The 72,089-nt window shown below is 36.3% G+C and overlaps 2 protein-coding genes across 2 annotated transcripts; one reads left to right on the plus strand and one right to left on the minus strand.

The window, feature by feature from the left end:
* Positions 1-1,046: 1,046 nt before the first annotated feature.
* LOC308617805 (keratin-associated protein 6-1-like) lies at positions 1,047-1,250 on the minus strand (the record flags this gene model as incomplete). Its single annotated transcript, XM_081235190.1, is given in 2 exon segments — positions 1,047-1,160; positions 1,164-1,250. Coding segments are annotated over 2 exon segments (201 nt in total).
* Positions 1,251-32,348: 31,098 nt separating this feature from the next.
* Positions 32,349-50,071, plus strand: LOC308617889 (uncharacterized protein; the record flags this gene model as incomplete). The annotated part of the gene is made up of 3 exons (XM_081235320.1): positions 32,349-32,450; positions 38,290-38,420; positions 49,825-50,071. The coding sequence occupies 3 exons, from the start codon at positions 32,349-32,351 to the stop codon at positions 50,069-50,071; spliced, it is 480 nt and encodes a 159-aa protein (XP_081091446.1).
* Positions 50,072-72,089: the final 22,018 nt, after the last annotated feature.

Here is a 72,089-nt window from a genome sequence, read left to right on the forward strand (position 1 = left end):
GAAACCAGAGAAAATGAATTCAATGAAATTATGGCTGAAAAATAAACATGAAGAAACAGATATCCAGGTACAGGTAGCACAGAGTCCCAAACAAAATAAACCCAAAGAGACCCAGATGAAGACATATCATAATTAAATGGCAAGACCCAGATGAAGACATATCATAATTAAAAGGCAAAAGTTAAAGAGAGAATTCTAAAGATGACAAGATGAAAACAAAGAGTTCCATACAAGGGAGCGCTGAATGGCTGTCAGTTGTCAGTTTCTGATCTTTCTGCAGAAACTTTGCAGACCAGAACTGAGTGTTATGATATATTTAAAGTGCTGAAAGGGAAAAAATTACAACCTAGGATACTCTACCCAGAAAGATTATTATTAAGAATTGAAAGAGAGATAAATAACTTCTCAGAGAAGCAAAATCTAAAGGAGTTCATCAGTACTACACCAACCCTAAAACAGATGATAAAAATATATTTCATGCAAATGGAAACAAAAGAAGGCTGGAGTAGAAATACTCATATCAGACAAAACAGACTAAAACAAAGTCTGTAACACCAGACAAAAAGCGGCCATTATTTAATGATAAAATAATCAATACGAGAAGTGGCTATACCATTGGTTAACATATATGCACCTAATATAGGAGCAACTAAATATATAAAGCAAATATTTAAAGAGATAAAGGGAAAAATTGACAAAAATACAGTAAAAGTATGGGACTATAAGACTTCACTTACATCAATGGATAGATCAGCCAGACAAAAAGTCAATAAGGAAAAATTGTCTTAAATGACACATTAGACCAGTTGGATTAATAGATATCAACAGGACAGAACTCTGAGGTCACAGGTGAATTACACTTTATCTAAGTTAATGAGATAAATTCAGGGAATGTATAGGTTAGATGGTAGGTCAACAACAGACCACACTAAACTTCCTTGATATAGGGCAATCTTAGTCCAAGGGAAAGGTACAGAACATATGGGGTTCAGAAGTGGTGAATCCTGACATCCTGGTATAGTGGATGAGTGTCTTCTATGGCATCCTCAATAATAGTATCCAAAGTAAGAGCCATAGCAAGAGCTGCATCCATAGCCATAATCACAGAGAGTGTGGAAGCCATATCCATAGCCACAGTTCAGTCTGTGGAAGCCACAGCCCTAGCAGGAGCCATAGCCACAGCCCAGGCCTCCATAGCCACAGCATCCATAGCTGTGGCCCCCATAGTAGTTTCTGTAGTAGCTACACATGGTATTGGTTGTTCCACTTTGGGTAGGAAGTGATGTAGATTACTTCAGTCTGGACATTTCTCCTTGCAGAGAGCCTTTTATATTCCGTAGGTGTGGGTTGGCTAATTTTATAACTAATGTAATTAGTGTGTTGTTTCAAGACTGGAGCATAATTCCTTAAGGCATTAAGGAGATTTGCTTTAACCAACTGAGGCCTTTTAATAAGATGGTACAGTCTCACTTACAAAACTATCTTACGTAACAAACCTTCACTTTAACATTCTCTAACCAGATATCACATAAGCAAGGAGCATTTTCAATTGTTTCATTTGACTTGCAGTTGATCACAAATAATTCTTTTTTGTTCTTGACCTCCCCAAACTGTAAACCCCTCCATAAGATAGTTTCAACTCTTATTCCAGCCCAGTCAAAAAGTGGTGTCTTCCTTATGTAATGGTGATGAGATTAAAGAACAGAATTAAGTGAAGATTTAAGTATAGCATAAAGGTAATTTAGGAGATCCTCTGTATTTTAATAAGCTCACCCCTAATTATCAGTGGTGTGAGGACACAAAATATTTATTTTTCTGATTTCATCTGCCTTGATAAGAAATTTAAAAAAGGGAACAGGATCTTAATATAATCAAACTGATAAATGAAACAATGTTTTATTCATTCAAAATGTTTTACTTTCTATGTATGTGTCATGTAGGTATATTTTTATTAGCAAAATATTTAAACACATTATTATGGCAAAATGTTATTCAGTATCCTTCTTGAAAGAGGCAAGACATTTATTATTTATCATTAGTAAATAGATTTTGATGACATCAATGTAAATTTTTCCATAAAGGAAATAGAATTTTCACTCTCAAAATATTATACAAATATTATTATTTTCTGTCCAAACTTGACCAAATCTAATCTTTGACTACTATGAGTCATAACTGCATTGATTGCTGGGATTTCCCAACAATTAGGAGGAAAAAATCTTTGATACTTTGTTACTCTCATATGTTTGTTTACATCTGATATTAACAATTTGCATGTGGGAAAATTTCTAATTTTGCTTTCCAATAAAGCTAATAACTTTCACAATATGCAGTGTGTATCATATATATACATTTCTTTCCATGATTTTCATTTTCTTTAGTGTGTGTCTGTAGGTGTGAGAAAGAGAGAGAGAGGAGAGAGGGAGAGAGAGAGAGAGACAGAGACAGAGACAGAAAGAGAGAGAGATAGAGAGAAACTAGACTTTGTGGCTATTTTAGTTACTGATGTAGCAAAACAGATAAGGCATAGCTAATGTTTTTTTCCAATAAGCATCTGTGTAAAACTATTTTCATGTGCAGCACCAAGAGTTACCATGATCTACGTTGATCTAACATAAGTCTCATTTTAGAAAAATTCAATGTTTGACTCAGGTCACTGGCAAAATCAGTAGCACTACTGCTATCAAATATTCTATTTTCTACTGCAATTTTCTCTTTTCTGATAGTATATATTGAAACACGTGCCTCTAGACAGATATAATTCCACCCCTACAGCAGGTATTCAGACTTATCCTTTTCACTCACAGATAAAAATCTCTATATGCAACTCGTTGATACACCTGACTGTCCTATATTCCCAGAGTAAAGATCTCCTCATTTTGAGGTTTGACTCAGTGAGTCTTTAGGTTGTGTCTAACTCTGGTTTTCTCCTGGCAGAATCCCTGTCACCAGAAGATAGTGACTAGGATGGACTAACATCATGTAAAACACGTCTGGCCCACGTGAATGAAGACTAATATGGTCTCAATCTTGGTATTTTAGGAGACTCTCAATGAAGTTCCTGGTGATGATTTGTCATCTTTATTCTGATCATTTACTAATATTCTTAATTAAATATTATTTATTAATAATATTTTAAAAATCCAATAAAACATAAAGAAACAATAGCTATTATTCTTTTATACCCACAGCCATAACCAGAGCCATATCCACAGTCCTCATAGGAGTTCCTATAATAGTTGCAACACATGTAGCAGAAGGTGAAGTTTAATTGAGATACAGAAGGACGCTTCTGAAATTTTAATGTCACCCACTACCCTGGAAACCTTATATACTGATGGAAAGGGCCAGAGTACAGCATCAATTTTGTCATTTATGCAATAAATATTTATTTAATACCTAATACGTGCCTATCACTCCTGTCAGTTGACAATGATAGGACTTTGTCTTTCATAGCTATAGCATCAACTTCATATCAAACCATGTTTGCTTGTTGTCAACCAGGCACTGTTTTAAGCCAATTATAAGTTGATAAGGAAAGTTTCTTCAATTATCTAATCATCTGAACACATGATTCCAAAAAATATATTTTATGTAACAAGGCTCTGGGAAGGGCAGGGAAGTTTATGTTTTGAATGCAGCTATTAAAATGAGTTTGACTAATTACTTTTAGTAGTTTACTTAAGAACACAATGCTGCTCTATAGAGAAACTGCTCAACATTGTAGTTACAGAGTGCCTATGAATTCGAATACCCATGAATATAATATTCTGATAATATATTACCCTAGAACCGTTCCTCAATAAATTTTTATCAACTCTATGTTGTCATTTAGTTCAAACCAGAAGAACAACAAAAATATAATATCTTTTACAGCAGTGGTCCCCAATCTTTTTGGCACCAGGGACCAGGCTTGTGGAAGACAATTTTTCCATGGACCGGGGTCGGGGGTGGATAATACTTTTGGGATGATTCAAGCACATTACATTTATCGTGCACTTTACTTCTATTATTATTACATTGTAATATGTAATGAAATAATTATACAACTCACCATAATGCTGACAGGAGGCAGAGCTCAGGTGGTAATGCGAGCGATGGGAAAAAGCTGTAAATACAGATGAAGTTTCACTCGTTTGCCAGCACTCACCTCCTGCTCTGTGGTCCGGTTCCAAACAGGCCGCTGGCTGGGGACGCCTGCTTTACAATAACTGTTGTATATTTTGTCAGTCACAAATTTCCTTCAGACATTTTAATCTATTTGATCCCAATGAATGTGAATATAATATGGAAATTGAGATACAAAGTGGTTAGGAAACTTACTAAAAGTCCACATCTACTACATTACAAAGATCAAGCATTTGTTCTTCTTTGTTATGCTACATAAAGTGTTCCTTTCCAATCATTGAAGGCATGAACACTTGGTGTAATAAGGAGCTTATCATTTATTATGATGACCCATTTCATTGTGAAATTACTCTGTTACAAAATTCGCACGTGTCAGAGTCTCTCACTATTTCAATATCACTTAGGGTCCTAAATTAGTTTTATTTCAATATTTTGTTCATAAGACATTTCCATCAAGTATGGCTGATAGCACCTCTCACCCTCTCACTTTTACTCCAAAGTGATCTATCCTTGATATCTCCTAGTCTCTACTGATATGCAGATATGACATCCAGGTCATCAAGTCAACTATACCTCTTACCAGATACATTAGAGAACAGCAGGGGAAACCTCATAAATTACCACAAAAATAGCAGCTCAGGACAACACTCATTTATGCCTGCAGGGTCTTAGTGGATTAGGAATATAAGCACAGCCTAACTGGGATCTCTTCTCAAGGTCTTACAATATTGCAATCAAGGTATCAGCCAGGACACCTGCAAAGTATCTTTTCTGTATAAATTAACTGAGTTTCCAGATTTGTAAGTATGACCCAGATTTTGCATGAAACATACTAAAAATTTGTTTTTTTAAATCTGAAATTCAAATTTATCCATCTCGAGTTTTTTTGCCAACTCCAAATATAATTATAATCACAGGCATGACATCCCATCACCTTTGCCAAGGTTAGAGGCAAGTTACAGGTCCTTCTCACACTGAAGGGAAGGGGATCAGGCAATGGTGTATGTCATTGGGGTCATCTTAGAATTCTACTTACTCACATTTGTGAATTTATTCCTTAAGCCCAACTAGTGGTTATATTTCATTCAGGATGGATGATAGCTATTGCAATAAGATTCCAGCATATGGATATTTTCTGAAATGTATTTCCTCCTTCTCCCCTGCCCCCAAAGCTATTTCTGTCCTTTGTATGATTGACCAACTCTTATTCATCCTCCCTATTTCAGCTACAAGTTAGTCTCTTTTCAGAAAGATTCCTGGCCCTTCTCTCTACTTCTTCCTAGTCCTGTTCTCTCTTCTGATTCCTTTCTCTGTACTTCCCAAATAACTTTATGTATAATTATATTATAGTAATATTTTGATCTTTGTAGCTTGTGGTTTTTTTTTTGTCTTTCCCACACTTTTAGAAAGCAGGGATGAATGCTTTCGTTCTCATTCTGAGTATATAATGAAATGTCCTCTATTAAGAGGTAAGTGTTTGACGAATGAGATTACTAGTTATCTAATTCATAAGAAATGATTCTATTCCTTCAAGAGTAACAATCAGTCTATCCATCCAACCTCTTTTGCCCTTCTTCTTCTCAAGACTGATATTTCTTTCAAGTTTCAAGGGATTCTAGGAACAATCAATTTATTTAACCACAGGTGGTTGAATGTTGGCTTCAGTTCTTGTAGTCTTTTATAGCCCACATGAAGACGGGATTTCTAAAGCCAAAACCTATTGTAACTGGCCTCTCCTCCCAGATATAGAAACATAAATGTTTTCAGTTCTATATTTTCCTGGTATCAGCATCATCATCTTTACTCAGGCTTCAAAACTCAAATTCATTTCTAACTTGTAGTATCCTAGAACAGGGTGGGACAGGATTGGATATGTAAGATGAGTTAATTTCACCCTTCTCCCTGAGTTGGTAAATTTCCCCCAAAATAATTCTAGTAGTGGGTGATCTTGCCTGGATTTAGATACACCCAGCGATAAAGCACTGAATAAGGGAGTCATGCTTATTTCAGATGGTGTCACATATTTGAAAGAGCTCTTGTGTTCAGAATTTTTTGTGTCATTATCACACTTTCACCCAACTTATTTAGTGTCTCTAGAAAGACACAGAACACATCTGCAATCCTAGTCTTACTAATTTTGCAATACCAGGCTTTCAGATATATAATTGTGTATACCACTCTGAATACCCCAAAATTCTATGTGCCAAGAAGAAATACTTTTTTAGAAATTATCTTCTCTATATTTTCCCCCTTCTCCTTCACTACTGATGTCTAAGATCTTATAGGTTTGACCTTCACAAAGTTCCTCCTGCTCATCTACTCTTTTTAATTATCTATGCCACCACCTATATCCAGGACCATTTAGCCAGTCTCCAGGTTATTTATACACCTAAATATTGAGCCTTCTGTTCCTCCTCTTCCAACTTACTTTTTTCATCATTAACATTTTTCCAATAATTTTTTTCTGAGGCAATTGTCTGTGTGTGTTTGTATGTGTGTGCATGTGTTGATGAGTACATGAGTGCTGATTAATATTAAAAGAAAGAAATGGATAGACCCAGGATCATGACACACAAATGCTTCCAAACAGACCCTTAAGTAAAATGAATTAAGACCACCAGTCTCAGCTAATAAAGAGCCATTATTCTGGGGGTGAAATTCAAGATATGTAACTTTCAATATGTCATGGGTACTGACAAGTCAGAGTGGAAGCCAGACATACACAATTATAATGAACAGCTGAGCATTTGTCCTGCCAGCCTCTGAAGAAGACACAGAAATAGGAGACAAAAATATAAATCAGTAGCATGTCTGACATAAAAGATACACAAACTTGCTAAGACCAATAAAATATATTTATTTGGAAATAATCACAATATAGAAACATAGACTAAGAGAGCAGTGAGTTTACACTTGGAATATGACCCAAATGAGATCTTCAAACTTCCAAGAACATTATGGAGTAACTCAGGCCCCCTCAATTACAAATAGAACTTTCAAGAAGACAATCAGTTTCCAAAAGCCTCTTACTCTTCTCAATTCAGTGGGATCTGGTGTGATTATGAGACATTGAGACAGAAATGATCTTGGAATGATGATTTTAGAAGAAAAGGTGCATTAGAATTATATTCTAGCTGCAAGAAGAATGACATCCATATAAAATGACAATTATCCACAGTAGGCAGAGCCATAACCAGATCTCTATCCACAGACAATGAGACAGCCACATCCAGAACAGTAGCCACAGCCATAGCTACAGCTACCACATGAATTTCTGTAGTAGTTGCAACACATGGTGTCTAGAGGTGGGGATTCAGTAGTTCAGTAGAGAAGCAAGAGGAGGTTTCTGAAGTCTGAATGTTATCTGCTGCTCTGAACATTTATATACTAACAAAAATGGGTGAAGCACACAACCCAGACTCTGTGGCTTCATTGCCACACCAATTCTCATTTTTATATAGCTCATGATTCTCAAAGCCAACAAATTTTTCAGTAGTTCTGTCCAGGGTTTGGTCTTAGCTAATCAAGAGAATTGTAAAAAACAGATGCAACCCACAAATTGAACAAGTCTGTCTTATGGAGTGTGATCAAATCTAATTTAGATTTTCACTCCAGAGGGAGGTATTAACTCTTCTGTTCTTTCAGATACACATACATACGTATTGGGAGATGCTCCAACATCTCATATCTCAATATTGACAGGAAAGCATCTGGGCTGGAGGCGAGAGGCACAATTGCAGAGGCGTAAGGTGAGGCATTCTCAAATTATATGTGCAAGAAAGTGGGTGGAGCCCACTCTTTGTCTGACTTACTTCAATTAGTATGTTAATCTCCAGGTTCAGTGAAGTCTCTTCAGGCTGACTGGTATAACTCATGTATCTCCCAGCCTTGTGTGATTTCTGGGGATTACTTAGTTACAGGTGTACAGTTGTTCTTGGTCCCTCCTCATGGAATTTCACTATACACTTGAGTGTCTTAGGGTTCCATAAAGCAGAGACAAGAGTACACCTGTGTAAATATCTAGAGTTCTTTCCCTGCATAACTCACCGTTCTTTTCTACTCTGACTCAAAAATTACAAACACTCTTTGAAATCTGATCTTTTTTTTTTGCTCAAACACTATTAAACTCATGCTCTCCTGGAGTTCTCTTCCCTGAACTGTCGGCCTGAGAGAATTATAGGCAGAAAGCTAAAGTGATAGTAGGGCTTAAATAGTTTGTTTCCTTCTAGTATAAGGTACGGTCCTGAACTACCTATTGTACAATGAACGATTTCTGAAAACAGTTTTTTCAGATATTTTGTCCAGTTTAATATAATAGGAAGGCAAAACCAATACTAGTTACTCTGATGTAGATGGAAGATAAAGTTTCTCTTCTATGCACATTTTAAAATAAAAAGATAGATTTCTATTTTTTAAAATCACATTACATTTTAAGTGAAAAAGCAAGTTGAATAACAATGTAGATTTTTTTTTCTTTTGCCCAGACCTGAACCGAGATAGCAGAGTAGAAGGACGTGCTCTCAATCTCTCTTGTGAGACACCAGAATAACAACTAGCAATCAATGGCAGAAAGACACTGGAACCCACGAAAACAGATACCCCACATCCAAGGACAAAGGAGAAGCCACAATGAGATGGTAGGAGGGGCACAATCACAGTAAAATCAAATCCCATAACTGCTGGGTGGGTGACTCACAGACTGGAGAACACTTATACCACAGTAGTCCAACCACCGGGGTGAAGATTCTGAGCTCCACATCAGGCTTCCCAACCTGGGGGTCCAGCAACGGGAGGAGGAATTCCTAGAGAATCAGACTTTGAAGGCTAGTGGGGTTTGATTGCAGTACTTTGACAAGACTGGGGGAAACAGAGACTCCACTCTTGCAGGTCACACACAAAGTAGTGTGCACTTCAGGATCCAGGGGAAGGAGCAGTGGCCCCAGGGGAGACTGAACCAGAGCTACCTGCTGGTGTTGGAGGGTCTCCTGCAGAGGAGAGGAAGGGCTGTGGCTCACCATTGGGATAAGGACATTGGCAGCAGAAGTTCTGGGAAATACACCTTGGCGTGAGCCCTCCCAGAGTCTGCCATTTTCACAACCAAACAGCCCAGGTAAGCTCCAGTGTTGGGTTGTCTCAGGCCAAACAACCAAAAGGGGAGGTGAAACCCAGCCCCACCCATCAGCAGTCAAGTGGATTAAAGTTTTACTGAGCTCTGCCCAACAGAGCAACAGTCAGCTCTACCCACCACCAGCCCCTCCCATCAGGAAACTTGCACAAGCCTCTTAGATAGCCTCATCCACCAGAGGGCAGACAGCAGAAGCAAGAAGAACTACAATCCTGCAGCCAGTGGAACAAAAACCATATTCACAGAGAGATAGACAAGATGAAAAGGCAGAGGGCTATGTACCAGATGAAGGAACAAGATAAAAGCCCAGAAAAACAACTAAATGAAGAGGAGATAGGTAACCTTCCAGAAAAAAAATTCAGAATAATGATAGTGAAGATGACCCAGGACCTTGGAAAGAGAATGGAGGCAAATATCGAGAAGATGTAAGAAATGTTTAACAAAGACCTAGAAGAATTAAAGAACAAACAAACAGAGATGAACAATACAATAAATGAAATGAAAACTACACTAGAAGGAATCAATAGCAGAGTAACTGAGGCAGAAGAACAGATAAGTGACCTGGAAGACAGAATGGTGGAATTCACTGCTGCAAAACAGAATAAAGAAAAAAGAATGAGGAGAAATGAAGACAGCCTAGAGACTTCTGGGACAACATTAAGTGCAAAAACATTTGCATTATAGTGGTCCCAGAAGGAGAAGAGAGAGAGAAACGACCAGAGAAAATATTTGAAGAGATTATAGCCAAAAATTTCCCTCACATGGGAAAGGAAAGAGCCACCCAAGTCCAGGAAGTGCAGCAAGTCCCATACAGGATAAACACAAGGAGAAACATGCCAAGACACATAGCAATCAAATTGGCAAAAATTAAAGACAAAGAAAAATTATTGAAAGCAGCAAGGGAAAAATGACAATTAATATACAAGGGAACTCTCATAAGGTTAACAGTTGATTTCTCAGCAGAAACTCTACAAGCCAGAAGGGAGTGGCATGATATACTTAAAGTGATGAAAGGGAAGAAACTATAAGCAAGATTACTCGACCTGGCAAGGATCACATTCAGATTCGATGGAGAAAAAAAAAAGATTTAAGAAAAGCAAAAGACAAGCTAAGAGAATTCAACACCACCAAACCAGCTCTACAACAAATGGTAAAGGACCTTCTCTAAGTGGGAAACACAAGAGAAGAAAATGACCTACAAAAACAAACCCAAAACAATTAAGAAAATGGTCATAGGAACATACATATCGATAATTACTTTAAACATGAATTGATTAAGTGCTCCAACCAAAAGACACAGGCTTGCTGAGTGGATACAAAACAAGACCCATATATATACTGTAAACAAGAGAAGCACTTCAGACCTAGGGTTGCTTAGAGACTGAAAGTGAGGGGATGGAAAAAGATATTCCATGCAAATGGAAATCAAAGGAAAGCTGAAGTAGCAATACTCATATCAGATAAAATAGACTTTAAAATAAAGAATGTTACAAGAGAAAAGAAAGGACACTACATAATGATCAAGGGATCAATCCAAGAAGAAGATATAACAATTATAAATATATATGCACCCAACATAGGAACACCTCAATACATAAGGCAACTGCTAACAGCTACAAAAGAGGAAATTGACAGTAACACAGTAATAGTGGGGAACTTTAACACCTCACTTACACCAATGGACAGATCATCCAAAATGAAAATAAGTAAGGAAACAGAAGCTTTAAATGACACAATAGACCAGATAGGTTTAATTGCTATTTATAGGACATTCCATCCAAAAACAGCAGATTACACTCTCTTCTCAAGTACGCACAGAACATTCTCCAGGATAGATCATATCTTGGGTCACAAATCAAACCTCAGTAAATTTAAGAAAATTGAAATCATATCAAGCGTCTTTTCTGACCACAATGCTATGAGATTAGAAATGAATTACAGGGGAAAATCTGTAAGAAATACAAACTCATGGAGGCTAAACAACACACTACTTAATAACCAAGAGGTCACTGAACGAATCAAAGAGGAAATCAAAAAATACCTAGACACAAATGACAAAGCAAACATGATGATCCAAAACCTATGGGACACAGCAAAAGCAGTTCTAAGAGGGACATTTATAGCTATACAAGCCTACCTCAAGAAACAAGAAAAATCTCAAATAAAGAATCTAACCTTACACCTAAAAGAACTAGAGAAAGAAGAACAAACAAAACCCAAAGTTAGCAGAAGGAAAGAAATCATAAAGATCAGAGCAAAAATAAATGAAATAGAAACAAAGAAAACAATAGCAAGCATCAATAAAATGAAAAGCTGGTTCTTGGAGAAGATAAACAAAATTGATAGCCAGACTCATCAAGAAAAAGAGGGAGAGGTCTCAAATCAATATAATTAGAAATGAAAAAGGAGAAGTTACAACAGACACGGCAGAAATACACAGCATCCTAAGAGACTACTACAAGCAACTCTATGCCAATAAGATGGACAACCTGGAAGAAATGGGCAAATTCTTAGAAAGGTATAACCTTCCAAGACTGAACCAGAAAGAAATAGAAAATATGAACAGACCAATCACAAGTAATGAAATTGAAACTGTGATTAAACATCTTCCAACAAACCAAAGTCCAGGACCAGATGGCTTCACAGGCGAATTTTATCAAACATTTAGAGAAGAGTTAACACCCATTCTTCTCAAATTCTTCCAAAAAATTGCAGAGGAAGGAACACTCCCAAACTCATTCTATGAGGCTACCATAACGCTGATACCCAAACCAGACAAAGATACTATAAAAAAAGAAAATTACAGACCAATACCACTCATGAATATAGACGCAAATATCCTCAACAAAATACTAGCAAACAGAATCCAACAACACATTAAAAGGATCATACATGATGATCATGTGGGATTTATCCCAGGGATGCAAGGATTCTTCAATATACACAAATCAGTCAATGTGATACACCATATTAACAAATTGAAAAATAAAAACCATATGATCATCTCAATAGATGCAGAAAATGCTTTTGACAAAATTCAGCACCCATTTATGATAAAAACTCTCCAGAAAGTGGACATAGAGGGAACCTACCTCAACATAATAAAGGCCATATATGACAAACCCACAGCAAACATCATTCTCAATGGTGAAAAACTGAAACCATTTCCACTAAGATCAGTAACAAGACGAGGATGTCCACTCTCAGCACTGTTATTCAACGTAGTTTTGGAAGTCCTAGCCATGGTAATCAGAGAAGTAAAAGAAATAAAAGAAATCCAAATTGGAAAAGAAGAAGTAAAACTGTCACTGTTTGCAGATGACATGATACTATACATAGCGGCTCTTAAAGATGCCACCAGAAAACTACTAGAGCTAATCAATGAATCTGGTAAATTTGCAGGACACAAAATTAATGCACAGAAATCTCTTACATTCCTATACACTAATGATGAAAAATCTGAAAGACAAATTAAGGAAACACTCCCATTTACCATTTCAAAAAAAATAATAAAATACTTAGGAATAAACCTACCTAAGGAGACGAAAGACCTGTATGCAGAAAACTATGACACTAATGAAAGAAATTAAAGATGATACCAACGGATGGAGAGATATACCATGTCCTTGGATTGGACGAATCAATACTGTGAAAATGGCCATACTACCCAAAGCAATCTACAGATTCAATGAAATCCCTATCAAATTACCAATGGCATTTTTTACAGAACTAGAACAAATAATCTTAAAATTTGTATGGAGACACAAAAGACCCTGAATAGCCAAAGCAGTCTTGAGGGAAAAAAACGGAGCTGGAGGAATCAGACTCCTTGACTTCAGACTATACTACAAAGCTACAGTAATCAAGACAATATATTACTGGCACAAAAACAGAAACAGAGATCAATGGAACAAGATAGAAAGTCCAGAGATAAACCCACGCACCTATGATCAACTTATCTATGACAAAGGAGGCAAGGATATACAATGGAGAAACACAGTCTCTTCAATAAGTGGTGCTGGGAAAACCAGACAGCTCCATGTAAAAGAATGAAATTAGAACACTCCCTAACACCATACACAAAAATAAACTCAAAATGGATTTGAGACCTAAATGTAAGGTGGGACACTATAAAATTCTTAGAGGAAAATATAGGAAGAACACTCTTTGACATAAATCACAGCAAGATCTATTTTGATCCACCTCCTAGAGTAATGGAAATAAAAACAAAAATAAACAAATGGGACCCAATGAAACTTCAAAGCTTTTGCAAAGCAAAGGAAACCATAAACAAGATGAAAAGACAACCCTCAGAATGGGAGAAAATATTTGCAAATGAATCAACGGACAAAGGATTAATCTTCAAAATATATTAACGGCTCATGCAGCTCAATAATAAAAAAACAAACAACCCAATCAAAAATGGGCAGAAGACCTAAATACACATTTCTCCAAAGAAGACATACAGATGGCCAAGTAGCACATGAAAAACTTCTCAACATCACTTATTATTAGAGAAATGCAAATCAAAACTACAGTGAGGTATCACCTCATACAAATTAGAATGTGCATCATCAGAAAATCTGCAAACAACAAATGCTGGAGAGGGTGTGGAGAAAAAGGAAACCTCTTGCACTGTTGGTAGGAATGTAAATTGATACAGCCACTCTGGAGAAGAGTAAGGGGGTTCCTTAAAAAACCAAAAAAAAAAAAAATAGAATTACCATATGATCCAGCAATCCCACTACTGGTCATATACCCAGAGAAACCCATAATTCAAAAAGACACATGCCCCACAATTTTCACTGCAGCACTCTTTACAATAGCCAGCTCATGGAAGCAACCTAAATGCCCATCGACAGATGAATGGATAAAGAAGATGTGGTACATGTATACAATAGAATATTACTCAGCCCTAAAAAAATGAAATTGGGTCATTTGTTGAGACGTGGATGGATCTAGAGACTGTCATGCAGAGTGAAGTAAGTCAGAAAAAGGAAAACAATATCGTGTATTAACACATATATGTGGAACCTAGAAAAGTGGTACAGATGAACTGGTTTGCAGGACAGAAATTGAGGCACAGATGTAGAGAACAAACGTGTGGACACCAAGCGGGGGAAGCCGTGTTGGGGTGGTGGTGGTGATGTGATGAATCGGGCAATTGGGATTGCCATGTATACACTGATGTGTATAAAACTGATAACTAATAAGAACCTGCTGTTTAAAAAATAAATAAAATTAAAACGTTAAAAAAAAGTTTCTAAGAGTTTTCTGAACCATACTATCAAAACTAAAGGACTTAAGGGGAAAATGTGCCCATCTTGTTAATGCTGCTTAATAAAATATTTACTACTCTCCCAAAAAATATATATTAATGTATACAGTGATCTCATTTTTATAAAGAAAAATTAGGTAATATTTGGTACTTATTGAGATGTTAATATGATATGATTGCTTTCTTCAATGGTAATGAGACATGATTCCTAGAATAAGAGGGGTAGTCAAAAAAGCTTTTATTTTTTTCTTTAATACATGATTTCTCATCAATATTCAGCCTGTTTGGTCTTTACCCGCAGAGCTATGCATGAAGATTGGTTTTTCCAAATGTGTCTAGAGCAGTAGCAGGATGTATCATCCACTAGTTAAGGTAGTCATCAGAAAGAATTTCCCGCTGTGCAGCTGAGTCTCTGCAAGTTCAGTGAGTGAATATCCTAAAAAACGGGCATTCACATTCGTCAGACCCTCCTCATTACCTTCTCTTAGAACAGATGCTGTGCACCCTTGCTAACATCCAATTTCAACACTCTTGCTTCATTTGGTATTCTAAGAGGCATTTTAAAAATTCCCTAATAGAAAAAAAAAAAGTTAGTTTGCAGGTGTTACATTTCCTCCTCTCCCGAAGTCTTCTATCTCCTGGGAGAAGGACTTACACATCTTGGAGCAGCATGCTAATCAACAACAGAAAATTGACACAGATGTTCATGTGTTTAAACGAAGCAGAAAAACATAGCTCAATATGATGACAGTAGGTCTTTATTCCCAGAGGGATATTCCTTATGGCCTGAGATATAATGATGTTTTTAAATTGATTTAAAAATTATGAATTAGTTTGGAAACTCTATACAGTCATTAAAATAATCTAGAAAAGATTGAATGATAAATAAATATAAATATAAATAAATAAATATTGATAAAAACTGTGTAATAATTTTCAAAGATGTTAAATAATTTCAAATATGTAAAAATTAAAAAAAATAAGTATAGCAAGGATATACATCATACTACCAACATTGAATATTGTAAGGTGATGTCAATGTCTAAAGCTTTTAATTCTTTTTTATTTTCCATTTTTGTAAAATAAATCTCTAGTATTTTACCAATTTTAAATTATATCATTTAAGTCAAAGTACTTGTAAATCAGTCTTAAATGTTTATTTGAATTAAAATTAAAACACATACCACCAGGAAGAAGAACTATGGTCTCATTCACCTCAATGAGGTCCTTCCTACTAATACCATACCAGTTTCTCAGTCTATATAATCTGAGTTCAGCAAGATGGATGTCAGCTTTTACTCATTTATTTATTTTTCTTATAATTATGTTCCTTGGGAGTTTTAAGTTCAGAAGTATTTAGATACTAAAATGTATATGTTCCATATATTCTCTTTCCCTCCCTTATTTCATAAGAAATAATAGGTGAGAAAATAAAGAATTTTATTTGATGACATAAAAATAAAGTTAATTATATATATTTTTCTAATTTAATTCTTAATTCATGACATTTCTAGAAAGTCAGTTATAGCCTTTTTACCTTGTATTTCTGAAACATTGCAAAGAAGTTGATTAATATGAAAAAAAAGACACAGTAATGATTTCTGCTCCATAGCCTCTTCATCTGAAGCCACAAGTTTATCTTCTGTTTTCAAAATGATTGCAAACAATAAATTTACCCAATATTTTACACTATGTAGCACAGGTCTCCATATTTCCATCCTCCACTGACAGCTTTCCCTTTTGTCCATCTCTCTCACCTTACAGGTTTGGGTTAGCTGCTCTGGGTCAACCCAATAAAAGGGTATATATATACAAAACTACATGGTGCTTCAAGAAATATATATTGTGATTATGAATTATTTAAGTGTCTTGCCTTGTCTTGTTTATTTCTATGTTGTCAGCACTTAGCAGAGTTTCTATAACAGAGATCTGGCTGCGAAATAAATGAGTTAACAAAACAAGAAAAAGTTATATATGTATTATGTTTATGTGGATATGATGATGATGATGATGATGCAGAGATACCAATGCATGGACAAAAGTTGTTTTCCACAGATCATGCATTGTTAAGAACTGTGTTCCTCATTGTACTGCAGTAATTGACATTAATTATCCCTAATCATGACAAACTTTAAATCTCACTTAGTCTTAGCAAAACCAATGCAGCTGTCCAAAATAATAGCTCCATTTTCCCTCACACACTGACTCTTGGCCTTTGAATCTTTTTCTGTCAGCCTATGGTTCTGCTACATAATTTAATATTGAGCTTCTCCATAGCCATAATTTATATTTGTTACTTCATATTCTTTTGGCTATTGTTCTTCACCTCATAAGAGGATTTAAAAAAATGCGATGTGTCTCATGGTTTTATACCTGGTCAGCTTGCTTGTCTTCTCACACCTAGAGTGGTACTCCCTTACATAAAGGTGATTTTTAGTGTACCCTTACATGATGACTTCGGAAAAATATCTGGCAGTTGCTCCAATTTCCATCTTCATAAGTGGTTAGTAGAGTAAACTTCCAGACATGTTACAATCATGTCTGGTCCAAAGAAGTGTGTTGGGGGAAAAACCTAAGTATTTCAATTCTTAATTTCTTCAGAGAGGAGGAAGTGATATCATCTGTAATAAAAATACAAAGCAAAATAAACAAAAGAAAGCGAAGTCGGAATCATACACCTGGGCAGATGTGAAGTTGAACCATCACTCTTCTATTTACTGCTTATGTGATTTCTGACCAATTAATCAATATTTTCTGCCTCAGTTATTTGATATACTACATTAGGATATGTCTGTCTCTTTGGATTTTGTGACATTTTAATGAGATAAGGTACAAATTAGTGCCCCAAAATGTTAGTTTCCCAATAATTCTGCACATCAATAAAGGTTGTTAATAAGTTCAAAGCCAGTGGAATAGTGAGATTCATTGTACCTGATGTGTCAGCTCTACCAGCATCACTTCTGTGCCAATTGATAGATCAGTTTGGATTTGATACATCACCAGTGGGAGAATACCATAGAGCTACAGTTTTGTGGGATGTACAAAAAGCTATGCTACAGATTCTATATTTGTAAACAACATAGTGCACATATATGTCTGCTGTCTCACATGTCCTATTTCTTAAATCAAAAGATTGTTTTCATGTTTTTGACAGAATTAGCTGCCTTGTCATTGAGGTTGCTGAAGACGATGACAGGCTGAAAGTGCTCAATGATAAATTCCAGCAAAGCATTATAGCGTGGATGCCTCTGGAGGGAAAGTTGTTTTCAGGACAGAACTATACTTAGTAAAATTTGATGATGTAAATATAGTAACTAGGTTGAAAATAAATCTGTGCTCTGACCAGAATATTAGAATCAGAAGAAATATTTCTTTAAGAAGTTAACAGAAAATGACTAGAGTATAATGACTGAACAAATATGTGATGCTAATTATATTTATCTTGATCCTGGACATTTTTTTGGTCAATTATTAGTCACTTTCAAATACTAAAAATGATTTTTATTTTTAAAGAAAATTGTCTTATTTTTATAAATACCATAAAACAATATTTCTCTGGTTATTTTTATTTAAATATACTTAAAGCTTACTGAAGTATCTAAGCTGTTCAAACACTGCTACCCAAATACCTGCTTCTTGTTTTCCTCCTGGTAGTAAGATCTAGCAGCAAGAGGTAATACTTTTATCTAAACGTGTTATTATCCAGATGAAAAATTACCATAACACACTCACATCAATAACAATGATGCCTCTGACTGACATGGTCTTTGTCAGCATTACTGGATTCCTAAATATAAATTATGTGTATATCACTACTACATAAAAGATATTGGCCATTTTGGTCTTCAATCAATTCTTAAATGTCTGGAAAGATTAGCTCACATGGGTAGAATTCATGCCAACTAATCAATACTTGTTAAAATGTATAAGAGGGGAGATTAATCTATTTATTGTGCAACAATTTTTGTCCTGAGAGAACAAAACTGTTTGTCAGATTATCCTTTGAATGTCTCCCCTTATACCTGCAGCAAAACTTGTACTCTAAGCTGTAAACTGATTCTTATATATTATTAACAAAGTGCTCAGAATGGGGTTAGTAGTTTACATGTAATGCTATGAAAATTGGTGATGGATTAAAATTTGGAATCTAAGTGACTATGACCTTTAACTGGAAATAAAGGAAAATAATCTCATTGTAGGCATGTTATTGGACTGGCAGAACTTTACCATAGAAATTAGTTAATATGAGTTATCAAGTATAAATTCTCTTTGCCTAAAAACATTCTGAGAAATTAATAAATTTTATGAAAGTTTACTCATTCATACATCCATCAATTCATTCATTCATTCATCAAATATTTAAGCTACATGAAAAAATGAAATTAGAACACCACCTAACACCATATACAAAAATAAACTCCAAATGGATTAAAGACCTAAATATAAGACCAGACAAAATAAAACTCCTAGAGGAAAACATAGGAAAAACACTCTTTAACATAAACCACAGCAAGATCTTTTTTGACCCACCTCCGAGAGTAATGGAAATAAAAACAAAAATAAACAAATGGCACCTAATTAAACTTCAAAGCCTTTGCCCAGCAAAGGAAACCATAAACAAGACGAAAAGAAAACCCTCAGAATGGGAAAAAAATATTTGCAAATGAAACAACAGACAAAGGATTAATCTCCAAAATATACAAACAGCTCATGGAGCTCAATATCAGAAAAACAAGCAATTCAATTAAAAAATAGACATTTTACCAAAGAAGATATATAGATGACCAACATGAAAAGATGCTCAACATCACAAATTATTAGAGAAATGCAAATCAAAACTACAATGAGGTATCACTTCACATCAGTCAGAATGGCCATCATCAAAAAACCTAGAAACAATAAATGCTGAAAAGGGTGTGGTGAAAAGGGAACCCTCTTGCACTGTTGGTGGGAATGAAAATTGATACAACCAATATGGAGAACAGTATAGAGGTTCCTTAAAAAACTAAAAATGGAACTACCATATGACCCAGCAATCCCACTAATGGGCATATACCATGAGAAAACCATAATTCAAAAAGAGTCATGTACCACAATGTTCATTGCACCTCTATTTACAATAGCCAGGACATGGAACCAACCTAATTGTCTGCTAACAGATGAATGGATAAAGAAGACATGGCACATATATACAATGGAATATTAGCCATAAAAAGAAATGAAATTGAGTTTTTGTAGTGAGGTGGATGGATCTAGAGTAGGTCATACAGAGTGAAGTAAGTCAGAAAGAGAAAAACAAATACCGTATGCTAGCACATATATCTGGAATCTTAAAAAACAATATGGTACTGATGAACCTAATGGTGGGGCAAGAATAAAGACGCAGACATAGAGAATGGACTTAAGGACATGGGGTGGGGAGAGGGAAGCTAGGGCGAAGTGAAAGTAGTATCAACATATATACATTATCGAATGTAAAATAGATAGCTAGTGGGAAGCAGCAGCATAGCACAGGGAGATTGCTTTATGATGGCATAGAGAGGTGGGGTAGGGAGGGTGGGAGGGAGGCTCAAGAGGGAGGGGGTATGGGGATATATGTATACATATGGCTGATTCACTTTGTTGTACAACAGAAACTAACACAGTATTATGAAGCAATTATACTCCAATAAAGATCTATTAAAAAAGAATCTATTCATTCATCCATCCATTCATCCATTAATTCATTCAACAAATATTTAAGTATCTACTATGTGTCAGACAACCTGTGAGACAATGGGGTAGAGGGATGGGTAGTACAGGGCCTGTGCCCTGAAGTAGCTCATAGTTTCTCATGTGAGACAAGAAACTAAGTAAATAGTCATAATAGGGTATTGTCATCTTAGGATGTCAGGATGATACAATGTGGACATGCTGAACTCCTTAAAGGAAGGAAATCTAAAAAATGAGGGGATATATGTATATGTATAACTGATTCACTTTGTTGTACAGCAGAAACTAACACAGCATTGTAAAGCAACTATATGCCTATAAAAATCAATAAGAAAAGAAAGATGTCTTCATATAAACTGTGGTGGAAAGTAAGCAAAAGCTTTGTAAGCAACATAAACATTTTCCAGTAAAGGTACATAATATAAGAGCAAAGTAATCTTAATTTTAATGAGCATGCAGACCTCATCTTGCCTAAAGAAATATATTAATGATATTTTTCCCATTCATTGTCTGTAGAATATAAAAGTGTTCTTGCTTTATATCCCCTTTATGAATGGATATAACAGGTCTTGTGTAGGTAGTTCTTAGAGGAACCTTATACTCTTGAAACCATGAGCTACTATAGCAACTACCATGGTGCCCTGAGCTGTGGCTATGTATGTGGATGTGACTATGGCTACAGTGGGTATAGATACAGCTGCTCTGGGTCATGCAACTTTGGAACATATTTGTCCTATGAATTCTACTTAACGTCTTATAGTGTAGCTTATACCTTTGGACTCATCACTGAACCTATGATTTTACTTTTAAGTTATTTTATACCTTCTGATTTATGTTCAGTGTAAACAATGGCAAATTTATTCTCATCTACAACAAGCAAAACTCCAGAATGTCAACTCCATCCACTAGATTGGACAAACTCAATGGATAACTTCCATTATATTTAGAATTTAGCATTTTACTCTTATGTAACCTTCATATATTGAAGTAATTTTATATTAATAGCCAACGTAGAAAATGTTCAATCTTATTTTTCATCAAATATAATCTGAGTTTGACATCAAGACTAGTTTCTTTCATTGATATTTACATCTGTGGTTTTGTGATTGGGTGAAAAATGTTTTCTCTTAATAGTAAATTTTATAAATGATGAGGATAGCCTAAACAAGGAATCTGTATCTGACTTTTTTTTTCTTTTGTGCCTAGTACTTAGGTACTTGGTCTTTACCATAAGTTGTTCAATTGTTGTTTATTGGAGACTTTGGAGCATATAATCACTCACCTCAGAATGTCAAGTATGATTATTGATTGATTGGTAAATAGATGCAAGGAAGTTAATATAATAATAAACTCTAAGTTTACCAGTGAGAAAGATGGTTTAAAGAGAAAACTAAGGATTCCTTCTTCCCTTTCTTCCTTCACCAAATACTGGGGACTTTCAATATTCTTATTCTGTATTAATTTGAAGCAATGGAAGTAGAAAGAAAAGATCATGGCCCATCATGTCACAGCAGATACTAGGTTAAATGCTCCAAGTGCCTGAGCAGAAGCAGGCCCAAGGGGGAATTCAAGAGCCAGCACTTTCTAATTGCTATGAACCAATCAGAACAACTGTTCCTGAATCTTATCAAACAGGGTATTAACTTCCCTTCCTCTGGGTAATTTCTTAATCTGAGTAATCTGATATAACAAAGCACCCCACATCTCAGTGATCTCATTCATCCTAACTATACTAAATACCATCTTCATGCCCTTGAATTTGTTTTTTCTTCCCAGCCCAGATCTCTCACTTGAAACCCAGACTCAGACTCATATGTCCAATTATCTATATAAATCTTGCATGTCTTATAGTCATCGGAATATGTCTAACATTAATCTTCTCACCTTCCTCTGCCTCAGAAAAAAATTGATCTACTCACAACTTTTCCCATATCAATTAATGACATTCCCATATTTTCAGGGCAAAGACTTTTGAGTTCCTTGACTCTCTCTCTCTCTCTCTCTCAAAGCCTGCATCCAATCTATCAAAAACCTATGTTGACTCTACTTTCAGTGCATACCAAAAATCTAACCATTTCTTGACACCTCTCCACTATAACCTGAGTCTTTGTTTAAGTCACACGTAGTAGATACTTTTAGTGTTCCGCCCTTATTTCCTTGGATCTCTTTGACAATTGCCATGCAAAAAGCCCCCTTGAATGCTTTCACTCCTCAACAGTCAACTCCTGTTTATTTGTTGGAAGCTGTTGAAATCTATGGCTCCCTACTCACATGGAGAGCTAGACCTGCCTGGGAATTTATGCACTCTTCTTAACCCCTACAGGAAACCTTGACTAATTACTGGTGATGAAAGAGATATAAATCATGCAAGATCATGCAGTCCTTGGTTCTAAATACTCAACTAACTACTCATCTCATTCAGGGTAAAAGCCAGATTCCTCCAATGGCCTCTAAAACACCTCCATTTTTTGCCTCTCAACACTCTTCTCCTCTGTGCTACTTCTCTGAATCTTTCCCCATCAGTGCCTTAGTGCTTGCTGTGCCTTCTAACTGGAGTGCTCTTTTCTCAAATATCAGCACAGTTTGCTTCCTCACCTTCTCCGACAGTTGTCTCAAAATTTCCTTCTCTGTGAGACTTCCCTGACTACTCTACTGAAAACTTCAACTTCCTTGCTGCACTCTCTAAGCCCCTTCTGTACAACTTTTTCCTAATATAATTCATCATCATCTGGTATATTTGTTCTCAGCTAGAAGAATGTATGCTCCTTGAGGACAGGGACTTTTGTCTCCTGATTTCTTTTCCATAAAATCATCCCCCAAGCTTCAAGCAAGACCTTATAGTTTATGTACAATATATATTTGTTGAATGAATAAATGTGAGAATGAATGAATTTAAGGCTACCATAATTTACTAATTTTGTATTATTTCATGTTGGAGAACTGACCTCAGTTCTCATTGGAAGAACTTTGACATCTTCATCTATCTACTCCAACTCTTTGGTCTGTTCACATTTACATATCTGGGTAGCCCAGGACCCTGGTAGGGTCTGTCTTTTAGTTGTGTGCTCTCAATCTATTTATTTATTTTTATTTTTTTATTTTTTGTGATACTTATTTATTATTATTTTTAAAACATCTTTATTGGGGTATAATTCCTTTACAATGGTGTGTTAGTTTCTGCTTTATAACAAAATGAATCAGTTATACATATACATATATCCCCATATCTCTTCCCTCTTGCATCTCCCTCCCTCCAGCCCTGCCTATCTCACCCCTCTAGGTGGTCACAAAGCACCAAGCTGATCTCCCTGTGCTATACGGCTTCTTCCCACTAGCTATCTATTTTACATTTGGTAGTGTATATATATCCATGCCACTCTCTCACTTTGTCCCAGCTTACCCTTCCCCCTCCCAGTGTCCCCAATTCCATTCTCTAGTAGGTCTGCGTCTTTATTCCCATCTTGCCCCTAGGTTCTTCATGACCATTTTTTCTTTTCTTTTTTTCTCTAGATTCCATATATATGTGTTAGCATACAGTATTTGTTTTTCTCTTTCTGACTTACTTCACTCTGTATGAAAGACTCTAAGTCCATACACCTCACTACAAATAGCTCAATTTTGTTTCCTTTTATGGCTGCGTAATATTCCATTGTATATATGTGCCGCATCTTCTTTATCCATTCATCTGTTGATGGACACTTAGGTTGCTTCCATGTCCTGGTTATTGTAAATAGAGCTGCAATGAACATTGTGGTACATGATTATTTTTGAATTATGGTTTTCTCAGGGTATATGCCCAGTAGTGGGATTGCTGGGTCTGATGGTAGTTATATTTTTAGTTTCTGAAGGAACCTCCATATTGTTCTCCATAGTGGCTGTATCAGTTTACATTCCCACCAACAGTGCAAGAGGGTTACCTTTTCTCCACACCCTCTCCAGCATTTATAGTCTGTAGATTTTTTGATGATGGCCATTCTGACCAGTGTGAGATGACATCTCATTGTAGTTTTGATTTGCATTTCTCTAATGATTAATGATGTTAAGCATTCTTTCATGTGTTTATTGGCAATCTGTATATCTTCTTTGGAGAAATGTCTATTTAGGTCTTCCGCCCATTTTTGGATTGGGTTGTTTGTTTTTTTGCTATTGAGCCTGCATGAGCTGCTTATAAATTTTGGAGATTAATCCTTTGTCAGTTGCTTCATTTGCAAATATTTTCTCCTATTTTGAAGGTTGTCTTTTGGTCTTGTTTATGGTTTCCTTTGCTGTGCAAAAGCTTTTAAGTTTCATTAGGTCCCATTTGTTTATTTTGGTTTTTATTTCCATTTCTCTAGGAGGTGGGTCCAAAAGGATCTTGCTGTGATTTATGTCATAGAGTGTTCTGCCTATGTTTTCCTCTAAGAGTTTGATAGTTTCTAGCCTTACATTTAGGTCTTTAATCCATTTTGAGCTTATTTTTGTGTATGGTGTTAGGGAGTGATCTAATCTCATACTTTTACATGTACCAGTCCAGTTTTCCCAGCACCACTTATTGAAGAGGCTGTCCTTTCTCCACTATACATTCCTGCCTCCTTTATCAAAGATAAAGTGACCATATGTGCATGAGTTTATCTCTGGGTTTTCTATCCTGTTCCATTGATCTATATTTCTGGTTTTGTGCTAGTACCATACTGTCTTAATTACTGTAGCTTTGTAGTGTAGTCTAAAGTCAGGGAGCCTGATTCGATGTATTTAATGAAAATTTTTAAAGCATAGTTGACTTACAATATTATATTAGTTTCATGTGTACAAAATAGTACTTCAATAGTTTTATAGATTATACTCCATTTAAAGTTATTGTAAATTATTGGCTATATTTCCTGTGCTGTACAATGTATTGTTGTAGCTTATTTACTTTATGCACAGTTGTTTTTATCTCTTAATCTTCCTACCCCTATCTTGTCCCTCCCCCATTCCCCTCCTGCCTGGTAACAAGTAGTTTGTTCTCTAAGCAAATATTCCATCTGAACTCATCATATGCCAGCTGCTTAAATAGCATCCTCACATGCTGTGCATACATCCAGCTGAGAGAATTATCTGGGAGAACATTACCTTTACCTTGGTAAATGAATATCTTTTTTTCTTCTGTCAATTAAGACTTTTAGGTGAATACTTTCTATATGCACCAACCTTACTAATGATATGTATGTTTCGTATGTTTTAAGAGGAGCATTCCCTTACATTTTGCACAATAGAAGCCAACACTTAATGAGTGCTTATGTGGTAAGAACTACCGTACTAATTTCCTTACACTTTCTTTTTGTTCTCATAACAATCCTGTAAGGTAGGTACTATTATTAACCCTTGTCCCATTTTTTAATTTATGGTATTTTACATAATTTAGATCATTGAAATCATATAGTGATTTTTTATACTCCTTTGGTTAATTAGCATTTTACCACTAGGGATTTCTTTTGGCATTAAAATGCCTTATAAATATTGTTTTTAATTATGGCATTGTGGTCCATAACATTAAAATACTTTTCCCTTATTGTAAATCTCTATCTTACTATTTCTCTATTATTGAACATTTAAGTGGTTTCCATTTTTTTTCTCATTATAAATACATCTGTGATAAAAGTCTTTTTGCATATGCTGTTATCACTGTTTTGTATCTTATCCTTAGAGTGAAATCTTATGATTATTACATGTACTGTACAGCTTTTGGAGTCTTTTCATTGCTTTGTTTTCTAGGAATGATCCATGACTTTGGTTCTATGTTTTCTGGTAGCTGTCATAGAAATTAATCATATGATTTCGTGTCTATAGGATAAAAGTAAATCTGCTTCTTAAATGATATTGTGTCTGGTCCTGAGATCTGAGAAAACATACTTCCATGAGAGTTCATAATATACAGTACAATGAAGTAAATGATATCTACACAATAAAGAGAATGTCATGTGAGAATTCAAAGTTCTTGAAGTCAGGTTTTATTTTTTTCTGTAATTATAAGAATAAACTTCAGAAAACTGGTTCTTACAAGAATTCTCAACAATGGCAGATGGCATAACTACAAAGAACACATCAGTAAGTTAATCCTATTGTGGTTGGAGATAATGTCATAGTCCAGATATTTTAAGGCTGCTACTTTGAATTTATCCCAGGATATATGTTAGAGAGTTCTACATAAAAAATGAGCATAACACTGAAGGATCCTGTATGAATTTTGTTTCTCTCACTAAGTTCAGACAACTATTTTATCCCACTGATTCTAGGTGAAATTTCTGGAAGAGTACCAGGAATTCAGGAATTCTATTTATGCTCTGGTTGAGTGGAAAGCCATGTGGTTCAACAGTTAGCTATGTTACCGGTAGAAATTTATGAAAGTCACTGTCACCTGTTATAGGTTTTTTTCCCTTTATTTAAGAATATGAGGATTGCATTCATGATACTTCAATACTGTAGACTTTGGATCAATCTGTTTTTTGATTTTCTAGGAAAGATCTAAAGGAAAATCAAGATTGACAACTGCACCCATGTTGCCAATTCAGTTTATATTTTACTTTTATATTACTGTTTATATGAGAACCACCTCAGGCTGCCAGGATACTGACTTGGGAGAAATTGTCTTGGTTACAGTGTAAACATCATCTAAGTAATAGAATATAAGGAGAAATTTCAAACATTTAAAATAAAAGGTGAGGTAGTCCTGAAAGATAGTTTATGGGGTTAAAAAATGGTAAAGAGAGACAAAATAAACTTCATCAATTAAATGAAAACAGCAGTTGCAAAGCTAAATACAATATTTACCTAATAATACATCAAAGGAAAAACCCGTAATAATAAGAGCAGAAACAATCTGTAGTTATCAAGAAGATGAGGTAGTGGGCTGCCTCCCTGAGGCATGCACAAGGGCCATTGCAGTAATGGATCATACATGTCTTCATGCTCATCTTTCTAGGGCAGCCCAGAATATTGCTTAATAAATTCATTAAAAATGGGCTGCGTCATTATGTTTCCAGAGTACAAGAGGTAAGGGGTCTATCCCCAGTTATATGTTAACAAAAATAATTTCATTATGTAATTGATTCTTCTTAGCTCACAGAGGACAGAGAGAAGTATCTAGAATCTCCTAAAGAAAAAAAAGTTAAATCACCAGAAATCTCCTAGGAAAACATTAATTGTCCTGATAAATTTATCCTTCTTCAAAGTCTAGCTCTTCAGCTTATAGGCTCAGTTAGATGGTTCGGTGCAGTTACTATATTGAGAATAAATCCTTTTCTCAGGGTACGATGAACATTAACAAGTTCAGGTGGGTCATCTATAAAACCTATAGCCAACTCATTCATATACGGAAAGAAATAATTGTTGCTGGAAATGTAATACTTAAGTGTGCTTGATTTGAGAATTCTCCTCATACTTAACCTACATGGAAATCTGAATTATAATCTGATCATTTTATTAATTTACAGAGACCAATTACTGTTACAGGGAAATGGAAATACCAAAAGCCATTTTATCTCCACATCACCTCTATTTTACATGGTGAATGGAATCATAATGAGAAGCCAATTTGTTAATTTACCCTGAGAAATCACTGTTAGAATGGCCAAAAGACTTAAACCCAAATAATCAGCTTACTCTTTTCCTGTAAGGAATGGTAAGACTGAACATAATCAAAAAGTTGTTTTCTGGGTCAAGAATCATAACACAGGGAGTTACATAAACTGAATGTTTAATGACATAAAACTAAGATAACTTAATAAATTCATTATACAGTGTATTTAATCATCCTAATGTGACTAGAAGTACTTGAAGTCCCATATTAAGGTCACTTTTGCCTTGAAGAATACTTGTGTCCCTCAGTGTAACTCTGACATACCAGAGAACCTCACTAAAGCTTTGATAGCCCCTATCAAATCATATCAAAGTAATACTTTGACTCTGCTAGGTGAACTGTTTGCACTGTATGCCTAGGAAACTAGTCAAGACTTTCCTTTATTATTATAAGACTCCAGTACGAAGCTTGTCAAAAAATGAGATAAATTTGAGATAAAAAATGAGATCATGACTTTGGTTTTCAATTGGTTGATCTACTTACCCCTTTCTGTAAGTAATTATGTAACTCAAAAAATTGACTGCTACAATATGTAGGAGAATTTCTATCTTCCTTTTTTTTTGTGGGTGAAGAGAAATTGGAAATAGTAAGATTAATGTTTTTACTAATTAAAGAAATTCTTCAATATCTCAATAATTTAGAAATTTGACTGTCCCACACTAGGCCATAAGATGTGTGGCCTATGAAATCATCTAACTCAGCTTTTATTAAATTCATGTGCCTCGAGTTGGTTACTGGCTGTCTGTCCATACATCTCTTGCAACTATATTTAAAATGCTGTGTTCACATACTTTTTTGTGTGACAATAATATTCACAATTTTCAGTGGTTTGGTACATTGAAGGATACATAACCTCCAGAACTTTATGACTCTATCTAAGGTATTATTACTTTATTGTTCCAAATATAGTATTTATCAAATCGGTAATATTTCTAGCAAATTTGGAGTATACTGCCACTAGGTGGTAGTAGTGATCATCTGCTTTGAACACAAAACAGGTAACTATATATTAAAGAAAAGATAGCCAGAACTATAAAAGGCAAAACAGAATGAAAACAAGTGCGGCAAAAGTCTTATGAAATAAAGTATAAATGAAGCGTATTACATAGTCCAAATTTATTACTACACATTGATAAGATTGCAATTGGTAATAAAGTTACTACAGCTATAGTCAACAGTGAGCCAAATAATAGAGCTTGAAATAATAGGAAGAGAAATATTAGAAATAAGCAAATTTAAGGGAAACATAACTGGTGTTAGACAATTTGTCATAAAATTATAAATTTAGGAGAGATTATGTATAGAAAAATAATTTACATAAATGAAGCGAAAAATACAATTAATGTTATAGAAAAATAGTAATGTTCTTAAATATAGGGTCTTTTTAACATAGTTGTTGAATATTTAGAAAAACAGTAAGCATATTCTATGTTTCAGGAAAAGCTCAGTAGTTTACAAAAATAACAAATTGTGCTTGTATTGTCAACTCATGATACTAGAAAACTAGAGATTAACTTAACAAAAACTTTACTGAAATATGTACTTTAATTAAATAATGTGTTAATAAGAGAATAAAACATTTAGAAAATGAGACCTGCATATGAAAATCTAAATTTGTATCTCAACATATAAAATGAAACATATGCAGAGCTTTAAATGTTTAGGATTTAGCAAGACATATTTGTATAGTTCAAAAGTTAGGAAAAGGCTAAAATGGCAATTACAAAATATGTAAGAAGAAATTATAAAAATCAAAGCAAATGCTAAAAAATTAGAGTATAGAAGATTTGTGGGGGTAATAAGTTGATCAGTAGTTTAGAAAAATCAAGAAAATAGGAAAAAACCTTGTGATGTAAATGTTGTGTGTGTGTGTGTGTGTGTTTCTTGTGTAATGAAATTAAACATGAGCAAGAAGATATAACATAGCAACAGAAGGGTTTTTTTCCCTTCAAATAATAGTACAACAGCATTCAGGTTGCATGCTAAGAAATTGAAAATATCTGAATAACAGTCATGTTTTATTCCATAAATACTTCAAAAAGGAATGGACAATTTAATTTGATCAATAATTATGAAAGCAAGTAAATATATTCCCAATAAATCTTTCCAGAGTATTTTTTTCTAGATGTTCAAAGATCAGATAGACCAACATGAAAATACATTTTGTAAAGTTAACATTATTTTTGTACTTAAAAGGTATACCACAAAAGGTGACCAAAATTCAATCATATGAATAATACTGTGTATTTGTAAAATTCCTAAATAAAACACTAAGAAATAAGCATAATGATAAATTGGACCTTTTATTGAATTCTCATAAACTATTAATTCTAATGATGGTGCCATTTTGTTTTCTTTTCCATATTTTTATATCTACTGAAAAAGTTCTAATGTGGAAAACTGTCTTCTTTATTCAGATAAATATTAATATAATTTTGGAAAGTTCACCAACTATCACTCTGTGATATTGATTAGGATCCTATTATTTTTATGAATTAAAGTGGAAAGATAGTGCTCATTTCTGTATTTTATACTCTCTTACAGTGGATGGCATAAATCTTCATTCATTCAAGTCTTCTATATCTTTCCATAAAGTTTTTCACTAGTGTTATGCACATTTCATGAAGAATCCTTTTCTCTATTTGACATTGTTATTGAAATTGGAATAAGCTATCATCCAATTATACTTTTTAAAAGGCTTTTTTCATATGCATGAAACTCTTTGAGTAATGTTTACTTTGTGACTTTCCATATAATTTATACTCTCAAAAGTAGTTGATTTGATTTTCCTGTGTTTTCCAAATGTGTCCATATGATAAATTTTATAATGATATTGACATTCCACTATATCATCTCTCAGTTTATTTTCTTTTCCAGGTGCATTTACATCCTATACATAAAGATGATCAATAACAGTGGTTATTGTGGAAATCCTTGCCTTATTCCAGTGTTCATTCACAATGTATAAACATGGTTTTAATACTGATAATGCAATTTAATAGTACATTAAATTGAAACAATCTTCTTGGACAACAAAAAAATAAAGAAGGATTAGCTTTCCTTTAGCAATATGTTCATAGAGTTATTTAATAAAAAAGATATATCTTTACCTTTTTCAATTATTATCACTATTGGAATTGTGTCAAGAAAAAGATCTAGATTTTTAATATCAGATGTTTTTAAAAATATCAATCCATAGAAAATTAATGTGTTTTGTCTCTAATAATTCTGTCTCATAAAGACCCTGATCCTTTCCATGGTAAATAGAGTTTTCCCACCATATTTATACCATTAGTGTTTATACCATCACCATTCTTTATACCATCAGCAACAACTAGATAGAAGTGGAAACATTTTATTAACAAAAATAGTACAGTAATTGGATATTGTATATGGCAATAAAGGAACAAACAAACCAAAAAAAAAAAACCCAAAAAACTATTGGACTATTTTGCAGGCAGAACTCAATGCGAATATAGCATTATTTATTATTTTTATACATTTACAATCCCTTGTCTAGAACTTAGAATATCATTGACTCTTCACATTGTATTACTGATGTTTTATGTTATATTTGCAGTATTGGATAAATACTTCCTAATGTGTATTTTCCTGAACATAGGATTTGACTAAGAGCTATTGAGGAAATCAATTAAATCAGTATAAGTGATTAATTAATAAAGGAGAAGTGTATTTTAGATATCACTATACTAAAAATACCCCTAAATATACACATTTTATTCTATAGACCTCAAATAATGCATGTGTTACACTAACTATAACACACAGAGGTGCTGTACACACACAAAAATTATATACATACTTACTTTTTACTGGAAAACATGTTGTAGATATCTCATGTTTAAGAAATGTTGATGCTCATAAAAGTGAACACCATATAACCACATAAAAACATCCAAACCAGTAAGAATGACAGTGCTATAAAATAGCCCCAAAACATTATTTACAATCAAATGTCAAAATCAATCCTGTCAAAAAAGTAAAACAAAGCAAAAGCAGTATTTCTCTAAACATTTTGTTTCTCTGCCAAAACAAACATCACGAAAATGTTGGTGATTAAATGATAGGATCTCATGGCGACCTGGAGTCTCTGTGCATCTGTGCTTCAAGTCTGCAGAGGGATGGTGTTCTTATTTCAAGGTAAGCTTAAATAATATGTGTGGCTTTCAAGCTATGGAAACTCATGACGCTTGGTTACAGAGATGAAGTATGGCAATTTTTTTTTTTATTGCTAAAAGTATACCATATACCATTATGAGGCATCAGCAAAGGAATTCCAGCATTAATGGGTGTGGGCCTCCCCTCTAAATGAACACAATGTTAATGACATGGTCTTCATGCAAATTAGCTGATGAAATGCAGGGCATGGCGGATTGTGGTTTGTCACACCTACTACAAGGGTGTATAAAAGGCCCCAACGAAGCAGAGAAGTTCATATTCTGCAAGCAAAAGCTTTGCTCTCACCTAAATCTTCAACTATTGACGAGATGAGATATTACTACGGCAACTACTATGGCGGTCTGGGCTATGGCCTTGATGTCTTGGGCTGTGGCTGTGGCTATGGCTGTGGCTATGGTGGCTACGGATACGTCAGCTACCGCCCGTGTTACTGTGGAAGATATTGCTCCTCTGGCTTTTACTGAGAAACCTTGCATTCAACCTCACACATGCCTGAGAACTTTCAGCCAAGTTTCCTCGTCTTGATTCTACCATCTGGACACTTCATTCCATGGGTGCCTCTCTCAGATGAAATTATCCTGAGCCAATCCTAGGTCACTTTGATAGACGATCAGATTTCAGCATACCAGGACTAACTTGATAAAAATCATCTGAACTTGCAATTCTAATTTGGGGCAGTGGGGTGGATTTACAGTTTGGGTAATAATTCTCCTTTTGGATACATACTTTGGCAGAACTCTCATTCCAAATTGTTCATGTGAGATCTGTGAAAATTTACTTTCATTAAACTTACTTTGGTTGGCATTTTAAATGTGTCCTAGTTGTCTGTCCTTCATAAATAAGATTTCTATACATATGGGCATTGAGCATGAGTTTATGCATGTCTGTCTGCAATCTGTGTGTGTGTTCTTCATGAAAGCTCCGACAGTAGTGTTGTACCTGTAATTCTATGCAACCATGAGGGTAGAGAGACTGTCCAGCAATTCTTTTCACATTTTTTTTTTTCTTTTTGCGGTATGCGGGCCTCTCACTGTTGTGGCCTCTCCCTTTGCTGAGCACAGGCTCCGGACGCGCAGGCTCAGCAGCCATGGCTCATGGGCCCAGCCGCTCCGCGGCACGTGGGATCTTCCCGGACCAGGGCACGAACCCGTGTCCCCTGCATCGGTAGGCAGACGCTCAACCACTGTGCCACCAGGGAAGCCCTCTTTTCACATTTTGTTAAAAGTATATCAATGAAGCAGCTGCAGCTGCTCTTAACCAGCCTCATATCTTCACAGTGGGATCGTTATGCAACATTACTGCATCATTTGCCAGTGTTGTATTCTACATCCTGCTGTCTTTTGCTGTTTTCAAGCAGGACCTAACTCTGTTGTATTGTTGGAAGCTGGGTTTGTAATGGATTTCTTCTACTGAGGCTGTTTTTTCGTCTTCTCTTAAACAACAGTTGAAGGAGATCAAACAACCTTCAGAATCACAGAGTAATTGTTTTGCTAAGTTGCCATCCTTGCTTTCAGGTACACAGGGCTGTAAGTTATATTTGGATACATGTCTCAGTAAGTCCTTGCATGGAGTGCCCAATGAGACACTTGTCATACTGTAGAACTTTGCTCCTCAAAATGTCCTAACTTGATTAAGTTTACTCCCTCGATAATCAAACTAATTATACTTAGGTAATTCGGTTTGTGATTCTATTTAAAGGTCCAGAAGTCCCACTGTATGGTGTGTGGGTGTGTTAATAATCATTTCTGTTTCTAGGCTTCCAGAACTGCTTGCATTGTCCTTGGCTGTTCTGTTTACCTATTATTTGTATCTCAAGATGGTACTTCACCTTTTATTCAACTTGCTTCATTGGTAATAAAACCCTGCAAAAATGGAGATTGTATGGAACTCTATTGCCTCTCTGAAGTACTTTTTTTTTTTCAGTTATCAGGAAGAAAGTTCTTTTAAGGTGTCTTTGAATGAATGACAGCTTTTGAAAGACAACTACATTCAAGCTATAACCACAAAATCGGTCAACCATTGACCTACTTGTATATTCATATATGACAGTGACATCCTTAGCTTTGGAGTCTATAAACCAAACTGATCAAAGACAGAATACATGAAATCCAGAAAAAAGGGGGAGAAATCCTGAAAGACGCTATATTTAATTTCTTTCAAGAGCACAGGATGATCATGACAAACGAAGCTGTGTCTCTGCTTATGAAAAAATATTGATAATGCATGCCTTCAGCTGTTGACTCATAAAATAGTAGGAACAGACATTGGTAACACATTTTAGACATGAGATAGAGCATGTCACATGCAGTACAAGTTCAAGGGCCAATATCAAAGTTTTTATGAACTGTACAAAATAATTATATGTTAGCCCACATTTCAAAGTATTATTAGATGAACTAGTGTTGGACATCTAAGAAAAAGGCTGCTAATTGTCAACAAGAGCTTTAACTTATTAATTTTTGCTGTGCTTGGTGATGCTATGCTGGCACCTCCCATGACAGATGTAATCATGCATTTATTCAACCATCCACCCAAGAGTAATTATCATCACATTGTGCCCAATCTGTACTAAGTATAAGCAGTAGAAAGACATAAAAAAGTTTCCAGGGATATTGATGAACTTACTGGTCAGAGGGAAATTCAGATAATAAATATATGATTACAATTCTCTGTAGTGACTTTTAAGAAAGATTTATGTATTGGGAGCAATTGGACCCCATAGGTGGGGCATTCAATCAAGTCTGTGTTGTCAGTGAAAGTTCCCCCCAAAAAGATACTGCCCGAGCTTAGTATTAAAGAAATATACCAGGGCTTCCCTGGTGGCGCAGTGGTTGAGAGTCCACCTGCCGATGCAGGGGACACGGGTTCGTGCCCGGGTCCAGGAAGATCCCACATGCCGTGGAGCGGCTGAGCCCATGAGCCATGGTGGCTGAGCCTGCGCGTCCGGAGCCTGTGCTCCACAACGGGAGAGGACACAACAGTGAGAGGCCCCAACCGTGAGAGGCCAGCGTACTGCAATAAAAAGAAAGAAAGAAAGAAAGAAAGAAAGAAATATACCAGAAGGGAGGATTTAGAATGTGTTGGGCATAGTGTTTGTGTTAGCCTGATTCTTTCAGCAGTTTGTTTCCCCATAATCAATAACTAGATGTATTTTTTTCTAGTAGACATGTACTTATTTGACATTTTCAGGAGAGTTTCGTTTAGAAACTAGAAATTGGAAGGTGGGATTAGATTGCCTGGGAAGCTCTTCCAACTTCATAGGTGATAACCATCATCAAAAATAATGGTAGCAGTTATCTAGGAATTGCTGCAAGTGGGAATATGAAATTGAAGAGAGATAACTTAGAAGAATCAGTGTCCTGGTTTGTAACCATTATAAGTCTAAAGAAGATTAAAGTTCTAGAGCCAATTGTATCAGAAAGGCATTAGTTTGATGGTCATAGATTTTAATCAGGAATATACTGCTTTAGGCTTTCATTGGATTCTCTTTAAATGAAATATCACTTAAGGATATTCTTACTTAGTAAAGAATATTGTATTTTCCGGGCTTCCCTGGTGGCGCAGAGGTTGAGAATCTGTCTGCCAATGCAGGGGACACGGGTTCGAGCCCTGGTCTGGGAAGATCCCACATGCCGCAGAGCAGCTAAGCCCGTGCGCCACAACTACTGAGCCTGCGCATCTGGAGCCTGTGCTCCACAACAAGAGAGGCTACGATAGTGAGAGGCCCGTGCACCGTGATGAAGAGTGGCCCCCACTTGCCACAACTAGAGGAAGCCCTCGCACAGAAACGAAGACCCAACACAGCCAAAAAAATTAAAATATACATTAAAAAAGAATATTGTATTTTCAAAGCACTTTCCTATGTTTTCTTCAGTAATATTTACAACAGCTTTTTGATTTACACAGCCATTTTCATCCCAGTTTTCAAAATAAATTTTAACAAACTATCCAATATCACATTAAATGACATAACCAGACCAAAAGCTAAATTGTTTAACTTTGGTTTATTGACCTGTACAGAGGAGAAAACTTTCTTTGGGTAAAGAACAGTGTACTCATTTGAAGTTTGACAGATGGAATGTGGCATTAAAGCAGTACTGATTTTGTTGCTATGCTAAAAGTCAGAAAGCAGGTCCTTAGAAGCTCAACCTCTAATATATTTACTTTTGAAATTAATAATAATGTGCATAATATTCCAAATTTACCATGATATTATTTTCTCAATTCTTCTTGAACGCCTTCTGAATTGTAAATGTGTGACAAAACTTAGATAATGAAGTTTAGGACTATTGCTATGACTTAATTTTAGGAATTTGAGGGTTAAAAATGTGCAGGATACAAAGGTTAAGATACTATATTAGTTTTCTATGGCTGCTTAACAATAACCATAAATTTATCAAGTTAAAACAGCATCCATTTTTTTGCTCTCACTTCTGTGGATGGGAACTTGGTCAAGGTGTCCCTGGGTTCTCTGCACAGAGTATCCTAAAGCTGAAATAATGATCAACTGGGCTGAGTTCTTGTCTGGAGGCTCTGGGGAAGAGTCTGTTCCCAAGCTCATACTGATGTGGACAGAATCCAGTTCCTATATTTGTAGGATTGGGTCCCCATTTCTATACTGAATATCAGGTAAAGGCTACTCTGAATAAGTAGAGGTCAATTACATGCCTGACCACATGGGCTCCTCCACCTTCAAGCCAGCAAAGACATGTCAAATCCTCATGCTCTGAGCCAATGATTTCTTATTCTGCTACCAGCCAGAGCAAGCTCTACTCTTATAGGGATCTTATGATTAGGTTAGGCCCAACCAGATTATCTCCCTTTCTTAACTGTGTCATATGAAATAGCCTGATCACAGGAGTAAAACTCATTATATTCACAGTGCTGGGGGCAGTGCGGGGTGTGTACACCATGAAAAGGGATGGTTTTGGGAGCTAGCTTAATATGCTGCCTAACCAAGAGACATGTTCTCATACTACCCTGAACAACCACCTCCCACCCGATTCAGAGCAACCCCAAAGCCCTGCTATGACCTCCTTAGGTATCTGTGTAAAATTATTTCTTAAATGGTGCTCCTAAGAGTGCTTTCAGTACCATCTGCCTGCTATACTCTTCCCTCAGGTAACCCTACATGGCTCATGTTCTCACCTTTCCAGTCTTCACTTAGAAGACACGTATTTATGATGGGCCTTCCCTAACAATCTATCTACAACTTCAGTTCCCCCATTGGTCATTGCCTATCTCCCACCTCTGCTTTATAATTTGTCCTTAGCAGTTACTACTATCACTATGTAACATTCTCTTTTGATTGATTGCCTGATTGCTGGGTCATTTGCCCTACTCCCCACTAGAATGTAAGCTTCTGGAATACAGGGCTCTTGTCAGCTTTGTTTACTACTGTGAAATATCTTTTCCAGTGCCTAAAAAAAAATATTGAGCACAAAGTAGCCATTCAGTAAATATTCGGTGAATGACTAAATTAAGTCTGTATTTGTTGATGTCCATCTCCCCCAGTAAAATGTTAGTCCCCTGGGGATGGGGGATTTGTTTTTCTTTTTACTATTTTGTTTCCAAGATAAGTAGGCAAATGTTCTCTATTATTTGTTGAAGGAATGACAATTAATTTGAATTTGGAGGAAGCAAAAAAAGAATCTGGACTCAGGTATAAATCCAGGTTCCTGGCTTTGATAGCTGGCGATTTTTGAAGTTGTGAGCCAACATAGAAACAGTAAGGAAGAGAGAAACAAAACAAAACAAACCATTGACCACATGGTGGGTGAAAGGGAAGGTGATTGGTGTTTTTTGTCTTTAAAATTTTTTTCACATATTGAATTTGAGGTAAGTTTCAAAGAGAGTAAGTGTGCTGATGAGAGAGAGAAGGTGGGGAGTTGCCAGTTACTGTCTGATGGTGACTGCTCTGGGAAATGAAGAGGTGGTAGGCAAGAGTGAGAGAATAGGAGAGTGAGAAGATGTTCTAAAAGACAGACAGATCTTGGCATGACTGTGGGTATGGGGGAAGGTCCAATAAACAGGTTTATGGGCAGAGTTGAGTATTCAGTTGGGATGAGAGGAAATATATTCGTGATGTAGCTAATCTTCAGAGTTTTACGAGATGATGATTTTTTTCAGCTATGCAGAGTAAATGCAAAGTAACTTTTTGCTAATATATTTCATTACTTATGTTTATTAATATAATTTTTAAAATTTAAATATAAGGTGTGCATGTATGTGATAAACGATATTTTTCAGCCAATACTAAGGCGTGAAACTCCCTGTACTATTATTCTAGTCATAGACATAGAAGTTCCTAAAAATACTGTGGATTGTATGAAGGGAAAAAGGATAACCAAAGAGGTGACATTTGGAAAGTTATACTACTGGTATTCTTTGAAGTAGGGAGTAAGAGTGTGCATTATTCAGTGATGTATACTCAAGGTATAGACTGTGTCTGAACCATACTGGGTACTCAGTAAATGTTTCTAGAGGGACAATTTCATGAGATGCAACACAAACCTGAGGAAAGAAGTGTGTTTTTAATATAAGTCCCACTGACATTTTGAAGAGAAAGATCAATAAAGAAATAGGAAAATAATGAAAACTATTAAAAATATCATATTAAAATAGAACACATAGATAAAAGAGAAAACACAGTTTTCAAGTGCAGAAGGATGAAGTAGCAGAAGAAGTTTCTGATTAACAGAAACAAATCATTTTGTTTGTGTCAAATCACTTGAAAATATCAAGAGCTAACAATGAAAAAGCAAGATGGTCTTGATGTAGAGATGTAGAACCACAAATCTGGAATCACACAGTGCTCTGTAGACATTTAGCTAAAGAACAATAACCCAGTCTTCTAACAAGTCAATATCCCATGATTATGTTCCAGACTATACCACAGGCAAGACAACTGCCCAGACCTCCAAAGACAGCTCCTTGCTTATTTCATTTTCCATTCATTTATTTTTTGTACAAAGTCCACTAGTTATATAATACTTGTATATCAATGCTTTAATATCTCATTCTATGCTAGAATGTAGCCTCCAAGAATTTCATGGACTAGTTTTCCTTTTTTACCCTGAGTATATTAATGCCTGAGAAATAGTGATCATTAGGTAAATATTTGTTGAATGGATTAACCGCAAAGGGTTGCGCAGGCTGCCTTCAGCAGGCTAACAACTCCCTTAGATATTTCTAAATGCCAATATTACATTAATCAATACTCATGATGGGGTTTCTATAGAATTAAGAAAAACTGAGTTATGAGTAGCATGTTTTGTTTTATTAAGTCAACTGAAGTAGATTTAGAACAAAATATTTAAAACATTTATTTTTTATTTCTTTTTAAAAGCAATTATATTTTGCTTAAATAGTTTAAGTATTTCTTGTTTAAATGTTTAAGAGTTTTCTCTGAAGTTGTGCTCCTTCTGAAGGTCAAACAACTTTCCCTCACCTGACAATAGAGACAGTATCTTGTATGAACAACATAGTGAACTCAAAAAACACAGGTTCTTGAGCCAGAAAACTGGTTTTGAAACTGCTCTCAGACACTGATTAGCTGTGTGACCTTGTGCAGATACTTAAACAGGATAGTAATAGTACTACAAAGGATTGTTTTGAGTTTGAGTTCAATACATGTAAAGAACTTCAGATAGTAGGGGACTTCCCTGGCAGTCCAGTGGTTAAGACTTTGCTTTCCAATGCAGGGGGTGTGGGTTCGATCCCTGGTCAGGGAGCTAAGATCCCACATGCCTCAGGGCTAAAAAAAGAAAACATAAAACAGAAACAATATTGTAAAGAATTCAATAAAAAGACTTTAAAATGGTCCACATCAAAAAAAAATCTTACAAAAAAAAACTTCAGATAGTTCCTGGCTCCTATTAATTGCTTATTAAATATTATCTATTATCATAGTTTACTTTAAAAATGAAGGTATACATGACACATGAGGTCTAGAAGTATTCTATCTGGTTGTTTTCCAATCAATGTGTCATTTATATGTGTACTCTCCATTGAGAACCATCCAAAAAATTCATTTTTCTGGATCACCAAAGATCTGTGGCAATTTTTAAATTGCTTACAAGTTCTTGCACTTACTTTGCAGCTATTGGAGGTACAACGAAGGGAAAAAGAAAGCTTATGTATTATTACCTTGACAAATTGGCTGATGTCCAGAGTCTACTGAGTTGAAAGACATTTTGAAGGAATTGGATTTTCTCCTTACCCATTACAGTTTGTTCACTTTTTCCATAGTTGTTTCAAAACCACAGAATAAGACTGACTTTTATATGAATACAGTTAAAAAGCATATATGGATTAAAGACAAAATAAATCACTGTTATAAGAAAAATAATTCCTTAACATGGATATTTGTCAAAATCTTAAGATGCGAGGGCAGTAGTATCTCACACACACAAAAAAAAAAGACTGGAAAGAGTGTCTTTCTACAGGAAACAGTGTGAGTCATAGAGTGAATGGGGGAGAGTTTGGTCCCTTCTGTGCTGGGTAGGAGGCAGTGGGGGCTGAGAATGAAAAGAGGAGGCAGATAACTTGGTGTTTCATGTACAGACAAAATTTAGGGCTGGAGGTTTGCTTCTCTTTTAGGAGTTGAAGCAGAAGAACATAGGAAGTAATTCCTAGGTTGAATTGCATGAGAACCTCTATAATTGAGGATAAAGCAAAATGACTGGTCTTATCGGGTTATGACCAGGACCAAAGACAATAGTCTTTTAAAAAATTTACCTTAAATTTTATTGAAACTAAATTCTTCCAGCTAAAGTAGATTCAAATAGAGAAGTACTTTACCACTAATAATTCCCTTCAATTTGTAGTTTGAAAGTTCCATCAATATAGAAATATATAAACACGTAATCACACTGTACTTTTTTTTATTTTTTTATTTTTATTTTTTATATTAGTTTCTGCTTTATAACAAAGTGAATCAGTCATACATATCAGTCATATCATACATATCAGTCCCACATCCCTTCCCTCATGCATCTCCCTCCATCCCACCCTCCCCATCCCACCCCTCCAGGCAGTCACAAAGCACGGAGCTGATCTCCCTGTGCTCTGCGGCTGCTTCCCACTATCTATCTACATTACATTTGGTAGTGTATATATGTCCATGCCTCTCTTTCGCTTTGTCTCAGCTTACCCTTCCCCCTCCCCATATCCTCAGGTCCATTCTCAAGTAGGTCTGTGTCTTTAATCCCGTTTTACCCCTAGGTTCTTCATGACATTTTTAAAAAAATTCCATATATATGTGTTAGCATACGGTATTTGTCTTTCCCTTTCTGACTTACTTCACTCTGTATGACAGACTCTAGGTCTATCCACTTCATTACAAATAGCTCAGTTTCGTTTCTTTTTATGGCTGAGTAATATTCCATTGTATATATGTGCCATATCTTCCTTACCCATTCATCTGGTGATGGACACTTAGGTTGTTTCCAGCTCCGGGCTATTGTGAATAGAGCTGCAGTGAACATTTTGGTACATGTCTCTTTTTGAATTATGGTTTTCTCAGGGTATATGCCTAGTAGTGGGATTGCTGGATCATACGGTAGTTCTATTTTTAGTTTTTTAAGGAACCTCCATACTGTTCTCCATAGTGGCTGTACCAATTCACATTCCCACCAGCAGTTCAAGAGTGTTCCCTTTTCTCCACATGCTCTCCAACATTTATTGTTTCTAGATTTCTTGATGATGGCCATTCTGACCGGTGTGAGATGATATCTCATTGTAGTTTTGATTTGCATTTCTCTAATGATTAATGATGTTGAGCATTCTTTCATGTGTTTGTTGGCAGTCTGTATATCTTCTTTGGAGAAATGCCTATTTAAGTCTTCTGCCCATTTTTGGATTGCCTTGTTTGTTTTTTTGCTATTGAGCTGCATGAGCTGCTTATAAATTTTGGAGATTAATCCTTTGTCTGTTGCTTCATTTGCAAATATTTTCTCGCATTCTGAGGGTTGTCTTTTGGTCTTGTTTATAGTTTCCTTTGCTGTGCAAAAGCTTTTAAGTTTCATTAGGTCCCATGTGTTTATTTTTGTCTTTATTTCCATTTCTCTAGGAGGTGGGTCCAAAAGGATCTTGCTGTGATTTATGTCATAGAGTGTTCTGCCTATGTTTTCCTCTAAGAGTTTGATAGTTTCTGGCCTTACATTTAGGTCTTTAATCCATTTTGAGCTTATTTTTGTGTATGGTGTTAGGGAGTGATCTAATCTCATACTTTTACATGTCCCTGTCCAGTTTTCCCAGCACCACTTATTGAAGAGACTGTCCTTTCTCCACTGTACATTCCTGCCTCCTTTATCAAACATAAGGTGACCATATGTGCGTGGGTTTATCTCTGGGCTTTCTATCCTGTTCCATTGATCTATCTTTCTGTTTTTGTGCCAGTACCATACTGTCTTGATTACAGTAGGTTTGTAGTATAGTCTGAAGTCAGGGAGCCTGATTCCTCCAGCTCCATTTTTCGTTCTCAAGATTGCTTTGGCTATTCGGGGTCTTTTGTGTTTCCAAACAAATTTTGAAATTTTTTTGTTCTAGTTCTGTGAAAACTGCCAGTGGTAGTTTGATAGGGATTGCACTGAATCTGTAGATTGCTTTGGGTAGTAGAGTCATTTTCACAATATTGATTCTTCCAATTCAGGAGCATGGTATATCTCTCCATCTATTTGTATCATCTTTAATTTCTTTCATCAGTGTCTTATAATTTTCTGCATACAGGTCTTTTGTCTCCTTAGGTAGGTTTATTCCTAGATATTTTATTTTTTTGTTGCAATGGTAAATGGGAGTGTTTCCTTGATTTCACTTAAAGATTTTTCATCATTAGTATATAGGAATGCCAGAGATTTCTGTGCATTAATTTTGTATCCTTCTACTTTACCAAATTCATTGATTAGCTCTAGTAGTTTTCTGGCAGCATCTTTAGGATACTCTATGTATAGTATCATGTCATCTGCAAACAGTGACAGCTTTTCTACTTCTTTTCCCATTTGGATTCCTTTTATTTCCTTTTCTTCTCTGATTGCTGTGGCTAAAACTTCCAAAACTATGTTGAATAAGAGTGGTGAGAGTGGGCAACCTTGTCTTGCTCCTGATCTTAGTGGAAATGGTTTCAGTTTTTCACCATTGAGGACAATGTTGGCTGTGGGTTTGTCATATATTGCTTTTATTATGTTGAGGAAAGTTCACTCTATGCCTACTTTCTGCAGGGTTTTTATCATAAATGGGTGTTGAATTTTGTCAAAGGCTTTCTCTGCATCTATTGAAATGATCATATGTTTTTTCTCCTTCAACTTGTTAATATGGTGTATCACATTGATTGATTTATGTATATTGAAGAATCCTTGCATTCCTGGAATAAACCCCACTTGATCATGGTGTATGATCCTTTTAATGTGCTGTTGGATTCTGTTTGCTAGTATTTTGTTGAGGATTTTTGCATCTATGTTCATCAGTGATATTGGCCTGTAGTTTTCTTTCTTTGTGACATCCTTGCCTGGTTTTGGTATCAAGGTGATGGTGGCCTCGTAGAATGAGTTTGGGAGTGTTCCTTCCTCTAAAATTGTTTGGAAGTGTTTGAGAAGGATGGGTGTTAGCTCTTCTCTAAATGTTTGATAGAGTTCCCCTGTGAAGCCATCTGGTCCTGGGTTTTGTTTGTTGGAAGATTTTTTATCACAGTTTCAATTTCAGTGCTTTTGATTGGTCTATTCATATTTTCTATTTTTTCCTGATTCAGTCTTGGCAGGTTGTGCATTTCTAAGAATTTGTCCATTTCTTCCAGGGTGTCCATTTTATTGGCATAGAGTTGCTTGTAGTAATCTCTCATGATCTTTTGTATTTCTGCAGTGTCAGTTGTTACTTCTCCTTTTTCATTTCTAATTCTATTGATTTGAGTCTTCCCCCTTTTTATCTTGATGAGTCTGGCTAATGGTTTGTCTATTTTGTTTATCTTCTCAAAGAAGCAGCTTTTAGTTTTATTGATCTTTGCTATCGTTTCCTTCATTTCTTTTTCATTTATTTCTGATCTGATCTTTATGATTTCTTTCCTTTTGCTAGCTTTAGGGGTTTTTTGTTCTTCCTTCTCTAATTGCTTTAGGTGCAGGGTCAGGTTGTTTGCTCAAGTTGTTTCCTGTTTCTTAAGGTGGGATTGTATTGCTATAAACTTCCCCCTTAGAACTGCTTTTGCTGCGTCTCATAGGTTTTGGGTCGTCGTGTCTCCATTGTCATTTGTTTCTAGGTATTTTTAATTTCCTCTTTGATTTCTTCAGTGATCACTTCGTTATTGGGTAGTGTATTGTTTAGTCTCCATGTGTTTGTATTTCTTACAGATCTTTTCCTGTAATTGATGTCTAGTCTCATAGCATTGTGGTCGGAAAAGATACTTGATACAATTTCAATATTCTTAAATTTACGAAGGCTTGATTTGTGACCCAAGATATGATCTATCCTGGAGAATGTTCCATGAGCACTTGAGAAAAATGTGTATTCTGTTGTTTTTGGATGGAATGTCCTATAAATATCAATTAAGTCCACCTTGTTTAATGTATCATTTAAAGCTTGTGTTTCCTTATTTATTTTCATTTTGGATGATCTGTCCATTGGTGAAAGTGGGGTGTTAAAGTCCCCTACTATGATTTTGTTACTGTCGATTTCCCCTTTTATGGCTGTTAGTATTTGCCTTATGTATTGAGGTGCTCCTATGTTGGGTGCATAAATATTTACAATTGCTATATCTTCTTCTTGGATCGATCCCTTGATCATTATGTAGTGTCCTTCTTTGTCTCTTCTAATAGTTTTTATTTTAAAGTCGATTTTGTCTGATATAAGAATTGCTACTCCAGCTTTCTTTTGATTTCCATTTGCATGGAATATCTTTTTCCATCCCCTTACTTTCAATCTCTATGTGTCTCTAGGTCTGAAGTGGGTCTCTTGTAGACAGCATATATATGGGTCTTGTTTTTGTATCCATTCAGCCACTCTGTGTCTTTTGGTGGGAGCATTTAGTCCATTTACATTTAAGGTAATTATCGATATGTATGTTCCTATTCCCATTTTCTTAATTGTTTTGGGTTCGTTATTGAAGGTCTTTTCCTTCTGTTGTGTTTCTTTCCTAGAGAAGTTCCTTTAGCATTTGTTGTAAAGGTGGTTTGGTGGTGCTGAACTCTCTCAGCTTTTGCTTGTCTGTAAACGTTTTAATTTCTCCATCAAATCTGAATGAGATCCTTGCTGGGTAGAGTAATCTTGGTTGCAGGTTTCTCTCCTTCATCACTTTAATTTGTCCTGCCACTCCCTTCTGGCTTGTAGAGTTTCTGCTGAGAGATCAGCTGTTATCCTGATGGGGATTCCCTTGTGTGTTATTTGTTGTTTTTGCCTTGCTGCTTTTAATATGATTTCTTTGTGTTTAATTTTTGACAGTTTGATTAATATGTGTCTTGGCGTATTTCTCCTTGGATTTATTCTGTATGGGACTCTCTGTGCCTCCTGGACTTGATTAACTATTTCCTTTCCCATATTAGGGAAGTTTTCAACTATAATCTCTTCAAATATTTTCTCAGTCCCTTTCTTTTTCTCTTCTTCTTCTGGAACCCCTATAATACGAATGTTGGTGCTTTTAATGTTGTCCCAGTGGTCTCTGAGACTGTCCTCTGTTCTTTTCATTCTTTTTTCTTTATTTTGCTCTGCAGCAGTTATTTCCACTATTTTATCTTCCACCTCACTTATCCATTCTTCTGCCTCAGTTATTCTGCTATTGATCCCATCTAGAGTATTTTTCATTTCATTTATTGTGTTTTTAATCGATGCTTGATTCATCTTTAGTTCTTCTAGGTCCTTGTTAACTGTTTCTTGCATTTTGTCTATTCTATTTCCAAGACTTTGGATCTTGGAAGTAGAATCTTGGATCATCTTTACTATCATTATTCTGAATTCTTTTTCAGGTAGACTGCCTATTACCTCTTCATTTGTTAGATCTGGTAGGTTTTTATCTTGCTCCTTCACCTGCTGTGTGTTTTTCTGTCTTCTCATTTTGCTTATGTTACTGTGTTTGGGGTCTCCTTTTTGCAGGCTGCAGGTTCGTAGTTCCCGTTGTTTTTGGTGTCTGTCCCCAGTGGCCAAGGTTGTTTCAGTAGGTTGTGTAGGCTTCATAGTGGGGTGACTAGAGCCTGTGTTCTGGTGGTTGAGGCTCGATCTTGTCTTTCTGGTGGACAGGTCCACGTCTGGTGGTGAGTTTTGGAGTGCCTGTGGCCTTATTATGTTTTTAGGCAGCCTCTCTGTTAATGGGTGGGGTTGTGTTCCTGCCTTGCTAGTTGCTTGGCATAGGGTGACCAGCACTGTAGTTTGCTGGTCGTTGACTGAAGCTGGGTGCTGGTGTTGAGATGGAGATCTCTGGGGATTTTTGCTGCTTGATATTATGTGGAGCTGGGAAGTCTCTTGTGGACCCGTGTCCTGAAGTTGGCTCTCCCACTTCCGAGGCACAGTACTGACTCCTGGCTGCAGCAACAAGAGCCTTTCATCTACCCGGCTCAGAATAAAAGTGAGAAAAAGTAGAAAGAAAGAATTAGAAGAAGAAAGAAAGAGAGAGAGAAAGAAATGAAGAAGGAAAGAAAGGAAGGAAGGAGGAAAGGAGGGAGGGAGGGATGAATGAAAGAAAAAGGAAGAGTGAATGGAAGAAGGGAGGGAGGGAGGGAGGAAGGAAAGAAAGATAGACAGGAGGGAGGGAGCGAGGAAGGAAAGAAAAAGAAAGTGAAAGGAAGAGGGGTGGGAGGGAGGGAAGAAGGAAAGAAGACAGGAGGGAGGGAGGTAGGAAAGAAAAAGAAAGAGTGAAAGGAAGCAGGGAGGGAGGGAGGAAGGAAAGAAAACGAAAGTGAGAGGAAAAGGGGTGGGAGGGAGGGAGGAAGGAAAGAAAAAGAAAATGAAATGAAGAGGGGTGGGAGGGAGGGAGGAAGGAAAGAAAGACAGGAGGGAGGGAGGGAGGGAGGAAGGAAAGAAAGAGAGAAAGAAGGAAAGGAGGGGCGGAGGGAGGGAGGGAGGGAGGAAGGGAAGGTAGGAAAAAAAGAAAGAGCAGGTAAAGTAAAATAGAATAAAATATGAAATATAGTAGCGTTATTAAAATTTAAAAGTAATTATTGAAAAAAAAAAACGGACCGATAGAACCCTGGGACATATGGTGGAAGCAAAGCTATACAGAGAGAATCTTACACAGAAGAATACACATACACATTCACAAAAAGAGAGCAGGGGGAAAAATAAAAAATCTTGCTCTCCAAGTCCACCTCCTCAATTTGGGATAATTCGTTGTAAAAAGAGGAAAAGGGCGAAAAGTCTGAAATCTTGCTCTCTAAGTCCACCTCCTTAATTTGGGATAATTCGTTGTAAAAAGAGGAAAAGGGGGGAAAGTCTTAAAGCTTGTCCTCAAAGTCCACTTCCTCAATTTGGGATGATTCACTGTCCATTCATGCACTCCACAGACGCAGGGCACATCAAGTGGACCGTGGAGCTTTAATCCGCTGCCTCCGAGGCTGCACAGAGAGATTTCCCTGTCTCTTCTCTGCTCTCACAGCTCCCGGGTCTCAGCCTTGGACCGGCCCCGCCTCTGCGCGTAGGTCGCTGGAGGGCGTCTGTTCTTCGCTCAGACAGGACGGGTTTAAAGGAGCCGCTGATTCGGGGGCTCTGGCTCACTCAGGCAGAGGGGAGGGAGGGGTGCGCAGAGTGGGGCGGGCCTGCGGCGGCAGAGGCCGGCGTGACGTTTCACCAGACCGAGGCGCTCCGTGCGCTTTCCCGGGAAAGCCGTCCCCGGCTTCCGGGACCCCGGCAGTGGCGGGGTGCACAGGCCCCCCAGAATGCGGGGCGGACAGTGACCCGCGCTCGCACACAGGCCCCGCGGCGGCGGCAGCAGCAGCAGCCTCAGCGTCCCACGCCCGTCTCCGGGGTCCGCGCCTTTAGCTGCGGCTCACGCCCGTCTCCCGCGCTTCCCAAAGCAGCCCTCTTAATGCCCTCTCCTCGCGCACCAGGAAACAAAAGGGAAGAAAAAGCCTCCTGCCTCTTCGGCAGCTCCAGACCCTTTCCCCGGACTCCCTCTGGGCTAGCCGTGGTGCACTAACCCCCTTCAGGCTCTCTTCCTGCCGCCAGCCCCAGTCCTCTCCCTGCGCTGCGACTGAAACCCAATACCCGAGCCTCAGCTCCCAGCCCCGCCCGCCCCGGCGGCCGAGCAGACAAGCCTCTCGGGCTGCCTGAGGGCACCGATCCTCTGTGCGGGAATCTCTCCGCTTTGCCCTCCACACCCCTGTTGCTGTGCTCTCCTCAGCAACTCCGAAGCTTTCCCCCTCCGCCACCTGCAGTCTCCGCCCGCGAAGGGGCGTGTAGTGTGTGGAAACCTTTCGTCCTTCACGGCTCCCTCCCACTGGTGCAGGTCCCGTCCCTATCCTTTTGTCTCTGTTTATTCTTTTTTCTTTTGCCCTATCCAGGCATGTGGGGAGTTTCTTGCCTTTTGGGGGGTCTGAGGTCTTCTGTCAGCGTTCAGTAGGTGTTCTGTAGGAGTTGTTCCACGTGTAGATGAATTTCTGATGTATCTGTGGGGAGGAAGGTGGTCTCCGCGTCTTACTCTTCCGCCATCTTCCCAGGGTCCCACACTGTACTCTTAATTAACTAGTAGGGGAAACCAGTGTAGTAAGTGTAAAGGAAGTTCAAAAATCATCAATATTCTTTTTGATATTAAATTATTTTGAGATTCCTTTTTTTAAAGTGGGACGAGCTGAATATACTGGTTTCAGGTCACTTGCATCTATATCTAATGATAGTGGGAATAAACAAAAATATAAGGCAGCTGTGCACTATGGGAAAACAAACTCCCTAACATGCAGTGCGGAAATTTCAAATTTACCTGATGAACTAAGGTTTTAGTCCTCAACTGTCACTAAAGATCATTGTTGTATAATTGTTTTTCTGAGTTGCAGGTTTCTCACTTGTTTATAAAATAATAAAGGACACAAATAAACGGTACCCCAAGTTTCTCTGAATCCTGAAATTTTATGATCTTATCATAATATGGAATTTAGTATCTGGAATAAGAATATAGTTGGGGGTAGGGAGCTAAGCTACTTATAGTGATTTGGAGGAACTCTTCTTATGCAATCTTCAATGGTATACACCAAACATTCTTACTGTACCTGAAATGAGATGACTGAGAAATTCCTTTGCCTTCAGTTTGTGGCTCTTTTAAAAATTAAATGACATCACTGCACTACTAAAAGGGGTTCTCTGCTGACTTTAAAAGCACCTTGTTTTAAGACATACATCATATTTGATTGTCATTTTTCATAGGGTTAGTATTTTGGAGAAAATTATGGTTCAATTTATGTGAATTCTTTGGAGAAGAAAGATAACACCCATAATTTAGAAGAGTCAACAGTCATGGAACAGCAAAGGGAAGGGTATAATTAGAGGGTAAATGCAATCTCATGCGATGCAATTTGAAGAATGGAAGCTTATAGAAATTTGTTTATGGAGCTTGAAACTCAGAAACCCAAACAAGTTTGGGGATTATAAACACAATAGTGTCTTATTAGCAGTAAAATCATTTTCTAGGAATTCAAATAAAACAGAAAATAAAATGTGTCGCATAACTTTTAAATAAGGAGTCACAAAACAAGTGGAAGGCGTGGTTTGAAGTTAGGAAACAAGATAGTTGACATAGTTTTCAAATAATGTGTTCTATTGGGTGATATTTAGAGGTGTGGCTTTCCACACCCACCAGCATATATAAATGCTCTTGTGCAGTCACTGTCACAAAGCTGACCTACAATTCCAAGTCAGACTCACCACTCCTGACACCATGAGCTACTACGGCAACTACTGCCAAGGCCTGGGCTACAGATGCGGAGGCTTTGGTGGCCTGGGCCATGGCTATGGCTGTGGATGTGGCAGCTTCCGCAGGCTGGGCTATGGCTGTGGTTATGGAGGCTATGGATGTGGCTGCCACCATCCAAGTTACTATAGAAGATACTGGCTTTCTGGCTTCTACTGAATAATTATATGAAGATTTACAATTTGTGGACTTCATCTTCTGTGAGCCTCTGATTCATCTAGAAAACTTTATTCCATAACCTGCTTGCTTCATTTATCCTGTCTTGATAATGAAACTGTTATTTGGACCATCTGGTTTCTGACATTAATATGAAGACAACTTGATGAACTAAATGTTGGTGTTTGATTAGTGATACTCTCAGGGCTTCTCTTTCTCTATAGGACGAAGTGTCATTATACTGTAGCAAGTCTTTGCCTTTTAGCATCCGATGTCTAATAATAAACTTTTTCTGACATAGCAAATGTGTTTTAAGCTTCAATTTTTTAATCACATTAAACTTGCTGTGATGTATTGATACAATCATCAACCATGGTAATGTTTTCTTCTTACGTTTTCTTCTTATAGCTAAGAAATTTACCAATATGTCTTATTCCATAATTTTCTCTTCCTCCTTCTTCTTTTTCCTTTCTTCTTCACCTTACCTCTTCCTTCTCCTTTTCCTCTTCTTCTCCTTTATTTTATCATTCTCCTCTTCATCTTCATTATCAATATCTATCTTTTTCTTTGCTGGCCAAACATACGAATTCTATGTCTAAAGGTTGAAGAGGCTCTATGATGATAATCAAATTTTAGTGTGTTTTTAAAAATTCATTATTCCTTGGAAATTATCTTGTTAATTTCAAAACAAAATGATAAGGAAAAACTTTAGCTTGCAGTAAATTATTTTAGAACTCTTGAGAAAATAAACATGAAAGAATTATATCAAAATATTAATTGTTAAGTAGATAATATTTGTTGTAATATTTATTCTTTCTTCTTTTTGGTATATTTAAAATATTTTATAAAATAAAAAATCTAAAATAGAAGCAAAAACCATTTATCTTGAACACAAATGTATATTATTGTAATAAATTAAATTTATGAAAACTGACCCAAGAGGAAAAAAACCTGAATAGTTCTCTCATATAAAAATTAAATGTATGATTAAAACTCTTCCCAAAAGACTAATTTAAGGCCAGAGGTATCTGAGGCAAGTTTGTCCTTCAGTGAGTGATGGAATTTACTGACTACAAGTGAAAATGAATCATGAGGATTTTGAATGGGTTATTCTATCCAACAGTTGACTATTCTAGGAATGCTAAAAGTGTAAATGTTTTTAGCATTCCTAGAATGCTAGATATGGTTTATCTAGATTGTTCACTGTAAATGAATCTGAAATTTATGGACCACAGTTCTGTTGAAGATTGGAAATTAGTAATGTAGCCAGATGAAGGCTATGTGAATGTCAAACTTTAGATGCTGATATATCTGAAACCTTCTCTTGCCTACTAGCTTTCCTCACTTGGAAATAAAAAATGTGTCTTTTGTTGAAAAGTGGATTCTGAAAACCATATCTGGTAGTTTGAGGTCTGTCATATGTTGATGCAGAGAATACTGTTGCTCCTTTTTTGAGTCCTTTGCTCACCATTAGTAATGTTGATTCTGTGTCAGACTTGTGTACCATGAGAATATGACAAGTCAAACCTTTGTGGTTGCACACCTATTAATAAATCTAACAGAAGTGTGCAATTCTTCTTAATAGTAAATATTAAAACATACTTATAAAGGTTAAATAAGGTCTAAATATAAGGAAAATATATCATGACTGTGGATCTGAAGAATCATTATTATCTGCCAAATTTGATTTATAGATTCAGTGCAATTATAATAAAAATATCCGAACAGAATTATTTTTAATACTTTTGTCTTTTAACCTTCTTACTAGCCTTATAAGCGGTTGATCTACTACATTAACATTACATCCTTATGATACTGAATCATCCATTCAACAAACAGAGAATTAAAAAAAATATATTCTAGTCTACTTTTAAATCTTTCAGGAATTAAAACACTGAATATAGGTTTTGCAATTTTTTGTTGAGTATATTCTGAAATATTTTATATATTTTTTTACTTTTATTAATAGATATTTCTCTATCATTATATCTTTTACTTCCTTGTGTACATGAAAACTATTCATTCTCTTTGACAATTTTATATTGTGTTACTGATGAATCATTTTAGTTTTTGAGTTAGTTTCATCATTGATTCGCAAGGGTTTTTCCAGATTTGCTACTGTGTTGCCCGCAAGTAGAGATAGTTTTTAGAGATACTTTTAAAAATCTTTTTCTAGTTCTTACTCATCTATCGATATTTTTTGCCCAATTGCATTTGCTAATATCTCCAGGACAAAGTTTAATACTAGTGCATAGTGTAGGCATCTTTGCCTTTCTCCTAAATTTTGTGGAAATGCCTCTAGGGTTTCACAGTTACCTAAAATGCTAACTTAGGTCAATTTTATTATGTTAGAAAATTAAGCATCAATTCTTATTTTCTTGAATGCTTTTATAAGGAATTAATGTTGAAAGTTGCCAAAAGTTATTCAGCATTTATGGAAATAGTAATATGATTTTTTCTCCTTGAATCAATTAATGTGATGCATTATATTAATGAGTGTCCTTATATCGACATCACATATTCTTCAAGTAAATTCCATTTCCTTATGATGTATTGTTTTTATGATGGTATTAGATTCTATTTGCTAATATTTTATGCCGAATTTATGCATATGTAGTCAGAAGTAATATTAGTCTGTAATTTTCTTTCATGTCTGCCTTTTTCTTCATTGAATTTAGATAAATGTTAGATAAGTGATTCAAAAAAAATATTTGGAGACTTCATTCATTTTCAATGCTCTTGAACAATTTATGTTGCATAAGGATTATGTCTTAGAATTTGTGGTAAACTAGCCTTTGAAACTAGTGGAACCTCCAGCTTTTTCTGTGTGGAGCCGTTTTTTCTTTTTCTTCTCAAAAATTAGTCTTACTATTTCTATCTCTAATGGGTTCAATTCTAGTAAAACTTTTCCCCTAGAAAATTGTGTATCTTATTCAGGTTTCAATTCAGTTTTCAATTAAAATTATTTTATTTTATTTTTATTTTTTATTAGTTTCTGCTTTATAACAAAGTGAATCAGTCATACGTATACATCTGTTCCCACATCCTTTCCCTCATGCATCTCCCTCCCTCCCACCCTCCCCATCCCAACCCTCCAGGCGGTCACAAAGCACCGAGCTGATCTCCCTGTGCTCTGCGGCTGCTTCCCACTATCTATCTACCTTATGTTTTGTAGTGTATATATGTCCATGCCTCTCTTTCGCTTTGTCACAGCTTACACTTCCCCCTCCCCATATCCTCAAGTCCATTCTCAAGTAGGTCTGTGTCTTTATTCCCGTTTTACCCCTAGGTTCTTCATGACATTTTTTTTTTAATTCCATACATATGTGTTAGCATACGGTATTTGTCTTTCTCTTTCTGACTTACTTCACTCTGTACGAGTTTTTTAAACATTAAATTAATTTTTATTAGAGTACAGTTGATTTACAATGCTGTGTTAGTTTTTCAGTACAGCAAAGTGAATCATTTATACATGTACATATATCCACTCTCTTTAGGATTCTTTTCCCATATAGGTCATTACAGAGTATTGAGGGGATTTTCCACTTTATTTGAGTAAAATTCTACAAAGAGATTTCCCCCTCTCTTTCGCTGTCTCTCTCTCTTTCTCTATGTAATTATATATGTTTATTTACATTTATATTATATTATATATATATTAGTTCAATTTATTTATATTTTTCTTCTTCCTTTTAAAAATTAATTTAGCTGGTAGTTTTTCTATTTTTTGTTTCCAATGACCATAATTTTGTGTAATTAATTATTCTATTGTTTTTCTACAAATTTCTGTGCTTTATCTGATCAATAGATGTTTTGATTTTTATTATACCTTCCTTCTGCTTTCTTTAGTTTATTTGTTTGTACTTTTATTGCATACTTGTGTTTTACTTATATATGTGCTTAAAACTAAATTTTTTTCTGCTATCTTTGTAATGTATACCCCATATTATAATATGTAGCATTTTCACTATCATTATCACCATTTAAAAATTCTGTGATTTGTTTGTATTTTTTTCACTCAAGATTTCATAGTTTTGTGTTTGTTTTAATTTCTGGGTTTTTATTGATTTATATTTATTAATTTCTACTTGTATTACATTATTATTAGAGAATATTTTTATAATATTTCCTTCATGAGACTTCTTAATGCTTTCTTTGTGATATAATACATTTTTGTAATGTTTCATACATGCTTGAGAATAATTTTTATTTTCTATTATCAAAATGTAAAGTTATATATAATTTTAAAGTCAGTCACTATTGTTTATATTATTTTGGTCTTCCATATTATTACTTATGCTTTTCCATTTTATCTATCTTGTTCTGGCATTGCTGTGTTGTTTATGTCTCCATGCAACTCTAGTATATTTTGCTCTATAAAGGTGGTTGCCATGTTGTTTTTTCATATACAATCGTAGCCATTATTTCTTTATTTTAAAGTGTCTTTAACTTTATAAGATGTCTTCCATTGTTGTGTTTTATCATCTGGTTAGATTCTACTTTGATAACAGAGTTATAAACAAGTGCTTTTTCATTCTTTGACTGATATACATCTGCCTATACATTTTTAAAAATATAATTTTGTAGAACAGTTGTAGATTTGCAGAAAACGTTATGCAGATAGCACAGAGAGTTCCCATAAATCCCACACCCAATTTGCTCTATTATTAACATTTTACATTAGTATGTGCACCTGTTACAGCTAATAATAAATCTATATTGATACATAATTGCCAACTAAAGTCCATACTTTATTCAGAGTTCTTTAGTTTTTATTTAATATATATTTTTTCTTTTCTAAGATACCATCTAGGGTACCTTATTGCATTTAGTCATTGCTCCTCTTGACGAGACATGTTCTCAGACTTTCCCTAGCCCCAATCACCCTGACAATTTTCCAGCAGAACTGGTCAAGTGTTCTGTAGAAAGTCCTTCAACTGGGATCTATTCAACCTTTTTCTCATGATTGGAGTGGAATTATGGTGTTTGCAAGGAATGTGGCAGAGGTAAATTGCTATTTTCATTCCATCATATCAGGAATGCTATCAGCATAAGTTTTCACTGTTGGTGTTGATTTTGAACTCTCTGAGATAGTGTTTTTCAAGTTTCTCCACTGTCAGAAAGTTACGTAATAAAAGATTCATGTATATCTTTTCATCTTGATAACTCAATGCTTTTTATTCCTGGGTTCATTGTATGGATGTACTGTATTTGTTTACCCTTTTACTTCTTGAAGGATATTGCTTCCAGTTGCTGGAAATTATGACAAATCTGCCATAAATATTCACATACAAGTTTCTGAATAGACAACAGTTTTCAAATCATTCGGGTATATATCAGAGAGAAAGGTTGCTGGATTATATGATATTTTGCTTTTTAAAAAACTGCCAAACTGCCTCACATAGTGGCTATACAATTTTGCTTTCTCACCAACAATGAATGAATGTTCTTTTTGCTTTTCATTCTTGTGAGCAATTGGTATTGTCATTTTCTGGGATTTTATCCTTTTCAATAATTGCCTAGTGGTATCTCATTATTGAATTATTTTGATACTTCTATTATTAGACTTTCTTAATAACGGCTTTAAATGTTTCTCTTGAAAACAGTTGACTCTTTGTGAGTCCAAATAATATTTTAAGAGGTAAATTAAGCTAGTTCATATTTATTAAGTTGCTATTAGGTTTAGTGTCAGCTCTGAAAACTATTTTTTTTGTTATAATTACTATTGTACTGTTATATTTACTTTGCTTCTTTCTCTATATATTTTATTTTATTTACTCAATATTTTAAAAATATCTTTAGCTATTTATAAATGTTTTGATACTTTTTTTAGTGGTTGTCAGTGATTAATTATGTATTTTTTTGTAAAAATGTCCTTAGCTCCTCATTTTATTTTATTAAACTTTTGCTAATTTTTCAGTTTTGAATAATGAATGTCAACTAGTATCATTTACTTAATCAAATATCAAATAACTTTTAGTACCTTATTATTTTCCTGCTTTTCCTCAATGGAATCATTTGTTTTCATCTGAATCCAAACTTATTTATGCATCTTGGAACTTGGTCTTCTTTCTGATATGATTTTACCTTTAAAAAAAATTTCTTTCCTGTTTTTCAACTCATTTTATTTCTTCTTATCTCTTTTACATTTAATTTTTTAATATTTAATATGAAATATTTCATTAAAGTTTTCTTCTCCTTCTGGAGGGGCAAGCTATTAATTGAATGCTTTGATAATCATTTTTGTTGTTTTGTTATATACTTTGTATACATGAATACTTCTTGCATCTCTGAATTTGTGGATGAGACTGTTAGAGATATTTGCTATTTGTTTTCTATGGATCTGTTCATTTAATAATTTATTCATTCAACTAACAATATATTGCCTACTCCAATCCATTCACAAAAGTATAAAATATGATTATAATAAGTGTTCTTGCCCTGAAGGAGTAAATAATGTAATGGAAAAGGCAGTAAACAAATTGGTATACTAAAATCTGATGAAATGCAAAGACAGACTTTTATCCAGGGCATTTGGCAACACTCTGCAGGATTTTCTAAATCAGGCAGAGGTAGAAGTAGCTTGGGATGTCCTTGGAGAAGGTGCCACTTGACCTATCTTTTGAAGGGTGGGTTGGAATAAGATGGATAAATAAGTATAAAAGAAGATTCCAGAATGAAGGAGCAGCTCCTGTAAAGTCTCAAAAGCATGCAGTGGATTAATAATGTCTTTGTTATTTATGTATGGAATAAAGGGAAATATATGGTAGATTGTTAGAGACCAGGATAGAGAAAAATGTTTGGTGATGAAAGACCTTGTTTGTGAATTTAGGAGTATAATCTTTTCCTTAATGACTTAGGTATAATGGTTGAAAAATGAAATGATCAGATTTGTGTTTCAGAATGTTCATTTGGACTCAGTGTGGAGAACAGATCAGATGAGGGCCCTGCCTTGGGGAAGTGTGACTGGTGGGGAGGCTCTTACATTAATCCAGGAAAAAGTAGTGGAGGACTGAATTAAGTGAAAACAATGAACAGACATGAATATTAATGAATTATCATTTACATGGTTGAGTTGCTGTGGTGCAATATGCACTGAATAGGGAAAATATTCATAAAATATGAAAGAGAATTAATTCCAAGATCATACTCTGGTATGTGATTTGAATGACTAATATACAGACAAGAGACAGTTTTGTGAGAAAAAAAATGAATTTACTACTAAACATGAAATTTGAATGCAATTCAAATGGGACATATCCAGTAAATAGTCAAATTGATGGAGCTGATATTTAGAGAAAGCTTTTGAAAGTAATTGGTACAAGCACAGTTATTAAACAATATTTATTGAAATTCCATGGGAAAAGTGTATACATTGAATATGGAGGAAAAGGGGCACTTTTAGAGTTAATAAAGGGATAAGAAATTGGGAAGAAGACTAATAAGAAATTGAGAGAGAAAGATAATTGAACATTTGCCATAGAAAATAAGGGAAGAAAGCTTTAAAAGAAGAATGAATGGGTAAGGAGGGCAAATGCCAAGGAAGGTTCAAACAAACAAAATAACTAACAAAAAACAAAATAAAAAACCAAGAAGGTTTTTTTTGGTTTTGTTTTTGTGTTTTATAATTTGACTATCTGGAAATCTCTAATGACATTGTGACTATGCCCTTATCACCATGAATAAAAGGTCTTGGGTTCTGGGAATGATCAGTAGCTAAGACAATGGAATAAGAGAAGAAATCTGAGGTTATGTAATTATAGGACCCCTGGAAGCTATCAACAAGATTAGACAATTTTAACTAGAACACCAGTGCAGTATGGCCTCTGAAGGGGCTCTAATCATTTTTCATCTTGGAAACATTCTGTTTTTAGGAATGCAAACTCATTAAAAAATAATATTATTATTAAAATTCCTTTAACAAAAATTTGAACCCTTTGGTAAGTAAGAAAAGAACAATTTAAAGTAATTTTAAGACTTTACATTATTCTGTTATGTGGAAATAATATCACATGTCATTGTTTACCAGTTGCACTACTGAGGGTATAAAAACATTCAGGGAAGTTATAGATGGTCACACTCAGGAAATTCCTCTTCAGCACCAAAACAGATCTCTAATACTTGACAACATAAGCTACTATGCCAACTATTGCAAAGGCCTGGGCTTTGGCTGTGGAGGCTTTGGTGGCCTGAGTTATGGCCATGGCTTCAGATGCAGCAGCTTCTCCAGACTGGGCCATGGCTGTAGCCATGGGGGATACAGATATGGCTGCTACTGCCCATCATGCTATGGAGGATATGGCTTTTCTGGCTTATACTAAAAACTTGTAGATCTTCAGACTCTTTCTGTTCCCATGCTGTTACTCATATCTTTCAGTGATGTGAACATTTTTCTTGATGTTTAGAAAATATTAATAATTTTTTGGCTTTCTGCTCCAAAGGAACTAGTTTCTTCCTCTGGAAGAATCTGGAATCTTTCCATTGAATCAAGGGTTCATTCATTTTTATTTAGTCACTAACATCTGCTGTGACCAAGTGTAACCTGTATTTTAAATTTTTAAATGAACATATTTAACTGGCATAGGGAGCATGGCTGTATCAATTCATTTTAGTACATTTCCAACCGGTATATGGGATTTCAATCAGGAAGTTCCCCTCCTTTTCTTTGCATTGGTGTTTTGACTCAACAATGTTTGATTCAATAATGAATTTGATTCAACAAATGTTCACTTCATGTCTCCATGTCCTGAGAATTGTTTTGAGTCTTGAGGATATGGGAGAATAAGATGGACTAAACTCCTGTATACTTTCATGTGTCTCATCTTTCCTTTGTTTCCAGTGTATTTTGTGTGTGAATTCATTTTTATAAAATCATCTGTACACTATTATTTCTATTACTTAAAAAATGATAACATTGCAAACTTTATTCCAATAGCCATGGTTTTTACTCTCAGGTTTATTATGGCACAGTAAATCTATGGTGATCAAAGAAAAAGGTTTTAAAATTAAAACCTTAAGCTGATACAAAATAAGATTTATAGTAATATGAAAGGTACAAAGGGTTCATTAAAAACATTCCTGTACACAACAATGAATTTTCAAATTTCTAATGTTCTTTATATATAATCAGGTCAATTTTATCTTGAAAGAGATAAATTTTATATTTCATATATATACATATATATGTATACAAGTCTACTCTGCTTACTTGAAAAGTTAACTGATTTAATTGGCTTTCCTGTTTCCCTACCTATAGAGTGAGGGTCTTACTTCTTAAAAGGTATTTTTTCTCAAAGGTAAGCCTTAGGATTGTCTAAATTTAAAACTCCTGGAGTGCATTTACCAGTTTAGTTTCCTGGGGTATACTCTTAGATAATTTGTTTTAATAGATTTGTTTAGATCCTCAGACTTTCTATTAGTCAAAACTTGCTTGGCAAATCACTGTTTTAGATGGTATCCAAGATCTTTTCAATTTCTTATGCTATAGCAATGCTTGATATCACTTTCTACCCTCATCCTCTTCCCATGAACAACATTTTTGTGGTAGCTTTCAGATGTTTTGCACTCTCAAAGAGCATGTTTTCTAAAAGCTAGTACAATGACTTGGTACACTTGGAAGAAGATCTGGGGAGACCTGATATGACAATTACATTAAAAGACAAAATAATAAACTGAAGTTTCTCATCATGTTGCTCTGGGTAGTTCATGAAGTGTTTATTTCTAACAAGTTCTTCATAAAGATGGAAATAAAACTGTTCAGTTTATATTATGGTTTCTTGTTTAAGTGCCTTTTTCTACAAGATGGTTATTTGATGAGCTTTTGGAGGCATTTGTCTGAAACTTAATTTTAACATTCAGATGTTTATTGGGGAAACTAGGTTCCTGGTGAATTTCAAATCATTTACTTTTAATCTTTTTACTAAAGTAAAATTGGAAATAAAACTGGCAAAATAATTTCTCATTATTCAACCAGACTTCATGTTACTGCTGATCATTTTCTTTCAAGTACAAAGATAAGGAAATCACCTTTAATAAAATAAATAAGCATTTTCTCTTAACCTTTAGATGCTGAAAAATGTATACTGTTTCTTAAATTAATAGTTAAGTGTATCAAATTGTTGTGAAATACAATTGTACCTTTTTTATTAAGACAGTGAATTTGGATCTAAAAACAAGCTATTCCATGTTTATTTCCTGGATTGGAGAAATATGGAACATTTTTGTTAGTGCCTTTCATAGTAATTGTGGATTGGTAGGATGGACCATTAGTATCTCTATTATAGTGCAGGCTTTGAGGTCAGGGTCTGTATGAAGCCCTTGTATTAATCTACTACCCAACACAGAGAGGTGCTTAATTAATATTTGTTAATATATATATATATATGTATAATAAAATTTTGTGATCCAAATAAGTTACTGAATAGGATCTCGAATGACAGAACTAAAGTACTAGCGGAAGAATGGACAAGGCATTGACAACTGATTTCCAACATCCTGTTTAGAAACCAAATTGTATTGTTAACTGAATATTTTGATTCTTAAAAGTTGATTTTTGATATATTCCCTTCAGATAATTTGAATCAGGAGTGAAGTGATACAAATCAAACTAAAGCCTCTTTGTTTGCTTATATAACTTTAAGAAAACCTTAAGGCTAAGGCCTTTCATAAATGATTATGAAGTTGCAAAATTCTACTTCCAAAAGCAAAGTATATTTATAAAAAGAAGAAAATAATATTTCTCAGCAAAAATCAGAGTTATTGATAGGATCAGAGGAAGATATGCATGTGAAAGTGTTTTCAAATGACTAATTTTTATAAATAAATTATTTTGCAAAAGGCTTTTTGGTGAAGTTTATTCAGAAAAATACATAGATGTTTAAAAAATTTTGTACTTTCAAATGAAATTCTGTTACCTTTAAAAATGAAAATTCTGATCTCTAGATTTCCTAGTACGTCAAAGAGATTTGCTCTTTATAATATGTGTTTCACATTGGGTTAATCCTTTGTCTGAGAGCTCCTGTAGGAAGTGATATAATTTGTGTCTTTTTAGGACATTTCACATTAGAGGATCAAAAGGTCAAAGATTTGAGGGCTTACTTACAGATGTCTTAGATAGATGAAGCTTTATAATGTTGACACGTCTACCATTTAAGGAAAAAAGGACATTCATTTCATTTGTGAAATAACTGATGCATACTTTAAATTCACATTTTGTAGTTTGAATATAAAAATGTTTCCTGTTGACCCATCAGCAATAAAACTGTTGTTTTGTATTATCTTTCTAGTACTAATAATTAATATCCACTAAATAATTCAAATCCTTGTCTCCTTGATGCTTTTATTATAAAATGAAATTTGGAGCTGCGGTCCAATAAGTAGACAACTATCAGAGGAAACCTAATTATCCTTAATGACACTGATTTTTTTCACTGATTTGTGTTTCCTTTGACACGAACATATCCAACAAGTCCCAGACAAATACCACATAAAGGTAAATGGACACACCATTCCATTTCCATTTTCCTAAAGTATCTAAACAAGAGTTGTGTTAGGATGATTCTTTTGTCATGTTTCCTTTGCTGATGATTCTGTAAACTGAAGATCAAGTGTTAAAAAAGAAATTGTGATGAAGATGTTAAAAAAATAAAATAAAGTAAAAAAAAAAAAGAAATTGTGATGAATTATCATATGACCCCAACAAATCAAGTAAATTGAATGGACATCCAATGCGAAATTCACTATCAGGGCTTTGGGAAAATGCTATTAAGTGTATTGTCAAAAATAATACCACAGTTTCTTTTATAAAAAGAGGAAAAACTTGATTATGGCCGAACTTTTAAGCAACTCAATTTTAGTAGGAAAAAAATAAATTGTTCAAACTCTTAATGGAGTAGAGTGAAGTGGAAAAGTGGCATACTTGGGGATTTTGAACAAGCATCACCAACATTTTTTCAATCTTAAAAACTGGAAAATTTGCTATAGTTTCCTATGATATTGACTTCATTCAGTGAAGAGTGTACCCATTATTTTGAATAGCTATGAGATATGATACTTGGCTAGAGGTTTTTATAGATGTCAGTCATCTTATGTGTAGTCTTTGATGATACCACATTCATTGTCAGCATAGACACAGAACATTTCATTGGAATCTGTGTCGACAGTCCTAAATTTAGAAGACAAAAGATTAATGAGATTTTATTCATGTCATTGAGCCATGGAATGAGAATTATGCAAGTCTGTTTTTGTTGTCACACCCTTTTCTGCGGTATATAAGAGTCTCTGGGCATATAATAAAATTCATACCTGAAAAACAACATTCATATTACATATCTTTATCTCTATCTATCTATCCCCCACTCTAGGAACTACTATGGTGGCCTGAGCTATGGCTGTGCCTGTGGTGGCTTTAGAGGCTTAGAGCTTAGGATATGGCCTTGGAGACTATGACTATGGTTCGAGTTAGGGAGGCTATAGATACAGCTGTTGCCACCCCTTGTGCTATGAAGGATATCAATTCTCTGGCTTCTATTGAAAAAGAAAAAAGACGGGTGCTTTGGGAATTTAGAATCCTAATACAACCCTACTGTTTGTTCTTCTTTCAAGTCTTTCTATTTCCATCAAAATTCAGATGCTGCTCTGACTACCTGAGGTAACTGAGAGTTCAGCAAGAAGGGAGAACACTGATTTGACAAAGATTTTCCTAGACAGTTTATAATATGTGACTGTGTTTTATTTTTCTTTCTCATAAGCCATAATAGGATAACGGTGAGAGAGATTATTGGTCTCTATTTACCTGAAGATTTATATAGAATTAGTTGAAAGATGATTGAACTAAAGGAAAACCAAAGACTGAAGGGAAGCCCTTTGCAGGTGCTTTTGAGATTAAGCTGCTCTGAACCATAATATGAGCTCAATAAATATCTGTTGCATAAAAGAACTGATTAGTGAGAAAGGGGAAGGTAATTAAAATTTCTGGGCCGGCCTGCGTTCCCTCCGGCGCCGGCTGCTTAAGCGAGGAAGCCGCATCGGCTCCGGGTCCCGTTGGGGCTGGTGCCAGAGCCTCCGGGGGCCGAGAAGCGCCCCGAAGGGTGACCTCCGTGCAGGAGCGGTACCTCCCAGGATTGATTGACACGAAGGACCCCGTATCATCTGAGACTCAGCTGATTTCAAATTATATGCCTGAAGGCTGAGATATTATCCTCATGGAACCAGAATTGAAAAGTTGCTCTGTTAAGGCTGCAAGGATATGTATCCCAGTATCACTCATGGGCATATCTGGAGTTCAGCAGTCAATGTGATCAATGGGAAGGAATGGCCAGAAAGGTTGCTACTTTTTATACCAGGCAATGGCTGTGTTCAAGCAACAGACTTCCGGGTAAGATGGCGGAAGAGTAAGACGCGGAGATCACCTTCCTCCCCACGGATACACCAGAAATACAGCTACACGTGGAACAACTCCTACAGAACACCTACTGAACGCTGGCAGAAGACCCCAGACCTCCCAAAAGGCAAGAAACTCCCCACATACCTGGGTAGGGCAAAGCGGAGAGATTCCCGCACAGAGGATCGGTGCCGAGCGGCACTCACCAGCCCGAGAGGCTTGTCTGCTCGCGCGCCGGGGCACGCGGCGCTGGAAGCTGAGGCTCGGGCTTCGGTCAGAGCGCAGGGAGAGGACTGGGGCTGGCGGCGAGAACTCAGCCTGAAGGGGGCTAATGTGCCACAGCTAGCCGGGAGGGAGTCCGGTAAAACTCTGGAGCTGCCGAAGAGGCAAGAGACTTTTTCTTCCCTCTTGGTTTCCTGGTGCGCGAGGAGAGGGGATTAAGAGCGCTGCTTAAAGGGGCTCCACAGACGGGCGTGAGTCGCGACTGAAAGCGTGGAGCCCAGCGACGGGCGTGGGACGCTGGGGCTGCTGCTGCCGCCGCCAAGAAGCCTGTGTGCGAGCGCAGGTCACTGCCCACACCGCCCTTCCGGGAGCCTGTGCAGCCCGCCACTGCCGGGGTCCCGGGATCCAGGGGCAGCTTCCCTTGGGAGAACGCACGGCGCGCCTCGGGCTGGTGCAACGTCACGCCGACCTCTGCCGCTGCAGGCTCGCCCCACACTCTGTGCCCCTCCCTCCCGCCCGGTCTGAGTGAGCCAGAGTCCCCGAAGAGGCTGCTCCTTTAACCCTGTCCTGTCTGAACGAAGAACAGACACCCTCCGGCGACCTACACGCAGAGGCGGGGCCAAATCCAAAGCTGAGACCCAGGAGCTGTGAGAACAAAGAAGAGAAAGGGAAACCTCTCCCAGCAGCCTCAGAAGCAGCGGATTAAAGCTCCACAATCAACTTGATGTACCCTGCATCTGTGGAATACATGAATAGACAACACATCATCCCAAATTGAGGAGCCAGGAGTCAGTGCTGTGCCTCTGAGGTGGGAGAGCCAACTTCAGGACACTGGTCCACAAGAGAACTCCCAGCTCCACATAATATCAAATGGCAAAAATCCTCCAGAGATCTCCATCTCAACACCAGCACCCAGCTTCACTCAACGACCAGCAAGCTACAGTGCTGGACACCCGAAGCCAAACAACTAGCAAGACAGGAGCACAACGCCACCCATTAGCAGAGAGGTGGCCTAAAATCATAAAAAGTCCGCAGACACCCCAAAACACACCACCAGACGTGGACCTGCCCACCAGAAAGACAAGATCCAGCCTCATCCACCAGAACACAGGCACTAGTCCCCTCCACCAGGAAGCCTACACAACCCACTAAACCAACCTTAGCCACTGGGGACAGACACCAAAAACAACGGGAACTACGAACCTGCAGCCTGCAAAAAGGAGACCCCAAACACAGTAACATAAGCAAAATGAGAAGACAGAAAAACACACAGCAGGAGAAGGAGCAAGATAAAAACCCACCAGACCTAACAAATGAAGAGGTAATAGGCAGTCTACCTGGAAAAGAATTCAGAATAATGATGGTAAAGATGTTCCAAGATTCTATTTCCCAGATCCAAAATCTTGGAAATAGAATAGACAAAATGCAAGAAACAGTTAACAAGGACCTAGAAGAACTAAAGATGAATCAAGCATCGATTAAAAACACAATACATGAAATAAAAAATACTCTAGATGGGATCAATAGCAGAATAACTGAGGCAGAAGAACGGATAAGTGAGGTGGAAGATAAAATAGAGGAAATAACTGATGCAGAGCAAAATAAAGAAAAAAGAATGAAAAGAACTGAGGACAGTCTCAGAGGCCTCTGGGACAACATTAAACGCACCAACATTCGAATTATAGGGGTTCCAGAAGAGGAAGAGAAAAAGAAAGGGACTGAGAAAATATTTGAAGAGATTATAGATGAAAACTTCCCTAATATGGGAAAGGAAATAGTTAATCAAGTCCAGGAGACACAGAGAGTCCCATACAGAATAAATCCAAGGAGAAATACACCAAGACACATATTAATCAAACTGTAAAAAATTAAACACAAAGAAATCATATTAAAAGCAGCAAGGCAAAAACAACAAATAACACACAAGGGAATCCCCATCAGGATAACAGCTGATCTCTCAGCAGAAACTCTACAAGCCAGAAGGGAGTGGCAGGACATAATTAAAGTGATGAAGGTGAAAAACCTGAAACCAAGATTACTCTACCCAGCAAGGATCTCACTCAGATTTGATGGAGAAATTAAAACCTTTACAGACAAGCAAAAGCTGAGAGAGTTCAGCACCACCAAACCAGCTTTACAACAAATGCTAAAGGAACTTCTCTAGGCAAGAAACACAACAGAAGGAAAACACCTTCAATAACGAACCCAAAACAATTAAGAAAATGGGAATAGGAACATACATATCGATTATTACCTTAAATGTAAATGGACTAAATGCTCCCACCAAAAGATACAGATTGGCTGAATGGATACAAAAACAAGACCCATATATATGCTGTCTACATGAGACCCACTTCAGACCTAGAGACACATAGATACTGAAAATAAGGGGATGGAAAAAGATATTCCATGCAAATGGAAACCAAAAGAAAGCTGGAGTAGCAATTCTCATATCAGACAAAATAGACTTTAAAATAAAGACTACTAGAAGAGACAAAGAAGGACACTACATTATGATCAAGGGATCGATCCAAGAAGAAGATATAACAATTGTAAATATTTATGCACCCAACATAGGAGCACCTCAATACATAAGGCAAATACTAACAGCCATAAAAGGGGAAATCGACAGTAACAAAATCATAGTAGGGGACTTTAACACCCCACTTTCACCAATGGACAGATCATCCAAAATGAAAATAAATAAGGAAACACAAGCTTTAAATGATACATTAAACAAGGTGGACTTCATTGATATTTATAGGACATTCCATCCAAAAACAACAGAATACACATTTTTCTCAAGTGCTCATGGAACATTCTCCAGGATAGATCATATCTTGGGTCACAAATCAAGCCTTCGTAAATTTAAGAAAATTGAAATTGTATCAAGTATCTTTTCCGACAACAATGCTATGAGACTAGATATCAATTACAGGAAAAGAGCTGTAAAAAATACAAACACATGGAGGCTAAACAATACACTACTCAATAACGAAGTGATCACTGAAGAAATCAAAGAGGAAATTAAAAAATACCTAGAAAAAAATGACAATGGAGACACGACGACCCAATACCTATGGGATGCAGCAAAAGCAGTTCTAAGAGGGAAGTTTATAGCAATATAATCCCACCTTAAGAAACAGGGAACATCTCGAATAAACAACCTAACCTTGCACCTAAAGCAATTAGAGAAAGAAGAACAAAAACATCCCAAAGTTAGCAGAAGGAAAGAAATAATAAAAATCAGATCAGAAATAAATGAAAAAGAAATGAAGGAAACGATAGCAAAGATCAATAAAACTAAAAGCTGCTGCTTTGAGAAGATAAACAAAATTGATAAACCATTAGCCAGACTCATCAAGAAAAAAAGGGAGAAGTATCAAATCAATAGAATTAGAAATGAAAAAGGAGAAGTAACAACTGACACTGCAGAAATACAAAAGATCATGAGAGACTACTATAAGCAACTATATGCCAATAAAATGGACACCCTGGAAGAAATGGACAAATTCTTAGAAATGCACAACCTGCCAAGACTGAATCAGGAAGAAATAGAAAATATGAACAGACCAATCACAAGCACTGAAATTGAAACTGTGATAAAAAATCTTCCAACAAACAAAAGCCCAGTACCAGATGGCTTCAAAGGTGAATTCTATCAAACATTTAGAGAAGAGCTAACACCCATCCTTCTCAAACTCTTCCAAACAATTTTAGAGGAAGGAACACTCCCAAACTCATTCTACGAGGCCACCATCACCTTGATACCAAAACCAGGCAAGGATGTCACAAAGAAAGAAAACTACAGGCCAATATCACTGATGAACATAGATGCAAAAATCCTCAACAAAATACTAGCAAACAGAATCCAACAGCACATTAAAAGGATCATACACCATGATCAAGTGGGGTTTATGCCAGGAATGCAAGGATTCTTCAATATACGCAAATCAATCAACGTGATACAGCACATTAACAAATTGAAGGAGAAAAACCATATGATCATCTCAATAGATGCAGAGAAAGCTTTCGACAAAATTCAACACCCATTTATGATAAAAACCCTGCACAAAGTAGGCATAGAGGGAACTTTCCTCAACATAATAAAGGTCATATTTGACAAACCCACAGCCAGCATTGTCCTCAATGGTGAAAAACTGAAACCATTTCCACTAAGATCAGGAACAAGACAAGGTTGCCCACTATCTCCACTTTTATTCAACTTAGTTTTGGAAGTTTTAGCCACAGCAATCTGAGAAGAAAAGGAAATAAAAGGAATCCAAATGGGAAAAGAAGAAGTAAAGCTGTCACTGTTTGCAGATGACATGATACTATACATAGAGAATCCTAAAGATGCTACCAGAAAACTAATAGAGCTAATCAATGAATTTGGTAAAGTTGCAGGATACAAAATTAATGCACAGAAATCTCTGGCATTTCTATATACTAATGATGAAAAATCTGAAAGTGAAATCAAGGAAATACTCCCATTTACCACTGCAACAAAAAGAATAAAATATTTAGGAATAAACCTCCCTATGGAGACAAAAGACCTGTATGCAGAAAATTATAAGACACTGATGAAAGAAATTAAAGATGATACAAATAGATGGAGAGATGTACCATGTTCTTGGATTGGAAGAATCAACATTGTGAAAATGACTATACTACCCAAAGCAATCTACAGATTCAATGCAATCCCTATCAAACTACCACTGGCATTTTTCACAGAACTAGAGCAAAAAATTTCACAATTTGTATGGAAACACAAAAGACCCCGAATAGCCAAAGCAATCTTGAGAACGAAAAATGGAGCTGGAGGTATCAGGCTCCCTGACTTCAGACTATACTACAAACCTACTGTAATCAAGACAGTATGGTACTGGCACAAAAACAGAAAGATAGATCAATGGAACAGGATAGAAAGCCCAGAGATAAACCCACGCACATATGGTCACCTTATGTTTGATAAAGGAGGCAGGAATGTACAGTGGAGAAAGGACAGTCTCTTCAATAACTGGTGCTGGGAAAACTGGACAGGGACATGTAAAAGTATGAGATTAGATCACTCCCTAACACCATACACAAAAATAAGCTCAAAATGGATTAAAGACCTAAATGTAAGGCCAGACACTATCAAACTCTTAGAGGAAAACATAGGCAGAACACTCTATGACATAAATCACAGCAAGATCCTTTTTGACTCACCTCCTAGAGAAATGGAAATAAAGACAAAAATAAACACATGGGACCTAATGAAACTTAAAAGCTTTTGCACAGCAAAGGAAACCATAAACAAGACGAAAAGACAACCCTCAGAATGGGAGAAAATAGTTGCCAATGAAGCAAGTGACAAAGGATTAATCTCCAAAATTTATAAGCAGCTCATGCAGCTCAGTAACAAAGAAACAAACAACCCAATCCAAAAATGGGCAGAAGACCTAATAGACATTTCTCCACAGAAGATATACAGAGTGCCAGCAAACACATGAAAGGATGCTCAACATCTTTACTCATTAGAGAAATGCAAATCAAAACTACAATGAGATATCATCTCACACCAGTCAGAATGGCCATCATCAAAAAATCTAGAAACAATAAATGCTGGAGAGGGTGTGGAAAAAAGGGAACACTCTTGCACTGCTGGTGGGAATGTGAATTGGTACAGCCGCTATGGAGAACGGTATGGAGGTTCCTTCAGAAACTAAAAATATAACTACCGTCAGACCCAGCAATCCCACTACTGGGCATATACCCTGAGAAAACCATAATTCAAAAACAGACATGTATCAAAATGTTCATAGCAGCCCTATTTACAATAGCCCGGAGATGGAAACAACCTAAGTGTCCATCATTGGATGAATGGGTAAAGAAGATGTGGCACATATATACAATGGAATATTACTCAGCCATAAAAAGAAATGAAATTGAGCTATTTGTAATGAGGTGGATAGACCTAGAGTCTGTCATACAGAGTGCAATAAGTCAGAAAGAGAAAGACAAATACCGTATGCTAACACATATATATGGAATTTAAGAAAAAAAATGTCATGAAGAACATAGGGGTAAGACAGGAATAAAGACACAGACCTACTAGAGAATGGACTTGAGGATATGGGGAGGGGGAAGGGTAAGCTGTGACAAAGTGAAAGAGCGGCATGGACATATATACACTACCAAACGTAAGGTAGATAGCTAGTGGGAAGCAGCTGCATAGCACAGGGAGATCAGCTCGGTGCTTTGTGACCGCTTGGAGGGGCAGGATAGGGAGGTTGGGAGGGAGACGCAAAAGGGAGGGGATATGGAAACATGTATATGTATAACTGATTAAATTTGTTATAAAGCAAAAGTTTAAAAAAAAAATTTTCTGACCTACTATGTGTGAGAAATTTTGCAAGGTGTTTTGTATATTTTTTATTGTTTGATTTTCATAATACTTCAAAACATAGGGAGTGAAGTATAAAAAGTTTCTTTTTAAAAGTATAAAACATCTTCAAGCAGCTCTAAAAAGTAGTTAGAATATTGGGAATAATATGGGTCTGTGAGCAAAGAGACTTGGATTTATATCATCTCTTTATTACTGACTAATTGTATGATATAAGGCAAGTTTCTTAACTTTTTGATATATTTTTAATTAATCAAATCTGATGACAATTTTTATTTTAAAATACTGTTCTAAAATAAACCTACCCTACACTACACACACATGCATGCAAGCAAATTAGTATATTATGGTGCATAAGACACAGTAGGTGATTGTATTAATTTCCTAGGACTGTTGTAATAAAGTACCAGTGCAGAGCACCAGCCGCCTGCCGGTAACAGTCGTGCGGCCGCTGGGCGGGAGGGGGAAGAAGGGGGTTTAAATTATATTTTTTAAAAACAGAGAGCGAGAGCTAGAGGCATAGCGACCCAGGTGTCGCCGCTTCCTGCTACACAGGGCTCGGAGCCCAGGTCCCTTCCTTCACACGCCCCCTCCCTTTCTTCCCTGACCTCTGGAGCCGTGAGGCGCTTAAGAGGCGGCGGTGGAGGATTGCGCGGCCGATGCAGCCCGGGCGGCCGCGGAGAAGGATGGAGGGAAGCACAAAGCCGGCTTCACACTGCGAGTAGAGGAAGAGACTGCCCAATTGCATTCAGAGAGAGACAGCTGCTGGCTGGGATCTTCCTGTGAGGATCGGCGCCTTATCAGACCTGGTCAAGGTCCCTCAGAAGGAACCCCGTGCAGATAGGCAAACAGAGACTTGGATATGAAGCCATTCAATCTGGGACACTTCTGAGAGCAAAAGTCTGAGCCGGGTAGATGAAAGGCTCTTGGTGCTGCAGCCAGGAGTCAGTGCTGTGCCTCTGAAGTGGGAGAGCCAACTTCAGGACACGGGTCCACAAGAGACTTCCCAGCTCCCCATAATATCAAGCAGCAAAAATCCCCAGAGATCTCCATCTCAACACCAGCACCCAGCTTCAGTCAACGACCAGCAAACTACAGTGCTGGTCACCCTATGCCAAGCAACTAGCAAGGCAGGAACACAACCCCATCCATTAACAGACAGGCTGCCTAAAAACAAAATAAGGCCACAGGCACCCCGAAACACACCACCAGACGTGGACCTGTCCACCAGAAAGACAAGATCGAGCCTCAACCACCAGAACACAGGCTCTAGTCACCCCACCAGGAAGCCTACACAACCTATTGAAACAACTTTAGCCACTGGGGACAGACACCAAAAACAACAGGAACTACGAACCTGCAGCCTGCAAAAAGGAGACCCCAAACACAGTAACATAAGCAAAATGAGAAGACAGAAAAACACACAGCAGGTGAAGGAGCAAGATAAAAACCCACCAGACCTAACAAATGAAGAGGTAATAGGCAGTCTACCTGAAAAAGAATTCAGAATAATGATAGTAAAGATGATCCAAGATTCTATTTCCAAGATCCAAAGTCTTGGAAATAGAATAGACAAAATGCAAGAAACAGTTAACAAGGACCTAGAAGAACTAAAGATGAATCAAGCATCGATTAAAAACACAATAAATGAAATGAAAAATACTCTAGATGGGATCAATAGCAGAATAACTGAGGCAGAAGAACGGATAAGTGAGGTGGAAGATAAAATAGTGGAAATAACTGATGCAGAGCAAAATAAAGAAAAAAGAATGAAAAGAACTGAGGACAGTCTCAGAGGCCTCTGGGACAACATTAAACGCACCAACATTCGAATTATAGGGGTTCCAGAAGAAGAAGAGAAAGAGAAAGGGACTGAGAAAATATTTGAAGAGATTATAGTTGAAAACTTCCCTAATATGGGAAAGGAAATAGTTAACCAAGTCCAGGAGGCACAAAGAGTCCCATACAGAATAAATCCAAGGAGAAATACGCCAAGACACATATTAATCAAACTGTCAAAAATTAAACAC

This window comes from Mesoplodon bidens (genome assembly GCF_964165515.1).
Source record: "Mesoplodon bidens genome assembly, chromosome: 5".
NCBI lineage: Eukaryota > Metazoa > Chordata > Mammalia > Artiodactyla > Ziphiidae > Mesoplodon > Mesoplodon bidens.